This window comes from Plecotus auritus (assembly GCF_963455305.1).
Source record: "Plecotus auritus genome assembly, chromosome: 15".
NCBI lineage: Eukaryota > Metazoa > Chordata > Mammalia > Chiroptera > Vespertilionidae > Plecotus > Plecotus auritus.
The window spans coordinates 4,878,406-4,943,212 of NC_137781.1; the positions used below are offsets into that span (position 1 = coordinate 4,878,406).

The 64,807-nt window shown below is 48.2% G+C and overlaps 1 protein-coding gene across 1 annotated transcript; it reads left to right on the forward strand.

Annotated features, from left to right (window-relative positions):
* Positions 1-22,245: 22,245 nt before the first annotated feature.
* CERS3 (ceramide synthase 3) lies at positions 22,246-60,448 on the forward strand (the record flags this gene model as incomplete). Its single annotated transcript, XM_080651581.1, has 10 exons — positions 22,246-22,418; positions 29,113-29,227; positions 34,517-34,635; positions 36,667-36,724; positions 37,878-37,928; positions 38,496-38,588; positions 40,964-41,092; positions 42,728-42,834; positions 51,402-51,555; positions 60,311-60,448. 10 exons carry the CDS (start codon positions 22,246-22,248, stop codon positions 60,446-60,448), a joined length of 1,137 nt encoding a protein of 378 aa, XP_080507707.1.
* Positions 60,449-64,807: the final 4,359 nt, after the last annotated feature.

Below are 64,807 nucleotides of genomic sequence, written 5' to 3' on the forward strand. Positions count from 1 at the left end.
CCTCAGGTGAGGATAAAAAGAAAGAAAACCGTGTCTGTTTAGGAAGGTAATGGGGTGGCAGTTGGAGGAGCTGAGGACTAGCCGTGGACAACCTGGGGCCGGGAGAGCAGGCAGTTCTGCAGTCTCCGGTGAGAGATGCTGAGGGTCGGACCGCAACCCGCCACACGCAGTGACGCGCCTTCGGCCCTCCTGCCACGGGAGTTAAAACGTACACTTGGGAGGAAGAGGAAGCCCGGGGGAGCAGAGACAGACCGGGGAGAATGGAGTGAGCAAGCCCTGAGTGAGGAGGCCTTCCCCGGGCCTCCTTTGGAGTAAATTCACTCGCTGAATCGGAGAACTGTGGCCTTCCCCCTTTCCGCCTCCATCCGCTCTGACTTCGCTGTCACCTCGTCGCTGACACAAGAAAGGTGCCTTTCAGCAGCGGAGTCAGCCAATGGGAGGAGCCCCGGGTCGGGCTGCGGAGTGGGCGGTGCTGCCTGCGCCCCGGTAGGTGAGGTTTGGCTGGTGAGGGGAGCAGGATCCAACTTGTCCCAGCCCCGTCCCTCTCGGAGCGCCTCTCAGTAACCCACGCCTGCAGATGTTTCATCTTCAGGCGAGAGGAAGCGAAAACGGCCCCAAAAGGCACACGCGGTCTCAAACAGACTGCAGGAGCCGTGCCTTTGACATTGACGCCGACAACGCGTAGATCGGCTGCGCCTGGGCGTGTCTCCCGCTGGCCGGGCTGGTCTCTTTGAGGCTGGCTGGATGGGTGCAGACAGAATCACATCCGGCTTCTCCAAATAGGACAGGTGGCCCGACTGTTTTATTTTTTGTTGTTAATGTGGCTCAGAAAAGCTAAGAAATAGGCACACAGGTGGGCTTATACTCCGAGGTGATGGGCTCCCCAGCCTGGGGCTGGAGGGGTGGTTCAGTGAGCACGACGTTTCACGTTCCTCCCCACCACGCATGACCCCCTCCTTTCCGTGCTAACAAGACCATCCTGTTCAGCAGTTGACTCATAACCCTGCGCCCCGAAAGGCCACGGCGATGAGGCAACTCGCTGTGGTTCCGTGTCTGACTGAATTCCAGTTTTCTCCTCTCCCAGGGGTGAGGCAGGAAGGGACATCCCATCTGGAAGAACCTGCAGGTGCCATCCAGTCGCTCTGCCTCACGTCACGGATCGCCCTCAGTCAGAAATCTTGACTTGCAACTTCGGAGGGTGGGTCCCTGCAGGAATCCCAGCGCACGCGATGAGCCGCGCTGCCCTCTGGTAGCAGGCGGCCGGCCGGAACACGGGCAGTGGCTGCGGCGCTGGGGCTGGGGGCGCCTTCTGCGGACGGGAGCTCCAGAAAGGTAGGCACCTCTGCGCTGATGTTGCTCCTTGAGAACTTTCAAACCCAGGAGGCCTTGACTGTGTGCGTTGGATTGTGAGTGTGTGTGTGAGTGTGTATGTGTGTGTGTTTGATTGTGTGTGTGTGAGAGAGAAAGAGAGAGAGAGAGGGAGGGTCACAATGCTCATTTTGGCTGGATTTTCTGGGAGAGAGACAGAAAAGAGGGGTTTGAATCCTTTGCTTGGAGAGCGGTACTTCAGACGTCTTTGGTGGGGAGAGTAAGGGTGGCCTCCAGACTTCTACTTGGGACCTGTGACCCGGCTGGCGGAGGAGTTTGCACTGCTTCATTGAAGGGACACGGAGAATTGGCTGAGCGTGAGATCCTAGGAGAGTGAGATCCCAGGAGAGAGATCCTAGGAGAGTGAGATCCCAGGAGAGTGAGATCCCAGGAGAGAGAGATCCCAGGAGAGAGAGATCCCAGGAGAGAGAGATCCCAGGAGAGAGCGATCCCAGGAGGCCGAGCCCAGCCGCACAGCATGGTTTGCTGGGAAAGCCTGGATTGTGGAGAAGTGAAGAGCCTGACCACATGTGTTCAGGCCACCCCGACCGTCCCAGGATGGCTTTAATTGGGGACAAGGCAGGACCCGTTCCCCCCGAGGGGGGAGCTTTTCTAGGCTGCCCTGTCCAGAGGCATAATCGCAGTGTCGCTCTATCCACCGCGCCAAACCAGCTAGGGCTCAGCGTCGCTTAGAAGACACCAACCGATTCGCTCTCAAGCTGCCAGCCTTGTGGGGAGAAGCAAAACAAAGCTTTATTTTTTGTTTAGCAAGGATGTTCTTTCAAGCCATTTTATTTCCTAAAAAGCCTTACTCAGCGCAGGAAGAGAAAGCCTGGGACTCACCAGGTGGTGGAGATGAATTTATTCATGAATCCATGCATTCAGGGGTCTTCTGTACCATGAGTGAGGGCTGGGCTTCAGACAACTCCTTCTCATTCCTCCCCCCCCCACCCCCCTACAATCCTTTTTTATTTAAAAGGGGGTTTCCACTTAAAATTTCATCAGTAGAATTCCTGCCCAAAGGGACACATTCTTTAAGGGGCAAGAGGCGTATGTTCATGCAGACAGTAATTGTAGGCTCTTCCTATTAAAAATATTTCTGCCTTTTCTAAAAGCGATCCAATTAATTTACATAAGTTTCAAGAGAATTCTGGGTTAGTAATAATCTCTCTCTCTCTCTCTCTCTGTCACACACACACACACACACACACACACACATATCGCTGTGCATATGTGCATTTCCCTGCTTATTTCAATGAGCTAAAGCTCACGTTGGGCAGCTTTGAGATGAGGAAATGTGGGCTGAGTGAGGTTGACAGGCAGAGCAGGGAAGGGAGGGAGCCAGGACGCTGCTGCCTTACGGCACGCAGAGATCTATGCGATTGGAGCCTTCTGCATTCCTGTCCGATGCCATCAGCCCTTCACAGAGCCCTCGCCTGTGCGCAGCCCTGAACCCCCGACAATACGCTCATGTGGTGTCTTACAGCAAAAGGCCAAGAGTCAGTCTGTGACCTGCTTCACTGCTGGGGGGCAGGCGTGGTCTGGTGGGCAGAATGTGGGCCAGAGAGGCAGAAAGATCTAGATTTCAGTTCCCCTGCTGGTTAACTCGGTGACCTAGGCAAGTCAGAGAATTTCTTCAAACCTGTTTCCTTATTGATGAGGCGATGATTACAGTGTCCACTGCACGGGGTTGTTTGTTATAAAGAACAGAAAGACGAGCCTGGCTGATGTGGTCAGCGGCTCAGCGTCGACCCAGGAACCAAGAGGTTGCTGGTTCTATTCCCGGTCAGGACACATGCCCGGGTTGCGGGCTCAATCCCCGGTAGGGGCGTGCAGGAGGCAGCCGATCGAAGCAAAGCACCTCCCGCGTGACTGACAAGTGGTGGACTTTCCATCTGTATTCACGTCTCTGGTCACTCACTGATGCTTCATTATATCGCAGGGAGACTGACTTTCTTAGAAAATCCCATTGCGATTGTGGGGATCCTTCATGGTGGAGCCGATCCCACTTTGGACCAGGGTCGTGACCATCCTGTGCTAAGAGTCCCTCAAGCAGAGCAAACGTAGGTAGGAAGGCAAGAACATCAGATGCTTCATAAGCCAGTGTCTTGTGTGAATTATTGCAGAGATGGAGGTCAGTACACACACACACACACACACACACACACACACACACCCCACCTGAGTTTTCCTGGGCCCCCAAAGAAGCATTTCCGGTGGGTGCGCGTGAGAGGAGGAACAGAGAGTATATAGTGTGGCGCCCTTTTATTTACTTTAGGCCCCCGGCAGGCCTTCCACACAGCAGCCTTGGGTGTCCACGGCTCCCCAGTGTGACTTTAGGGACACAGTGCCAAGATTGAACTAGAGATAACACACCTTCATAAAGATGGGTTTGAGACATGCGTGGTTGGCTTATTTACTGGCTAAAGGCCTGAAGTCACGTTTAGCAAGTAGGCGGGTTGGCATCAGGAACGATGTTTGGACAGCCTGGCCCACCTCTGATTCCCGGGGGAGTGCAGATCCGCACAGAGCGGAGGTGGGAGCGCCAGGAAGCTGCTGCCGGGATCGGGATCCAGCGCAGTCGCACCTCCCTTTCCTGGAAACGCCTGCACTGGCCTTGCTGGCCTTACCCAGCCCGGGTTGGTTGTTTCCTGTACTTGGTGGAGCCAGAACGATCGAAGGAATCTGTGTCCACCCTAGACAGACCAAACTTTGGGCACCATGAAAGGCATCCCCAACTAGCAGGACGTTTCCCCCAAGTCCGTGGTCGGCAAACTCGTTAGTCAACAGAGCCAAATATCAACAGCACAACGATGGACATTTCTTTGGAGAGCCAAATTTTTTAAACTTAAACTTCTTCTAACGCCACTTCTTCAAAATAGACTCGCCCAGGCCGTGGTATTTTGTGGAAGAGCCACACTCCAGGGGCCAAAGAGCCGCGTGTGGCTTGCGAGCCGCAGTTTGCCGACCACGGCCCTAAGTCCTATGCAACTGTCAGTGTCATCATTTTATGGCTCATACTACATGTATTGCCCTAAGATCTTGTAGCAAGGATTTTAAATGATGAAAACAAACTAAGCTAAAATCCCAATTAAAATAAGTTAGGGCTTAGGTATAAAACTTCCAGTGGCAGGTGAGCGAGAGATTGAGTAAGAATTGGACCTTGTTTGACGCTGTAACAGTCAGAATTCCCCATGGGCTTTCTGTTGATGGTGGACAGATGCTTGATTATATATAGACTTCAGCAATAGCTGTGTTTTTAAAACAGCTAAATTATTTCCAAATTTCATTCTTGTCTTACCTTAAAGTCTGAGAAAGCCCACTAGTAAACAGAAGATAGCTTTACTGAGAGAAGAACTTGACTTTGAGACACATGTCATCTTTCCCAAGTATGAGACTTAAAGGTTTCTCAGACTGTAAGTGTCTATATGCTGCTCCAATGTGGGTTAAAAGGTTTGATTCATTTGGATTAGCATTCCTTCTTTATTTCTGGCCACCTGGGGACTGGAGAGTCTGTGGAAGGGGTCTGTGCTGTGTTCTTTTAAAATGTATCTATTTATTGATTTTAGAGAGGAAGGGAGAGGGGGAGAGTTAGGAACATCAGTGATGAGAATCATTGATCAGCTGCCTCCTGCGCGCATCCTACTGGGGATCGAGCCAGTAACCTGGGTATGTGCCCTGACCGGGAATCAAATCGTGACCTCCTGGTTCATAGGTCGACGCTCAACCCCTGAGCCACGCCAGCCAGGCTGTGCTATGTTCTTAAGGAGAGTGAACGGAACGGACCGGAGGCCTAACGCATGGCTGATGTTTGGTTTACAGAAGTTCCAATTCAATGGAAAGTTTCCTTTTTATTGTTTCCTGAATTATATCTTCAGGAAATGCCAGGAAACTCAGATATTTCACCACAATTTCCAAACACCTCTGCTTAGCATTGGCACGCGCGCGTGTACACACACACACACACACACACACACAACAAACAGGCACACACACACACCACAGACAGACTCACGTACACACACATTCATGTGCATGTGCAAAATGTAAACCAAAACCAAAAGACACCCATGTCTGTGTGTGCCCACCAGCGGTTACTGCTTCTCCCGTCACAGCCTGTGCTGCCTGCTTCCGCCCCTGCAGCGCTGCCTTCTGACACGCTGGCCTGGGGTCGCGGCCTGGCAGAGGGAGAAGTGCAAGGAGTGCTCCAGCTTTTCCTTCTCATTGAGGTGGAGCTGACACAACATGATACTCGTGCCGATGTTACAGAATGATTCGATATCTGTGTACATTGTGAAAGGATCACCAAGTACATTTCTCATTCAAGGGAAAATTATAAAATTCACAGCCGGAGCCTATGCTTGGGTTATTTGAAGTGATAAAATATTACATTACAGGGCTTAAAATCATTTTCATTTACTATCTCCATGTTCTAAAATGAAGTACTTAGGGAGAAAAAGTCATATGCATTAATCCATTTATCCTCTATAGATATCATATGTGAAAACAAGGTCTATTTCATTTATTTATTTATTTATTTGTTTGTTTGTTTGTTTGTTTGTTTTAAATATATTTCTTTATTGATTTCAGAGAGGAAGGGAGAAGGAGAGAGAGATAGAAACATCAATAATGAGAGAGAATCATTGATCGGCTGCCTCCTGCACACCCCCCAATGGGGATCGAGCCCGCAACCCAGGCATGTGCCCCTGGCCGGAATCGAACCTGGGACCCTTCAGTTCGCAGGCCGATGCTCTATCCACTGAGCCAAGCTGGCCAGGGCTATTTCTTTTATTTTGATTCCTTTGCCAGACATATGTATTTTAGTGGGTAGTCAATAAATACTTGTTGATTAGATTGGCCCTCACTCAGGCTGAACAATAAAGTAATCATGTCAAAATGCAAGCAAAAATTCTGAGAGCATATTCTTCAGTAATGAAGATGACTTGATATCATTTAATAACTAAATTGGCTTCGATTTCTTGCCCTCCAATGTGTTTTCTTGTTTAACATCTGATTAAAACTTTACAAACTTAGAATATGCTGATGCTGAACAAATCCCAGGTTGTGCAGATTAACCATTTTCTTTTACAGTGTTCACATCATGGGCTCATTATCATATTCCACTGTGGGTCAAAGGGCAGGGTCCCCTAATGAGCTCCTTCTGGTGCATTAGCCGTAAGCGGCTTTCCCTGACTTGTTTCCAGCGAGAGCTGCTCTCTGGGAATTCTGGTCCACATCCAGCCGGGGAGAGTAAAGCTTCTTTCAGAGCATTTCTAGATGATGACTGTAAAGTAATATGCAAGTTGAGTTTTCCTAAGTAATTGTTTTACTGATTACACTATTACAGTGGATTTAAAAAAATTTTTTTGATTATCATCGATGGCAAGGAAATGCTTTTTAGACCCCTTCAAATACACACACACACACACACACACACACACACACACACACACACTGAGAAAAAGTTTCACTAAACAATGCTTGGTACATATTGATGTTTTCTCTTCTATTCCTTTCCACTGTAGACAATCTCTGGTCATGGCCTATGAATTACTTTTCTGACCCATTGATAGTGGTTCTCAATACTGGCTGAAAATAAGGTTCAGTAGAGAACTTAAAAAAAGATACTAAAGCCAGGCCCTGGCCTGGTAGTGCTGTGGTTACAGTATTGTCCCGATATGCCAAGGTGGCAGGTTCGGTCCCCAATCAGGGCACATGAGAAAATCAACCAGCCCTGGCCGGTGTTGCTCAGTGGATAGAGCATCGGCCTGCGGACTGAAGGGTTCCGGGTTCGATTCCAGTCAAGGGCACATGAGAAAATCAACCAATGACTGAATGCATGAAAAAGTGAAACAACAAATCAGTCTCTCTCTCTCTCTCTCTCTCTCTCTCTCTCTCTCTCTCTCTCTCGTACTGATGTAGGAGCATAAATTGAGGTAACAGCTTTGGAAAGCAGTCCAACAATGTCTGTTGAAACTGAGCATACAAAGGCCTAGCCTTTCCACTCCTAGGTATATGCCCTACAGAAACGCATACATATGTGTACCAAAAGACATGTTTAAGAATGTTCATAGACAGCAGCATTATTTGTTATAGCCCCAAACTCAAAACGCCCCAGGTTTCCATCAACAGCAGAATGGAAAAATGGGTTGTGATATAGTCACGCTGTGGAATACTAATCACCGAAGAAAAGGTCTCATCTACTGTCCATGCACCAGCCTGGATGCACCTCAGTCACAAGTGCTGAGAGCAAGAATCCAGGTGCAAAGGGATGCATTTGGTATGATCCCCTTGGCATAAAGTTTAAGAACCACAGCGTTAGTCCATGGAGCTAGAAGTAAGGGTTCGATGGTTGGGGAAGGTCGGGTAGTGACTGGGAGGGCCCCAAAGACAGGGTCTGGGGTCCTGGTAACATCCCTTTCCTCGGCCTGGCTGCTGGTTATAACATAGGTGTGTTCACCTTTACGATTGGTCACTTTGCTATTTGTATGCTGTACCTCAGTACATGAGCTTGTTAAGCAGCAATATCAACAGTGCCAGTGTCAGGTCGGCACCTTCAGAGACCCTGATTTACTTGGTCCGGATGAGGGGAGAGTGTGGCTTACAAACCCCTCCCAAGTAATGCCCATGTAGGGCCAGAGTTGGCAGCGAGGGCACTGAAGAGTCACAGCTGGCCCTTTGGAAAACCATCGGCTTTAATATAACTGTAATCACACCAGGCTATGCTAGGCCATGCTTACCTTTACTCAAGTTACTTGGAAGACAAAATTCACACGAATAAATCAAGGAATTTCAGAGTTAAGTGCCTTAGGAAGCCAGTCAGGTGGCTGAGTTGGCAGTGGTCCAGGCTGGTCAGTGGTGGCCTGTAGCTCCCGTAGGTAGAGGCACCCTTTGCTTAATTGCGCTTCACAGATACTGTGTTTTAAATGTGGGCTCAAATTGTTTTAAATGCTATGAAGGTCCAAGAAAACTGATTGGTCGGCCCAATTTGATTGGCACCAAGTTCTACCACTGGTTTGTAATGGTGACTTAAAGTTTTATCGTTAGAAGGAAACCTATGGATAGATATAATTGTATAGTCTACTAATTACTTGCCATTTTCTGTTTCTGCAGGGATGCTGTGAAAGGAAACGTGACACTTTAATATATATAAACACACCCACACGTATATATAGACCGTACCTGAGTTCATTGGAAGTGAGCTATCATATACACTGAAGGTAATTATCATTATTTATGTTTCATTATGTTTCTCTACTGTGTTTTCTTTATTGAAATCGTGGAAAATAACAGCTGTGACTCAAAAGTGCCTCACATGGTATTATTTTCATATTCTGGGGAGCAGTGGTGTTAAGTACCATATTATTCTCTGTGAAACACGGCAGCTTCCTCACTTTTTCTTTTTGAAAGGGGAGCTGTCGCATGAAAGGCTTCACCAGGCGGTGACGAGCCTCGATCTTAGGTGGCGTTCACGCTACGTGCTCCGGGCGCACCCCTACCTTGCTCCTTCCCACCCCGCAAAGCCTGCCGCTCAGTTTGGAAGGAGGGCTGGCTCTGTCCTGTAGGTCTCCAGCTTCCAGGCTCTCCCCGTGAGAGAACTTCCAAAATCGCATTTCTCCAAAAGCATCACAGATGACACTCCAACGCCATCGTGTGCATGGCGCTCACCAGTATTGATGTGATGAAAGCAGGATCGAGTCAGGGCAAGAGAAGTAGCCTTTTGCCTTCAATGCCTCTGTCTGCGTGCGGTTCTGTGTCAGTCTGAGCAAGTCACTCGACCCCTCCCCATTTGATTCTTCACTTGTAAATTGAGGTATCCCTCGACCCCATCTCTGTGAGGGTTCAATGAGCTCACGCTTGTGGAAGAAACTTTGTAAGTTGGGATTAGTTGTTACCGTTTTCATCATCCTTTATCTTGTGTTCTGTGGGAAAGTAGTGTGGTTATTCTCGGTTTTCAGCAGCAAAACCGTGTGTCGGTGCCGCCGGTCATCTGGATCACACGTCTTGAACTTTCTCCCGCACCAGCGGTTCTTGCTTACACGTCGGCAGGCTTGCCCCAGGTCCACCTTCCAGCCAAACCACTTCCTGCTGGGTCAGGGGAGCGCTCCGAAGGGGCTCATGACCAGGCCCGTAATTTTCTGCGCCTTCTTACCCAGAGCTTTGCCAACGTAGTTCCCCGTCTACTTTCTGGCCAGGGGAGAGGGGACAGTGAAGAGTAAGGAGGGCTTGGAAGCATCGGGGAAGCCAGCGTGGAGGAGTGGTCCAGCCGTGCCGTCAGGCATTCCGTGAGGATTTCTGTCCTGGTCATGCTACCAGCCTCTCTCGTGGCTGCACAGCCTGAGCAGATCCCTGGCTCCCAGAATTCCTGGGACCTCTAGGGTTTGCAGATGTATTTTGAGGTCCTGTGGACAGGCCCACCCTCACACTGTCAGGGCCCAGGGCCAGAGTACACCGGAGGCATCTGGCCCTCAGCCTGCCCCTCCTCACAGCCCCCATCCTGTCCTGCTCAGCGAGAACCCAGTGGCCCTCTGTATAGACAGCCTGTGTCTGTGTCCAAGCGTGGGTCCTCCCTCGCCCTCTCCAGCTGTCTCCTTTGGCCATCCCTAGGCCTACGAGTACGCTGTGCTGCCACTTTTAGGAGGACAGACGTGGGCGGCATCCATGCGGGCCTTGCAAGTGGGCTCAGAGCTGTTTGGGCAGGGAAATCTTGGGTCCTGGGTACCCCGAGCAAGTCTAGAAAGGGGGCATGTCCCGTGGGCCTGTGGACCCCTCCGCCCCCGGGAGAGAGGTGTGGTCAGGGGCGGGCCACAGTAAGATTTCTGGAAGGAGGCCAGGCGGGAAGGGTGGGCTGCTGCTGGGCAAGGTTAGTGCCCTGGGCACACACAGGTGTACTCAGTGGTGTCATGACTGATGGGTGACAGAGTGACAGAGGCTGAGCCGTTTCAGAATTGCGTGGAACATGTAAATGTGACTCCTCTTCCACCACCACGCCCGCAAACACCCACCTCACCGCATGGCCAAGGTGGGTGCTGCTGAGATTTCGTAAGGTGGGAGGTGAGTAACATCCCCACCTCATCCACTAGCAGGAGGAAATGGCCTGAGAACATCTTCATCAGCAGGGAAGAGACGTATTCAGGCTCCCCCTCCCCCTGAACAGGGGACTCGCTGAGGCTCAGAGGGGTCTCCTGGCGTCTGGTAAGAGAATCACGTAGGTTTAGAGTGGTGTTTCTCTAATGTCTATTTCAGACACTTCTTATACCTGGGAGTGTTGGAGTTGAAGATCATACGATCCTATTGCTCACTGTGTCTCAGCTCATGCCTTTCTTTCAGATCAACCTGAAGACATTTCTATTTAAATGTCACTCACCTGAATGGCAGAGGAACATGAACCCCCTCACCCAGCACATGGAGCTGGTCCCCTTCCCAGTGGGTACACCAGCCCCAGCCCGCCCTCCCCCCCGCCCCCCGTCCCCTGCAGGCTTGGATTCATTCACACAGTCCAGGCTCGGCATCCGTCTAATCCGTAGCAGCACTTCTGCCAACTGCATTTTTTGACAGAACAAATTTGGAGGAAATATCCAATAAGTCTTGGTAGAAAGAAGACATTTCAGAAAGACGACTTAGGCCCTTTATAGACCTAAAATCAGCCAATAGAGGAGGACGCGGAAAATCAGCTTGGCACTTGTGCGCCCCCCTCCCCAGGGAGCAGGGAGTTGACAGCGCCAGGTGCCATCTGACCTCGCTGTGTGTGAGCAGTGTTTCCTCAAATTCCCAGCAACTCGTCAAAACCGGTTTGGCTCAGTGGATAGAGCGTCGGCCTGCGGACTGAGGGGTCCCGGGTTCGATTCCGCTCAAGGGCATGTACCTGGGTTGCGGGCACATCCCCAGTGGGGGGTGTGCAGGAGGCAGCTGATCGATGTTTCTCTCTCATCGATGTTTCTAGCTCTCTATCCCTCTCCCTTCCTCTCTGTAAAATATCAATAAAATATGTTAAAAAAAAAAAATTCCCAGCAACTCGTCTGCATTGGAAGCAGAGATCAGAGAGACCCAAATGAGAGTCCTATGGGTGCATATCAGACAGACACGTAAGGACACCCCTTTGGGAAGAATGGGTGTTTGAAAGCCTGGAAACCTGGGAAATTGTTTATTTTTATGTTACATATCCATGCAGTAGACTCGAGATTTTTTTCTTCCAAACACTTTTGCACACAAAATATCTCCACATTTGAAGCTATAGATTTCATCATTAATCCAAAAGAGTATCTTGAATAAATGAGACATTTTCTCTATATTCCAGACTTTGTAGACGCCCTGTATCTCTGTCTCTGTATCTCTCTCTCCCCTTTCTGGTAAAAATCTGGCCTTATACTCTTTTGTTTTGTTTTTTTTCTTCGAAGGGGCTTCTTGCATTAGAGAGAGGCTGGACAGGAATGACTAGTTCTTCTCAGTGGTGAGAGTTTATGGGTTATTTTCTCTTGGTGAATAAAAACAGTAAGGGCTGCCCGGCCGGTGAGGCTCAGTGGTGATCATCAGCCTATGAACCAGGAGGTCACAGTTCGATTCCTGTTTAAGGGCACATGCCCGGGTTGTGGGCTCGATCCCCAGTGTGGGGCGTGCAGGAGACAACCAATCAGTGATTCTCTGTCATCACTGATGTTTCTCTCTCTCTCTCCCTCTTCCTTCTTCTCTGAAATCAATAAAAATGTATTTTAAAGAAATAGTAAGGGTTGGTGTCCGTGGACAGAGGGAGCAGCTGGCCTGGCCGAGGGGGAGATCGGCGACACCGCAGCAGGGGCCGTTGCCCGCCTGCGCTGCAGCCCCCGCAGAGGGAAGTCTGGCCATTTCTTGTTCAGGCCTTGTTTGTGCTTTCAAAGCCGCAGACGAAAGCCACTGGGAGCGGTAATGGAGCTGGTTTCTCTGCCCTCCCTCGCCACCTCCCTGCCCTGTCCTGTGGGCCCTCAGACCCACTGCACCCCACCCTCGCTGAGGATGAGTGGCATGTTTGTCATCTCCTTCTTTTCCAAGGGGCGCTTCACTCTGTGGGGGCGGCAGGCGGCACCACAGGAAACCCCGCCTTTACCCATTACGTAAGCGTGCATTTAAAAATATTAAAATGTGGGGCTTGCTTCATCAGTGTGCCTTAGTAACCCCGAGTCCTTCCCGCAGAGTAAGTCCTGCCCCTCCAGCGGTGAGGGAGATGGATGCTCCAAATTCCTTCTTGATCAAGATGTGGCCCCACGCCCTCACCCTCGTGTGGGTCTCACCCCATAAAACGACTCCCGTGGAGACACTGCCCAAGGCGGGTTCCGACGTGGAAGAGATCCAGCTGTCCCTGAGGGGAGCAGGTGGCCCTTGTGCCTCTGAGAAGTGGCTGCCTCACCCACCCGGGGTCTGGGTCACCCCCACACCGCTCAGGGGCCCACGGGGCCATTGAGAGAGGTGCAAACAGTGACCTCTGCTCCGACATGCACAGCGTACTGGGCATTGACTATAGGCCGGGCGTTCTAGAAAGTGATGTAGACACATCCATTGTTTAATCCTGACCAAAACGAAAAATCATTACCCTGTTTAAATGCCAAGATAGTCAACGCATGGAAGTCACTTCTCCTGTGAGGTCATGTAGCCAGGAAGGGGAGAGGATGGGCATTCAGGGTCCCAAACCCTAATCCCTTTTCTTACAAATATGTTTTCATTGATTTTTAGAGAGAGAGTCGAGGAGAGGGAGAGAGGAGAGACAGAAACAATGAGGAGAGAGAATCATGGATTGGCTGCCTCCTGCCTGCCTCCTACTGGCGATCGAGCCCGAAACCTGGGCACGTGTCCTGACTGGGAATCGAACCATGACTTCCTGGTGCATAAATGGACACTCAACCATTGAGCCATGCCGGTTGGGCCCAAACCCTAATTCCTGATAAGCCAATAGGCCTTGGGTCCCCACAGGTTCTGTCCTGGGAATTCCACCTCAGTATGTTGTGGGGTAAGCCTGGGCGTTCCCCTCGGGGGAACCTCATGGTTGGGAAGGTGGAATCTAGAGAACATGTGCTGTGTCTCCAGGCCATGCTGCTGGCCTTGATGCTCAGCACTGTTTGTGCCCATCGTGTAGGCCGCCCTCACTGCGAGGACACGACCCAGTTACCTCTTCCCAGCAGCAAGCGTGTGGAGATCTGGGGGGGGAGGCGGCTGTGGAGGGTGCCCCATTGCTCTCTCTTGAGGAGTCTTTTGAAACTCATTGTTTAATCTCATTATTTAAATGAGCCTGACATGGATTCTTTCCTACCCCCAGCAAGGTTAGGATGATAAGATGATATTAGTACGTTGACATTGGCCCAATGCTCCATTGCATTCAGATATTTTCACATACCTACAGCAGGTGTTTGCAGTAGGTTGAATCAGCAGCGAGTGAGCAAGGAACATTTGGAGAGATGGAGTTGCCCAAGACCACTTAGCTAGTACGTTCCCAGGAGGCCTGCACCCGGCATTCTGACCCCAGAGCCATAGTTCTTTCTCGAGGGTTTCAGCTGTTTGAAAGGCAGCTAGCTACCCGAGATGACGTGTGAAGCGCTGGATTGGTGGTGTTTTTTATTGATTTTTTTTTATTTTATTCATCAACTATGGGCTTGCCATTTGTATAGCGGTCTTATGGACCCTTTTCCCTGGGACTGAGTGACAGGAAAGCTCCTGCAGCTCCCTTCAGCGGTGCGCGGGAGGGCCTTGCAGACAGGAAGCCCATCTCCAAGGCCCAAATGGGAAAACTTGAGTCGGAATCGGGGCCTCGCCTCGGGCCCCTCTGTGAGTCACTGGCAAAGAGGTTCGCAACTCCCTTGCTTTTGCATTCATTACTCACTTGCGACTGGGCCTAATAACAGAGTAATTTGTGAAGCAAGACGTGTGACTCACCAGGCAGGGGAGGGGAGCGTGCATGGGATGACTCGGTGCAGAGGAGCAAACTATTTAATAGCGACTGGAGAGGAAGTGCTGACGTGATACTAATTGGGTTAGATTTCTGTGCATTGCAGAACCATTGCCTGGTCACCCAGCATCAGTGTACATTGTAGACGGCTAAAGTTACCTTAAAAACACAGGTGGGAAAGAGGACGCCAGCTCTGAAAGCAGATTATTCCTTATCGATCCCATGTCGCTTTCTCGTGGATTTCCGCCCAGTGGTCTTGGGCTCCTTTCCTTTGAACCCTGGGGATTTCACCCTCCGAAGATATGTCTGTACTTGGCTTTGCTCCACGTCCTCCTGGTCGCAGTCAGACCTGTTTTTCTGCCAGTTCCTACCCATGTTATCAGTCTGCGGAAACTTCCACAGCCGCCTGCCTCTCTCCTGGTCCCCCGCTGGGCCCTGGCCATCTGTCACTGAGGGCCCAGGGCAGAGACGAGCCAGCGTCTCCAAACAGGCACCCGGAGGAGTAACATTTTGGGGACTCCTGCCTCCTTAAACTGCATTTTCCGCTTTATCTTTATTACCTCTAAGTCTCAAGTCAGAAAGGAAGCATTATTTTTATTTAAGAGATTTTTAAGTATATATTTTACTCATTTCAGAGAGGAAGGGAGAGGGAGAGAGAGCTAGAAACATCAGTGATGAGAATCATGAATCATCAATCGGCTGCCTCCTGTATGTCCCCTACTGGAGGGGACGTACACAACCGAGGCATGTGAATCGAACTGTGACCACATAGGTCGGTACTCAACCATTGAGCCATACTGGCTGGGCAGGAAGCATATTTCCTGTTTTCTCTGAAACCGCTAGGATACAAAAGGCTCTCCTGGTCAGCGTGTGTGTGTGTAAAGAGGCTGAGATGCGTTTTATGTAGGTAACAGACTTTCCTTACTGCAAACCAGCTCTTAGCTTTTGCGTATTAAACATTTACTTTAAAACACCAGCCTCTTGAAACACCTATTTGGGAAGCTGCCTCCACACCCTGGGAGAGGCGGTGGGGAGGAGCCTTGGCCGCGCCGTCCCCACGTGGGGTCTCTTCTGCACGCAGCAGCAAACGGGGCTGTTCGCCGAGGGAAACCGCACTGGCTCCCCACTGACATCAGGACGGGCCACTGACTGAGGGGCCCCGGTGAAGGCTCACTGGGACCTTTTCTTTCTTTCTTTTTTTTTTTTTATAATATATTTTATTGATTTTTTACAGAGAGGAAGAGAGAGGGATAGAGAGTTAGAAACATCGATGAGAGAGAAACATCGATCAGCTGCCTCCTGCACGCCCCCTACTGGGGATGTGCCCGCAACCCAGGTACATGCCCTTGACCGGAATCGAACCTGGGACCCTTCAGTCCGCAGGCCGACGCTCTATCCACTGAGCCAAACCGGTTAGGGCACTGGGACCTTTTCTTACAGGGCCAAAGGAAGCACGGCGCGGAGAGCGGCCCCAGGGGCTAGCCCTGGCTTGAAAGAGAACTTGACCATGTAGGTGCCAAGTGCCTGGTTGGCATGTTAAGGGTTTATTAGTTTTCCTGGAAAAATGTGCCTATTGTGTTTGCCTGCGATGGGAAAGTCTCGCCCAGGAGAAAGCGATGGTTGGCCAGAGGGCCTTTCTAAGCTGTGAAGTCAGTGGGAGCCAAAGGCAGGAGCACAGCCTCCTGACAGGCCACGTCCTCCTTTAAGCTGCGAGCGCACTCTGCGGACAGCACTGGAAGGGGGCAAGGAGACGGCGCGCCCTCCGAGTTGGAATTTCAGAGGCCTTTCTGACTTGCTCAGAATAACTTCAGCGCTTGGTAATTAGTATTCGAATAAGCACATCGAGATGATTGGATTTTTCCATCAGGGCAGCCTTGATCCAATCAGGATCGGAGTAAGAAAATGCCGGCTAGGAGGTGCTCTGAAGAGTTCAGGAATCACAGCTTTAGGAAGCTGTAGGGGCTGGCGGAGCCCCCAAGGAAGACCCCCTCCCCGCCCCCCCAGGGCTGATGTGCAGAGTCTTCGTTGCTATGGAACCCACAGAACTGGCTGGAAGCCAGCCTGCTGGAACTTGCTGGAGATCTGCCCTCTTTGTTCACTGGGAGTGTCAGCTGCCACAAAACTCCTAAGGGAGGTGCCCTCCCTGGGAGCCCTCCAGGGCCAGAAGCGCCTTTCTTTCTTCCGCCGTCCTCCCCACCAACCTCTGCTGGCAAAGAGGAAGGAGTAAAGGGAGCAGGCCCATTTCACAGAGCAGGCAAAACGGGTGAATTGTCCCTAAAACCCATCCTCCACCGGCGCTCCAGACGGGCCCCCCTGGCTCGGTCTGAGCAGCTGTCTCTCTTATTTGTAGATTTTGGTGTGTGTTTATTTCAGAGAAGAAGGCAGAGAGGGAGGGAGGGCGGGGGGGAGGGAGAGAGAGAGAGAGAAACATCAATGATGAGAGAATCATTGATGAGGTGCTCTTGCACGCCCCACACTGGGGATGGAGCCCGCAACCCAGGCATGTGCCCTGACCAGAAATCAAACCGTGACCTCCTGGTTCATAGGTTGACCCTCAACCACTGAGCCATGCCAGCTGGGCAGAAGTTGATTTCTCTTGCATGTAACAGTCCGGGTATCACCCCCCTTTCCAGCTGTCAGGAAAGAAGACAGACAGAAACCAGGACACTTGGTCTTTAGGAATATTACTCAAATCAATTCCTCGCCTGTGTCGCTGACCCAGACCCCACACGGCCACATTTGGCCACGAGGGAGGTTGGGAAATGTTGACTCACATGACAGGGCAGCCACGAGCCTGGTAAAACTTGGGGGTGAGGGCCTGTGACTTAAAGGCAGAAGGAATGGATACCTAGGACATCCTGATACCCCTCGGTGACATCTCTGAGGTGACACCATGCTTTTGTTGCAAATACTTGAGTTTTTCTGTTTTTTTTGCCTCTAAGTCTGTTCTGAATTTCTTCAAGGCTTATAGCGATATAATTGGAAAATTTAGTATGAGAGAATTACTTAAAGCTGTTTTGATCTTGCTGTAATTTAATCACTTCTCTACACAAAGTACAGTTGTTTTTGCTTTTCCTCTGCAGTTTTTGAACATTTGCAGGCCTTTATGCACCAACTGAATCATAACAAATGTGCTCCCGAGTTAAGTTGCCCCGACGCTTGCACTGGCTCATCCATGTGAAATGGCCCGATTTAAGATGCTCTTAGAAGTAGGATTACAGTTGGCTCTGTCCTTGCACCGTGGACAGAACGCAAGTAGGGGCTCCTGTTTTCCTTCGTGTTTTACCTTAAAGGCATAACCAGTATTTTGGGCCAAGTTCACAGAGTTAGTTCCAAAGAAAACACAAACAGACTCAATGTAGATAAGCGTGTTTGCCTGACCCCTGCTCCAAGTTTCAAAAATCGTTTGGCAACTAAAAAAAATGAAGTTATTTGTAGATAATTAAATTAGATAACATTTTTGGCCATAACATCTCTTCTTGATTTTTCAGGCCCAGGAAGTTTCCCATCCATTCATTCAGCAAATCCTTAGTTAGTGTCTATGTGTGCAGGCTTCGGGCATGCAGTAGTGGGCAGGCCGGGCAAGGTCCCCACTCTGCTGGGGCTGACTTTCTCTCTTTTTAAAAAAATTTCAGAGTGGGAGGAGGAGAGAGCAAGAGATAGAAACAACAGTGATAAGAGAGAATCATTGACTGGTCACCTCCTGCACGCCCCACACTGGGGATCGAGCCTGCAACCAGGGCATTTGCCCCGAGTTGGGAATCAAACCATGACCTCCTGGTTCAGAGGTCGATGCTCAACCACTGAGCCACACCAGCCAGGCTTGACTTTCTCTTTACCGAGGACCCTGGCCTCCCTGTAGTCTGGTCACCTGACCTCCAAAGCTCTCACTTCCTCTCGCGCCCTCCAACCATGTCATCCCCTCAGGTATTGTGAATGTGGGTTGTAGAATGTCTCTTCCCTTCATGTACCTTACTTCAGTTTGACATGTCTAACTTCCCATTTCTCGTCACCGTCCTCTGTCTGAGTGACGTTTTCTATTCGGTTGAGACATTTTCTTGTCACTCCTCCACTCGAGAGAGATGCTCTGTAGGGTTAGTTACCTTCTGAGAGGATGGATTTGCAGCAGGCCGTGATGTGGGAATGACCGGAAACACTGGAAGCCCCAGCCCACCTAGGGAGCTCCTACCTCAGCAAGGGTTCAAGCGCTGTAGTTTCATTTTACCTTTTTATTGATTTCAGAGAGGAAGGGGGAGAGAGAGAGACAGAAACGTCAGTGATCAGAGAGAATCACTGGTCAGCTGCCTCCTGCATGTCCCCTACTGGGGATCGAGCCCACAACGTGGGCATGTGTCCTGACCAGGAATCAAACAATGACCTCCTGGTTCATAGGTCGATACTCAACCAGTGAGCCATATTGGATGGGCAAGTGCTGTATTTTTAGTACTTCACCAAAATGTTGCTTTAAACAGTGATCACCGTGCGGCCCCCATGGGTTTATTTCTCCATTCCCAAGGTTAGATTTAATGGTGTTCATCCGAGAAAGTGGCTCAGCAGGCTTCCTGCACCCTGTTTGCTTCTGTATCCATGAGGTCAGAAACGAATGAGTCAGAAGAGCCTACATTAGTTAGTCTTCCTGCAAACGACTGGCAGCTGGCGTTGCAAATAGGGTTTAGACATTTCACAATAATAGCAGGTGGGAAAACACAGCTGGGCTATGATGCCACGTCCATTACCGACACTTCCCTAAATAGAGAGAAATCAGTGCAAGCGTTTTCCTTGTAAATATTTTAAAAAACAGCTTTAAATTTTTTATATCCATAAAAATTGCAGTCCATAAGAAAGTACAAGCGATGGGAAAAGGGAAGTTTGAGTAACTGATGAGAAAAGGGAGTGAATGAATTTGTCTATTTCCCAGAGAATACCAAGCAGAGAGACTGAGGAGTTGTTAACTGAGCTGACAGTTTTTCAGGTGCCAGAGAGGCCCAGAGTTCAGCCAAAGAAATGAGGATGAGAGATGGGCTGCAAGTTGCATGTGGGAGTCAAACTGTCCAGAAAGTGACCGAGTCACAGGAAGGCCCCCCCCCTCCCACCACCGCCTCCCCCCCCCACCCCCCCCACCCCCGCCCAGCAACAGATTCATTGTTGCCAAAGCTCAGATTTTTTTTTTTAGAGCAGTAATATGTGGGTTTTTGGAAAAATATATGTTTTTATTTATTTTTAGAGAGAGAGGGGAAAGGAGAGTGATAGAGAGATAGAAACATCAATACTGAGAGAGAATCAGGGATCGGCTGCCTCCTGCACGCCCCCTACTGGGGACGAGCCCACAACCTGGGCATGTGCCCTGAGCGGGAATCGAACCTGTGACCTGATTCATGGGTCAGTGGTCAGCCACTGGGCCACGCCGGCTGGACTGTGGGGTTTTTTAATGCAGGCATCTCCCTATGTCAGTCCTTTCTAATTCTTTTTCCATCTGGATATTGTCGAAGTATTGCAATGCTTAGACCAGGGGTGGGCAAACTTTTTGACTCGAGGGCCACAGTGGGTTCTTAAACTGGACCGGAGGGTCGGAACAAAAGCATGGATGGAGTGTTTGTGTGAACTAATATAAATTCAAAGTAAAGGAGCGGAGGGGAGAGCAAGAGAACCGGATAGAACAGCCGGATCCGGCCCGCGGGCTGTAGTTTGCCCACGGCTGGCTTAGACGGTTAGCACAGCACGAAGGTGTCATTCCGCTCCCCGTGTCAGCTGTGGGGTTTGCATCCCACCCAGCGTCTTGCTGAGGCTGTATCAGGGAGGCCGCAGCCCCTTTCACACTGAACGACCAGAACAAAAAGCCCTCAGTTAGCAGTGACTGTGAGGGCCACTGTCAGATTTGAAATTTAGAGCCGGGTCAGAAATGGGGGAGGCAGAGAAGGAAAGGGACAAATGGGTGCCCATTGTCAGCAAGATGAGATCAGAGGCTACACAGAGGGACAGGCTGCCAGCCCCCCCTCAGTTATTCCCGGCGTCCCTGCTTCTCCAGTATGCTGTAGAAGAAAATCCTAACCCAGGCACTTTTGCTAAATTTAAGGTTCACGCAGCGGAACTGAGCTGTCCATTTCAATCAAGAAGGTCAGGAAACGCTAGGTGTGGCTCAGTGGTTAAGCGTCGATCTATGAACCGGGAGGTCACCGTTCAATTCCTGGGCACATGCTCGATCCCCAGTGTGGGGTGTGCAGGAGGCAGCCGATCAATGATTCTCTCTCGTTGATATTTCTCTCTGTCCCTCTCGCTTCGTCTCGGACTTCGTGTCAGCCAGTGCTCTCGGTCGTAGGCAACCGTGTCCACCTCTTGCCATCAAAGCAACGGACTTGATTGGCAGTGACTCGCAGTGTCGGAGGGTGGGGGGCCAGACTTGGATGACTAGAAACAAGGAGGTCAGGAAGGCCAGCAGGCGGGGAGACAGCTGTATTTTTTAGTAGCTGCCGCCGCTGGACAGCGCTGTTGGCTCCAGGCTCAGAGTCCTGAGAACAGCATCCAACTGGCCAAGCCGAGGCCATCCCAGGCCGGCCGCCAGCAGATGGGGAACTGTCCACCTTGGCTTGGACGGTGGGAAAGATGATTTCCCTGCTACCGTGAGGGCCGGGTGCTGGCTTCCTCCACGTGGCACTTGCGGTGCGCGGGGGCAGAAAGGTGGCTCGGACGGATGGCAGAGGCAGGGGCAGAGGCCTGTGGCCGTGCGGAGGGGAGGCTAATCGCACAGAAGGTTTTCACTTTGATGAAGTCCAACGTAATCTGTTCTTTATTTTGTCGTTTTGCTTTTGGTGTCCTACACGAGAAGGCTTTGCCTAACCCAGGGGTGGGGAACGTCCGGCCCGTGGGTCATATAAGGCCCAAGAAATCATTTGGTTTGGCCCTGCCAAGGCAACCGCAGGAGGGACTCAAAATTCAATAAATCTAGGAGCTGTTTTCCTAGCAACATAAATGTATAGTAAGTGAATTATATTAAGCAAATGATGTTATAAATGTCCAAATGGCCCTTGGCAGAGAAAAGGTTCCCCACCCCTGGCCTAACCCGGGGTCACAGAGATCTCCTCCTGTAGAATCTTCTAGCAGTTCTATAACTTTAGTCCTCCTTGTCAGGGCTGTGATGCATTTTGCATGGCTTTTAACTCTTTTGGAGCAGCAATAATGGATGTTCAGTGGCAGCTCGTGAAGAAAAAGTGAATAATGAAGATTTCCTTATTTTCTCAATTTGAACGGCATTTCCCAGGGGCCCACCCTCAACTTCTGAATTCTTTCCATGTCTGTTTCCCTTTTAATGTGTTTGGCTATCGGGCATTGAAGTTACTATGGCTCTCAACACATCTTGATTCATTGCTCACATGTGGTGCGCAGGGCATTATTCAGAGCAGCGACTCCTACATAATCCCCGTAAGCTGTTCATTTAATTATTTAATCAGGATGATAAAGTTTAGCTACTCATTTATTCACTGAATTATAAATGTTACAATAAATATAAATTAACAAGTATTTATATTTCACTGGACAAATTCACCTGTACTGCCTGGAATCATATTTTAGGAGTGACCAAACTTTCATATAGCAATTATTATAACAACATTAAAAAAAAATCTTGCCCAGCCGGTGTGGCTCAGTGATTGAGTGTCCACCTATGAACCAGGAGGAGGTCACGGTTCGATTCCCGGTCAGGGCACATGCCTGGGTGGCGGGCTTGATCCCCAGGGTGGGGCGTGCAGGAGGCAGCTGATCCATGATTCTCTCTCATCATGGATGTTTCTATCTCTCCCTCTGCTTTCCTCTCTGAAATCAAGAAAAATATACTTAAAGAAATACTTGTTGACATGGACTAATTGGAGTGAATTTTAATATGAAGTAAAATGTGCTTGTTCTGTTTCTGACGGAGAAGTTCTTAGTTTTATTTGTCTTGCAAATCTAATGTGTTCTTTTTCTGTCTCTCTAGAATGTTTCAGACGTTTAAAGACTGGTTTTGGTTGGAAAGATTCTGGCTCCCTCCAGCAATAAAGTGGTCAGACCTCGAAGATCACGATGGACTCGTCTTTGTAAAACCCTCTCATCTGTACATGACCATCCCATATGCCTTTGGCTTGCTGATTATCCGACATTTCTTTGAAAAGTAAGTATTGCTCGTGTGTCTTTCCTTCCCATGCCCCTTCCTGGTCCCAACTGTAGAATGAGAGAGTCCTGGTCAGATCCTTGAAGAATCTGCTGTTCAGAGGTTGCCGCTAATGGGGTGCAGATCCTGGGGGGGGGGGGGGGGGGCTGTGCATGAAATCAGTGCACACCAAGTGTTACCTAGGAGCCGAACAAATAAAAGCAGAAACAAGTGCTTTAGTTGCACAGTGAGAAAATTGAGGCCGAGAGGTTAAGTATCACAGAGCTTATTAGGGTCAATGACAGCGTGGGAGCCCAGCTCACGTTCCCTGGGCCAGGTCTGTGACAAAGGACCCGCACCCCGAAAGGCAGCGTTAGAGAGCTGTGATTAGAGGGTGCGTTATCATTTCCAAATGCCAGAAAAGAGCAAATATGGCTCCTTAAAGAGCAAACTTCATCTTGCTGTACTGCATCGTTTACTTTAAAGGTTTATTGAAAGTTTTAATAGCCACCCTTCTTTCCAAGGTATAAGGAAATCAAAGAAAAAAGTAGAAATTTGCTTTGTCAGGAAAAGCACACTTCTTTTCTTTTTCTTAATTTAAGCAGATATTACTTCCAGCCTTCTTATTAAAACTGCTCTAGTGTCATGATAACAGGAGATAAATGTCCATCTGTAATCTCTGTAGCTGTCTCTGTTTCAGAGATTACAGATGTCTCTGTAGCTGTCTCTGTTATTAGCACATTATTTTTTTGGAGCAAAAAGAATATTTGAATGTCAAGAGTTGGAAAAACTTAAGACGAAATCTGATAAAGATCATTTTGTCCAAGACTAACCGTAATGCAGATCATATGTGCATAACCATTTGCAGGGTCCTTATCTCAAGAGTTGGTTTGACCAGCTCTGTTTCACGGGCTGCCCCACAGGTTTCCGTCCAAATAGCACCTTCACGTGGGCCAACCGCGTGCTTGCTGTCGGAAGGCAGAGAAAGCCCCCGATGCCACGAAACCCTAGCTGAGAACATCTGAAAATGTGCCTCCTTTGTGACAGTGGATTCTGCTTTTTCCTCAGATGTTTGGATGCGTCAGGGAATGCATATGTAAATAAAGTAGGGGTCCCCCTGTCCACCCCATTAGCCAGTTACTCCTCTCTGGCCTGCAGTGTCGCTTTGCCCGGTGCTCTCTGCATCTGGCACCCAGGCCCTCTGCCTATTTGCATTGCAGATTCCCTACCTTTCTGGGTGGACAGCTCCATTTGTTAGGTTTTGATCCGGACAGAGAGCTAGAAAATTCTTTCGGTTGCCAAAGCAGCGCAGCTGTGCAGGACCAACTTGTTCGCCTTGGTCTTGGCCTCGCCAACAACAATTAGGAAGGACTCCAATCCCCTGTTAATTCCCACGACCATTCCTGATGCCTCTCAAGGGACTGAGTCAAGTCAGCATCGCCTTTATAACTTCAGCTCCCAGGCACTCACCCGGAGCTCTTTCCGTGCTGTGGCGCTGCATAGCGCTGCGTGTTGTTCCACGCGTCTCCCCGCTCTTCATGCACGGGAAGTAAGGAAAGGTCACCACGGGAGAGAACGCAGGCTTTTAAAAACACGTATGTTTTCTGTCCATTTCAGAGAGGAAGGGAAAGGAGAGAGACAGAAACATCAGTGAGAATCTTTGACCAGCTGCCTCCCACACGTCCCCTCCTGGGGATCAAGCCCACCACCTGGGGCGACTGGGAATTGAACCGTGACCTCCTGGTTCATAGGTCGCTGTTCAACCACTGAGCCACGCCATCTGGGCGAAAGCATGCTTTCTGAAAAATAAGTTATATTTTTTCCAGGGCTTCTATATCGTTTGTATTAGATTAAACCACTTATGTCATAAATAAAATATTACTGACACCTGGCGTTTGAATAGAAACTTATAGTTTAAGAGGTACATAAACTCACAAATGGTGTCATCTCAGTGGAGAAAATGAGAGGTAAGTGACCCGGCCAAGGTGAAACAGGACGTATGTAAGGAGGAGATTTGGGACTTGAACCCACTTGTTATAGCATGAGGTTTAGGGTTGTTGGTTTTCTATTTTCCCCATAACTTCTTGGACTTTCACAATGAACTACCCCTGATGGTCAAAGAGAGTCAATTATTATCTCTTAGGAATACAGAAGACATAGCCTCAAGGGATGATAGCAAATGTGAAATTTTCTGAACTATCTTAAACTAAAATTCACGTAGCCCTAGCTGGTTTGGGCAGTGGTTAGAGCGCCGGCTGGCAGACTGAAGGTCTAGGTTCAGTTCAGGTCAAAAGCACATACTTCGGTTGCAGGCTTGGTCTCAAGCCCTGGTCAGGGCCTGTGCGGGAGGCAACCAATCGATGTGTCTCTCCCACATCGATGTTTCTCTCTCTCTGTCTCTCCCCCTCCCTTTCACTCTCTCTAAAAAGCAATGGAAAAATATCCTCAGGTGAGGATTAACAGCGAAAAGAAACGGATGTGAATTCGACACTGCGTTTCAGCATATCCTGTGTTTATCGCGAGAAGGCTTCCTTCTGTTGTCCTAGGAATTGTGACCAGGCCTGGTGGTTTGGCTGCTCACTTTTACCCTGAAGTGCTAGCCAGGAGCCATTTAAAACCAGGAAGCGGCGCCCCTCCCTTTTCTCCTGTAGAGAGCCAAGTGGAGACGGATCTGGTACAGGACAAGCAAGTCCCTCATTTGAAAGTGACGGACATTTGCTTTGTATTTTAGGATTTCCTTTCCTTACAAACGTTAGTTTGTGGCTTATGGTTGCTTTTGTGTGTGTGTGTGTCTGTGTGTGTGTGTGTCTAGAAGTGCAGTTTCTAACCAGTGTACCCAGGCACTCTGCATTGATGTGTCTCAAGTGTGATTTAAAGGGATCTACTCAAATTTAAACACTTGTGGAATAAACACATTATCTCAGAGTAAATTATGTTCCCAGAATAGTCCAAGGCAGGGGTGGAGCTGGGAAAACCAGAAGGTCATCATTTTTCTTTCACTTAGTTGTGCAGTGAATAGATTCCGCATCTTTATCGCTTCTCCTCGGCAGCACAGGGCGCCGTGGGACAGCAGGCCCATCATTCCCTAAGGAAGGTGGGTGCAGCGATCTACAGGGGTTCAGGAAGGCTTGCTAGCCCGGCCGGCGCGGCTCAGTGGTTGAGCATCGACCTATGAACCAGGAGGTCATGGTTCTATTCCCGGTCAGGGCACATGCCCGGGTTGTGGGCTCGATCCCCAGGAGGGGGCATGCAGGAGGCAGCCGATCCATGATTCTCTCTCATCATTGATGTTTCTATCTCTTTTTTTCCTCTCCCTTCCTCTCTGAAATCAATAAAAAAATATATATATATATAGTTTTAAAAAACGATTACTAATGTCCTCACTGAAACAGTCTCCAAATTTGCACCTTAGACTTAAGTGTCATTGAGATTGCATTGCTCCAGGCATTCTGTTTTCTCAGATAAAAGCCTCTCACCAAACTCTGGTCAAAGAGCCTTCCAATCCTTAGGAGCAAGGAAGCAGCCCCATGCCGTGGGCTGTTGTTCCTGTGTAGGAGACGCATTGAAACCTCATCTGCTTAATATCTGCCTAGGCCCGCCTGCCTTTTGTTCAATAAAATAGTATTGAAAAGAGGGGGGACCTCTGGGATTGCAAGGCTTTTGGCTCACAGGTAACCCAGGCCGTGCCAGGTAAAGAGGGGGCGATTGGGGTGTCCGCCTGGGGCCGTCTGAAGGCTCGGTTCTGCAATAGCAGCAAACCTAAGAGACCCTCTCCTGGTAATTAACCTCGCTCCGAACCATTTACATGGGAGCAGAAGTCCATGCGCTGTTTTTTTCTTTTTTCCCTCTTGGACTTTTTTCTACTCCATATCAATAAAACGCAAGTTCAGGCGAGCCTGGACATGTTAAAAAAACAAGGCCGTATTTCTCTTGTTTAAATTAATATAGATATGTTTCTCATATCACCAAGTATGCTATGGATGTGTGTTTATCCACTGTGTATACTTATCCACATGCTTACTCTCACATGACCCTTCCGAGGGAATGTTACACTCATCTGGCTTTGAGATTGGCTGCATTCCCTCACCACATAAGTCTTCTTGGCTCAGTTCGGCTTTGCTTTTTCATTTCTTTCTGATTTCTTCATTTCTAACATTCGGGGAGATAGCACTGAGTGATTCTGATGGAGAACACTACCGTATGAAACCGTTTTGTATCTGTGTTATTCTAGTGAAAACAATGAGTTTGTTCTCCCGTAACAGTTCTCCACTAGTAGGTTGGATAAATGAACCAATTCCACTATTTATCCAAAACCCTGTCAGACACATTTTTGAGACTTTGTTAGTTTTAAGAACACATTAGCTTTTGTTTTATTTGGACCTTTTGTGCAAAGGGGGAGATAATCGTATTTCCCCAATCACGGCACGCTGTCTCTTGTCTGTGTTCAGTAAGACCTCTTTTGATTGATTGATTGGAATTAACTGTTTCACTGATTACCTTTTATCCTCAGTTCCTAGTCCCATTCCCCTCCCTGCTGGGTTCTCATGTTTTTGATGGCTTTTTGTTTGTATGACCCCATAAAACATGTGCATAAACGTAAATTGTATGTATTGTTAGCTGACACGGGGTACGGCGATGAGACCTTATTCTGTTGCTCCTTTTCCTGAGTATGGCGCTGTGGTTTATGATCTGTCCACATGGCTCTGTGTGCATCATTAGCTTGTTTTCCTATGTCTCTGACATGTATGGGCCCTTTCCAGGAGCACTTAGTCCATCTGGAAGTTGGACTGGTTTGTACATTTTATCAGATTATCCTAGGAAATTTTTATTCAACTCCTATGGTTGTAAAAAAATGAATTGGAGGGCTAAATGGTCATTCATAACGAAAATTTCCAGCATTTAATCAAACACAGAAACTCCTCAGTAAGGATAAGAATAGATTGACCTGGCAGAAGATGGAGCCTTTGTTAGAACTGAAGGAAGAATTGGGATCTATTATTATTTTTAAAAAATTAGTTTTATTGAGATATGATTTATATAACAAAGTTCATCCAAAATTGGATGCATTTTGACAAACGTATACAGTCATGTAACCATCACCACAATTATGACATGGAAGATTTTTATCAGCCGAAAAACTTCCCAGTACCCCATTCAGTTCGCCTCTCTCCTAAACACCAGCTCCTGGCAATCACTGACACGCTTCTGTCCATATAATTTTGCCTTTTCTGGATTTCCTATAAATGGAATCCTATGGATTATAATCTGTTGTGTCTGACTTGTTTTTACTTAGCATAGTGCTTTGAGATGTTTACCCACGTTATTATATGTACGTATAGTGATGCCTTGTCACGGCTGAGTAGTCTCTCAGTGTGTGGCTATACCACAGTTCATCTGTCCTCTAACTAGTTGTTGGAAAGGTGGACCATTTACACTGTTTGGCTATTACAAATAAAGGTGCTATGAACATGTGAGTACAAGGATTTGTGTGGGCATATGCTTTTTTTCTTTTGGTAACTAGCTAAGGTGGTTGCTCTTCAGAAGACGTTATTGATGTTTGTATTTCTGTACAATAGATTGTTAGTGGACAAGAAAAAGGAATGAACTCTGAATACATCCAAATAGCTGGATGGACCTCAAAACCACTAGGCCAGGTGAAGGAAGCCAGATATGAGCAACCACATGTTGTCTGAGTACATTGTATTTAGTACCCAGAAAAGTCAAAGCTCTAAAGACACATCCGTGATTGCTTGGAGCAGTGGTGAGAGAAAACAGGGATTAGCAGGAAACATGCATGAGGAGTCATATTGGGGTGAAGAAAATACTGTAAAGCTGACTCATGGTGCTGAGTGCACAACTTGGTAAATTTTCTTAAAAAAAAAATCACTGAATAGTAGCCCAGCCAGCATGGCTTAGAGACTGAGCATCAATCTATGAACCAGGAGGTCATGGTTTGATTCCTGGTCAGGGCACATGCCCGGGTTGCAGGCTCCATCCCCAGTAGGGGACATGCAGGAGGCAGCTGATCAATGATTCTCTTTGATCATTGATATTTCTCTCTCTCTCCCTCTCTCTTCGTCTCTGAAATCAATAAAAATATATTTTAAAAAACAAAAACAAAAAAAGGACTGGTAACTGTAAACTCTGGGAGTAACTGTAAACTCTGGCACGTTATTGTATGGGATAGAAAATGGTACAACCACTTTGGCAAACAATGTGCCAGTTTCTCATAAGGTTAAATAACACACTTGATGCACCACCCAGCATTCCCATTCCTAGACCTTTACCCAAGAGTATGACATTTTCTCAAGTTAGAACTTTAAATAGGAACATAGTAATTTCTGTAAGATAATATCTCCAAATAAAACTTGTAATCTCAAAATATTTATTTTAATCTCTAGGAATCCTAATAAAGCTCTGAGTGGAATGGCTTATCCAAATTCCTGGATCTTGTGTATGAATATGTTTGAATTAACATAAAGTGGACTATAAGGAACTGTGCCAGTATTTTATTTTTCAAGGTATTGCTTGCATAAAAGGTTTCAAAATTTGTTCTCCTTGAACTTAAGGCAGATAGCTGTCGGCCGTGGGTAGTCCAATGACAACACGAACCAGTGACTGAGCTTTCCTTGGGAATCCGAAGTCACCACCTGAGTTCTCTGGTGTCATTGTGGCTTCATTATCAGACTTTGAACCGTCTTTCATGTTTTTGTAGATTTATCGCCACGCCTCTAGCAAAGGCTTTCGGTATTAAAGAGGAAGTTCAGAAGATTATACCAAACACTGTCTTAGAGACTTTTTACAAACGCTCTACGAGGAAACCATCTGAGGTAAGATCATATTTTTTTTGGAGGGATTTAAACATCTTCTTTCCTAATGTTTCTGTCATCTGGAGCTTCCCTCATCTGTTGCAAGAAATCGGTGCCAGTTAACTGGTGAATGATTTGGTCCATTCAGATTTTTTTCTCTATTGATAGGTTTTATAGCATTACAAGCATAGTATAAAATGGCAAATATCCTATCTAATAAAAGAATAATATGCAAGTGGACCACCACTCCAAGACACAAGATGGCAGCCCCTATGTGGTCAAAGATGGCTGCCCCCTTGTGGACACAAGATGGCCGCCACAAGATGGCATGCAGGGGAGGGCAGTTGTGGGCAGTTAGGGGTGACCAGGCCAGAAGAGGAGGGCAGTTGGGAGGGGCCAGGTCAGCAAGGGAGGGCAGTTAGGGGCAATTGGGCCGGCCGGGGAGCACTTAGGTGTCGATCAGGCTGGCAGGGGAATGGTTAGGGGGTGATCAGGCTGGCAGGCAGAAGCAGATAGGGGCAATCAGGCAGAGGCAGGCAAACGGTTGGGAGCCAGCAGTCCTGGATTGTGAGAGGGATGTCAGACTGCCCTCTGGGATCGGGCCTAAACAGGCGGTCTGACATCCCTCAAGGGGTCCCAGATTGGAGAGAGTGCAGGCTGGGCTGAGGGACACCCCCCCGTGCACAAATTTCATGCACCGGGCCTTTAGTCCATATATATAAAAGACCGTTATGCTAAGTGTCTGTCCAACCCATCGCTATGACGCGCACTAACCACCAGGGGGAAGACACTCAGTGCAGGAGCTGTCATGATGCACACTGGCCATTTACAGAGAAACGGCAATGCAGACCCTGCGCCTGCAAAACAACACTGGCTTCCCCCAAGTGGGACACAGGCCCCGCCACCATCCCCGAGTGACACCCCACCAAATCGCAGCCGACGCTGCCGAGGCCCCATGGTGCAAAATGTGGCCCACAGCCCAGCCCAGCCCAGCCCAGCAACTGTTGCTGTGGGCGCTGGATAATGGCCTCATGTAGCAATGCCGGGCTTCCTCTCCCTAGCAACAACTAGCCTCCTTGCAGTTTCTTCAGCCCAGGAACACGACTTGCTTCGTAGCCAGGTGCAAACATTTCACACTTTAACCAATTGTCTGTGAAGCGTGTTCCCATGCCTCATCTCATTTGATTCTCACAGAAGTCCTGGAGTAGGTAGATAGGACACTTGGTGGAATCCTATTTTCTTTTCATTAGCCGGAAAACACAGATTTAGGAAGCTTAGAAACTTGACCCGACTGAAAAGAAGTAAGAAATGGTGGACCTTGAAAATGACTTCAGTTTTGTCACTGCACAGAATATAGTCAAACACTGTTGCAGTTAAATATTTTACCCTTTGTTCTCCCTGTGTGATCTACAATAATCATCTGCTTCGTGTTGATATTTACTGCTGTGTTGCTGACAATTACCTGAAAAAGAAGTTGGGGTGCTTCACTGGACTGGGAAAAGTTTAGCTAAATCAGAAAGCAGGTCTAATTAAGCACGTTTATTTATGTATATAAAGCTCTCGCGCCAATCGCATGCGTGTGTTTCAATCTGTCATTGTTGATCATGAATTTGGTTGACACTTCTATTATAGAGAAAGGGCAAATAGCAATATTAAAATATTTCTTCTAATTAATTTCCTTTCAATGTGCACGAATTCGTGCACCAGGCCACTAGGTCTAATATAAAATAATAAATGTGAATAGTTGGACTATTGTGTACAACTCTAATGTTGAACACTAACAATTAATGCCATAACTTGAGTATAAAGATCAAAATTTCATTTTTAATGGTAGGATATAAACAATATGTACTGCTTAAAAGAAGATCACTATGAAGGTAAAGTAGCCCATAGCTGACAGTGGTGATGATGTGGCACTATCAACATTCACTCCTTATGAACCTGTCCATTGTGAAGGCTTTTGTGTGAAGGACACTTTATTTTATCCAAGGCCTCAACACAGAAATCTGCTGTGCCCCTGCCTGGTCCTTAGAGGTAGAATTTTTAAGAGTCACAATTCTCTTCACGATGCAGGATGTCCTTCTCAAAATGTAGTGTACTACATGTCTATGTACCATAGAAGAAGTTTTTAATCTAATAGTTTAAAAGAAATAGTGCCCAGGCAGGTCTAGATTCTTACATTTATGGAGACAGCATTGATGAGAGAGAATCATTGATTGGCTGCCTCCCGCACACCCCTAATTGGTCTGAGCTGAAAGGGTTTTAGGGATTAGGTAATCTTTTCCTTCATGATCCAGGCGAGGAAGCCAAGGCCTCTTAGGAAGAAAGGGGATGCCCAAGGTCATGCAGCTGAGTGACCTTGGCTGAATCTGTAGCGGGAACCTGGCCCCTGCTCCCCTCTCCAGCACTGTTCCTGTTATGCCCACGTGCCTTCTTTGCCTGTGAATAGAATATTAAAAATGTGTCTCAGAGGCTGGAACACCGGGAGTAATTGTTCTACCTCAGTTCACGCACAGCGTGGACATTTGTATCACCCTCAAACCAAGAAGAAAGATGAAGGAAAATAGGAAGATCTCTAACTTACATTGCTTGTAGATTATGAAATCGAGGCAGTATTTGCAAAGCAGATCAAGATTAACAAGTTGTCCAAAAAATGCCCATACATTAAAAGTACTGGCGCTTGGGAAGACAGACTATAATAGAGGAAGGCAAAGTACATGACTTCCTAGTGATTTCAGATGTGGAAACAAAATAATCTCATAATACCTCCCATAGTAACTTGGCCAGTGTCATACCAATAGCGTTTTGTCTGTATTTTGTCTTACACATAGCCATAAATTTGGCTGAGGTAAGACAAGTTGCTGGGAGAACTAAAAAAAAAAAAAAATTGTGCTGCTTCGAGATCCGGGTATTCCCTCTAACGACGGATTCCCAAGCTGTAACGGCAGAAACGGCGGCGGTGGCACATGTGGGGACCACATGACTCCCGAACAGCGCTGAGTGCGTGGCGCTGAGGATGCTTCTCCAGCTGTTCCACGCGGCCTCGCAGGCAACAGAGGCACTCAGCGTGCACGGCGCCGGCTCCGGCGGGTTAGCACAGGAGGGTATACAACGTGGTATTGATGAGGCCCACGCCCTGTGCACATCCGCTTCCCAGGAGGGTTCTGAGCCATGACTTCGCACCATTCTTTTGGGCCTGTGTATGTGCAGCTGCGAGTCCGTTATTTACACACGTGTGTACGTCTCTCTATATATATCTCAATAATGACTTCAAGATGTATGGGGAGTGAGCCCTGGTGACGGCCCAACGGCCGTGGCCAACGGATCAGTTATTCTGCTGTTGATACAGTGGGGTAACGGCAGCACTGAGGGGTTAGCCAGCCGTGGGCAAACTATGGCCCGCGGGCCGTATCCGGCCCGTTCGGCTGTCCTATCCGGCCCGCGGAGCCGAAAGAGCGGAGGGTTCTCTTGCTCTCCCCTCCGCTCCTTTACTTAGAATTTATATTAGTTCACACAAACACTCCATCCATGCTTTTGTTCCGGCCCTCCGGTCCAGTTTAAGAACCCATTGTGTCCCTCGAGTCAAAAAGTTTGCCCACCCCTGGGTTAGCCCCTTCCCCGGGCGAAGCCGCAGCGAGAGCTGATGCAGAGAAAACACGTGCATCGCTCCGGAGGAGCTCTGACAAGCGCACGGCCCCGGGAGACGGACGGAAAGCCCCTCGCTGAGGTTCATGAAGGCGCTGCAGTTTGCTCGCCTGTCTCAGCCTTAGATTCCGACTTTTCAGAGCAAAGCGCTCTCTCGTTCCGTGGATGCCACAGGCGAGCGTGTGAGAGCCAAGGAGGTGGGCCATCCTCTGCTCTCGCAGAGGGCTGGCTCGTAGGCGAGGAGCCGGGTCTCCTGGCCCTCACGCAGGCCTCTCCTCCGGCCACGCTGCTGCTCCCCGAGGCTCCCCTGGTGTCGGAGCTAAATACACAGGCTGTGAGGTCAGACGGCGGTCCAGACTTCGGCTCTGCTGCAGGCGGAGTGGAGCCGGGCAGATGAGCCACTGTGTGCCTCGGTTTCCCCCTCTGTGAATTGAACATGATAACATTGCTGATCTCACAGGGCTCTCCTGAGGATTGAATTAGGTTATTTTTTATGGTTTTTTAAAAAATTGACTTTAAAGAGAGAGGAAGGGAGAGGGAGTGAGAGATAGAAACATCAATGATGACAGAGTCATTGATCAGCTGCCTCCTGCACGCCCCCTACTGGGGATCGAGCCCACAAGCCAGGCATGTGCCCTGACCGGGAATCGAACCGCCATCTTTTGGTTCCTGGGTCGATGCTTAACCACTGAGCCCCACCAGCCGGGCAGTATTTCTTGTACTCACATTGGAAAATGAAAGATCAAGAAAGCTAGTGCCTAAAAAAAAAAAAAAAAAAAAAAACAGAGGTTATTTCATTGTGGAAGTGGAGGGTGGTGTGGGTTAACACACAGCCTGTGTGGAGAGAATGCAACTCTGAAACAGACCGGGTCTGCTCAGTCATTTCTGTCTCCTGCCTGTCTGCCTGTGAGAGCTTCAGGCCTGTGACCTTGGAGCTAATCCACTATCCATTCCGTTTCCAATTTCAGTCATAGCCTGCAGCTTCTGCTGCCCAGAAGAGAAGCAGTCATCATTTTTATATTCTGCAAGCATGACTTTGATGATTGGAATTCTTTCAGATCAGATTGAATTAGGCTCTCCATCTGATTCACTGTGAGAGTGACAGCCAGCACCTGTGTGAGCTGCTCCTGTGTTGTCTTCGGGAGCTATTCGACCATAAAGTAACGGAGTATGCACCAGCCCAAGTTCTAGTCCCCACTGGGCTACTGGCTTTCCATCTTGTGCATTTACTTAAACTCTCAGTGTACCAGTTTCTCACCGGAACAACGAAGAGATTGGGTTTGAGCGGCATGTTAAGCTCCGCCTCTGCCTGGTCCCTAGGACGCCCGACATAACATTGAGCTGAATGAGTGAGCGCGCTATGCAGCCTGAACGTATGTGTTGCTACTAGCTTATGGAGAATTGATCTCTCTTTGGAACTTAGGAGTTCTGGGATACTAACATTCTCTGTGGTTTTGGGGGGCATGGTGTGTGTGTGTGTGTGTGTGTGTGTGTGTGTGTGTGATCCATAAACAAAAGAGGTAAATTCTCTGGCTCGAGTTTGAATGCTGAGTCCCTCTCCCCTCCAGTGCACCAGCGCTCGTAATCCAGTCACACTATTTCTTGACCGCCTGCCAGTCTGACTCTGCTCTTCATCACTCACCCACCCGTTTCATCCCTTTTCAGGACGATGTTTATGGCCTGGCAAAGAAGTGTAACCTGACTGAGCGCCAGGTTGAAAGATGGTTTCGGAGTCGGCGGAATCAGGACAGGCCTTGCAGGATGAAGAAATTCCAGGAGGCTTGGTAAGAAGGACAGTTCCAGCTTTTGAAGTGCTACAATTTTTTTTAAAATATTTTTTTTATTGATTTCAAAGAGGAAGGGAGAGAGAGAGAGAGAGAGAGGGAGAGAGAGAGAGAAACATCAATGATGAGAGAGAATCATTGATCGGCTGCCTCCTGCACGTCCCCTACTAGGGATCAAGTCCGCAACCCGGGCATGTGCCCTGACTGGGAATCAAACCGAGACCTCCTGGTTCATAGGTCAATGCTCAACCACTGAACCGTGCTGGCCAGGCGAACCCTACTTTTTTCTCTGTCAAAACAATCCTGGAAGACAAGCTGTCATTCAGCTTATGTGACCATGTTCAGGAGACACTCCTGGCCTCAGAGTCCAGACCTGTACTCCAGCCTTTTAGTGCTCCGCTGTGTGAACTGGGAAAACGCCGGTGTCCCGTGTCCACAGTGGGAATATGCCCACATTCCCCTTTCTTAGTATGTGTGGGTGTGTTGATGAAAGCTCTGTTCCTTACATTATACAAATGTAAGGAACAAATGTCATTCTTAATAGTTCGTTGTTGCTTCCGCAATCATTAACTAAAATAGCAGTAATTAAAAGAATTTACTTTGCAAAGCTATTAACATACACAAATGTAGAAAAACTGACCCACTCCTCCGTACCACAGATATTTTTGTGGGTTGATCTTTTCACTCTTCCTGAGATATATTGACATACAGCACTGTATACAGTTAAGCACACAGTATAATGACTTGGCTTACATACACTGAGTGGCCAGATTATCATGATCTCTGAACGCATAATAATCTGGCCACTCAGTGTATATGTATGTATATATATTAGAGGCCCGGTGCATGAATTCGTGCATGGGTGGGGTCCAGCCAGCCTGTCCAGGGGGAGGGGACATGGGCGGTTGGCCGGCCTGCCTGCTGGTTGAACTCCTGGTCGAGGGGACAATTTGCATATTAGCCTTTTATTCTATAGGATAGACACTGAGTGGCCAGATTCTTATGCGTTCAGAGATCATCACAATCTGGCCACTCAGTGTATGTTGTGAAATGACTGCCGCAGATTTAGGTTACATCCTTCGTTTCATAGAAAAAGGAAAAAGAAAAGAAAGTATTTTCCTTGTTAGGACAACTTTTAGGATCTACTCTCAGAAACTTTCAAATACACCATACAGCAGTGTTAAATATAGTTACCATATTATATATCACATTCCTAGTGCTTACTGATCTATACCTACAAGTTTGTACCTTTTGACTGCTTTCCTCCAATTATGACTGAAGATCACTTCTGGAGTAAATATCAGACATTGTATAATTTCATTAGTAAGTATTTTAATATATATCTCTAAAAGATACATACCACAGTAACTTTAAACGTAATTGCAATACCAGGGTCATACCTTAAACAATTTATTTCATAACAGCAAATATTCAGTGTGTTCATTTTTTCCTTACCTGTCTCAAATCTTCCTGACAGTGTGGTTTATTTGAATCAGGGTCTAAATAAGACCCATGCATTACAGGTGGGTTGTGTCTTTTAAGTCTCTTAATTTATAGGTCTTTCTCCATCCATGACAAAAAGATAATCTTTCAAAATATGCTTTTCCAAGGCAAGACTAAGAAGTCAGGCCACACAGAAACCTCGTCACTGGAACTAAATGGGGATAAAAGAAATGATTTGATAATACATCAAACCATCATTTATTGTGTGTTAGGAAGTACGCTAAGCAAATAATAATAATAATAACTGCCACTTATTGTTGTTTACTTCCTACTAGACACTATGATATGTATTTTTCATAAATTATTTTCAATTCTTTTTGCATTTTGAGGCAAGTTTTGTTTCTGTTTTACAAGTGAAGAAGGTAGGCTCCCTGTGGTTAAAACTGACCTGAAGTTGCGGCCGTCTACGTGGCGGTCTCCTGATAGCTTAGATGGAGCTGACTGCAGAATGCTGGGCTTCCTGCCGCACCAGCTGTGTTTCCCCTCCAGTGTCCACCTCCCTTACCAGACCCTCCTTTCTTTTGGCAGCTGGCGATTTGCATTTTACTTAGTGATCACTGTGGCTGGGATTGCATTTCTTTATGATGTAAGTTGACTTTTTGATATTTTTTATTGGAACTTGTCTTTAATCTCTAAAATCCCTGCCCTTGATTCCCTGAGGATCTAGTGCTTTCCATGAGATAGCAGCCCGTAGCCCTCTCACCCTCCGAGGCCTGGGGAGTGGCCTTTCCTAGGCTGTCTTCCAGCGCCTCCGTTAAACTGTGCATCTGCAAAGTTAATCCTTAACCCAGCCTCTCCCTGTTTCCACTTAGGCAACTCATGCACCCACTAAGCTGGACTCCTGACAATCCCAGAACATGCCCGGTACATCCCCACTTGGGGATTTTAGCACATTTTCCCCCGCCGCCAGGAATGTCCTGCCCCTCCCATCTCTCTCTATCTGTCCAATTCCAACCAGCCTCATAGCAAATGCCACTTGTCCCAAGAAGACTTTCCTTACTCGTCCATCAAAAACTAAATCTCTCCTTACCATCTACATGAATAAAAGAGAAAGATGCAAATTGACCGTACCTTTGCAACGCCCACCAGCCAATCAGGAGTGAGTATGCAAATTAACCCAACAAAGATGGCGGGTTGATTTACATACACAGGTGCCGAGTGGCCAGGGTTGTTCCAGACTGCCCCAGCCACTCCGGGCCTCTGGGCAGCGTGGGAAGGCAGAAAGGTGGCTCCGGGCCAGAGCGAAGGTGGTGCTGGCAGCCAGGGGAAGGAAGGCCCATTCTTGCACGAATCTTCGTGCATCGGGCCTCCAGTTATGTAAATAATTACTAAATGATTGCCTTACTAAGTGATTATAAACTTAATAGTACATTGTTCATAGAAAATAAAAGACAGCCAGCTTTTAGAGACTGCTTTCAATTTCTCTTAAGATACTTTATTGCTCCAGATTATCTGATTGCTACAGAAGCAGTCATAGATTTGTTTCGGAAATCAGTTTGTTAGAAGAGGCATTCGTTTGAAATTATTTGCTCTGTGAGACAGGACTGGTTTTGGCCCCACATTCACTAGTCCAGGGTGTTGTATAGCGACATGTGTGGATACCTCCAGAGGGAGAGTCATGCAGCGGGATACCAAAATGCATCTTTCTGCGCCTGCCTGCCCCTATCCGTGCCATCAGGAGGAGCTTGCATTTTGTGCTGAAGCCAAGCTTTGATTCTGACAAACTTTTTTCCCCCCAGAAACCTTGGGTATATGACCTCGGGGAGGTGTGGAATGGCTATCCCAGACAGGTAAGGACCTCTGATGTAGCCCCCCACTGCTTCAGCCCTCAGACCCCCGATACTGTCCCCCCTGCGTTAGGTGTGCGCCACTGTCCTGCTCTGTCCACGTCTCTGCAGGCCTTTTTCTCCTTCTCTGTTGGAACGGACTCATCTTCACCCATCATGTGTCTCATTCTATTAGTCTGTGTACAGTTCATTCTGTGCTTGAGTTTAAATTTAACTATTTTAAATTTTATCTTCTATTTGTATTTTATCTTCTATCTTGCTATTTTATCTTCTATTTGTACCACCTTATGCGTTTCCCTTTTTTTAAAATTTGTTTTCTCTTCTTACATTTTTATGGGACAGTCAAGTTTTAAAAAATTATTATTCCACTTCTTCCCTTATATAGCTTTTCAGTTATGCATACTTGATTATTTTAGTAATTATCCTAGAGATTACCATATACATCCTTGAATTATTAGCATTAATACAGATTCAGGTTCCTGGGGAATGTTATGTTAATAGGTATAAGCAGTAGTTTTAGAGTTAAAATGAGTTACATAGCATTAAAGTGAATACTCTTATTTTTCTCAGCCCTTGCTGCCATCCCAGTACTGGTACTACATCCTGGAAATGAGTTTTTATTGTTCTCTCTTATTTAGCCTGGGCTCTGATGTGAAGAGGAAGGTAAGTGTCTCACTTACAAAGTTACTTTATTCATTATTTTTCCAAAGTTTTTATCCCCTACCCCAAATCTTAATCTTTAAATTATATTTTATATGTGTTAAGTTCTAGTTCATAGTTTTGTGGGTTTTTTGTTTGTTTTTTTTTTGCTTTTTATAACACATAGAATAGTGCAAATTATATTCATACTTTGGTGCCTAGGTAAGTATTTGTAGTGGAACATTATATAAACACTAGAGGCCCGGTGCACAAAATTCATGCACTTGGGAGGGGGTTCCTGTGCCCTCTTGCAGTCCCGGAGCCCTCAGGGGATGTCCGAATGATGGATATCCTTAGCACTGGTGGTCAGTGCGCGTCATAGCAACCAGTTGTTCCACTGTGCGGTTGATTTGCATATTAGCCTTTTATCATATAGGATTAACACTGAAGCTAATTGAGTCATTTTCTCAAGAAATAGAATTGAAAAAAATGATTGTAGGTATATATATATATATATACATATATATATATATACATATATATATATATATATACACACACACACACACACACACACCTAAATAATACACACACACATACATACATATACATACACTCAGGTAGGTTGATTCTGTAATGATTCTGTCTTTTTTGATTTCTTGAGGCAATAAAACCTTTGATTTTCTCTTAGTAGTTGATTTTTCTTTATCATGTACAAGGTGCATTGAGTCTTTTTAAAAAATTAAGTGGTAGATATATGTCATATGTTTATAAACACATATCTTCGGAGACGTAAAACGGTTAGGAGTTGGGTAAAGCACAGACTCTGGGGTCAGATTTCTTTGAATCCCTTACTTGACCCTCACTAACATCTTGAGCTAGATGGTTAAACTCCCCAACCTTGATCTCCTTGTCTGTAGCACGGAGTGGAACAGAGTTCCTCTCTGCGCTGGTTGCTGTGGGGATTAAGCAAGTTAAACCACATTAGGCACTTCCTGGTATACAGTAAGTGCTCAATAAATTAAGCTATTATTATCATCATGTTTAGTCTCTTACTTTGGCCACAAGGAAACTGAAATCTTTTAAGTTTTTTTTTAAAAGCACTTTTTTGAAATATTCACATACCATACAATTCACCCATCTAAAGCGCATAATTCAGTGGTTTTGAGTCTAGTCACAGAGTTCTGCCGTCGTCACCACAGTCAAATTTGAGAACATTTTCATCACCTCAGAAATAAATTACTCTCGCGGTCATTTCTTTTAACTCCCATGGCCCCAGGCAACCACGCATCTGCTGCTTGTCTCTATGGATTTGTCTCTTCCGGACATTTCCTATAAATGGAGTCACACACTATGTGTTCTTTTTGTATCTGGCTCCTTTTGCTTAGCATAGTCTCTGCAGAGTCTATTCCTGCTGCAGCATGTGTCAGTATTACATGTCTTTTTTTTAAGTGGTCCTTGTACGGATGTGCTGCATTTGGTTCATCCCCGTATCAGCTGATGGAGATTTGGGTTGTCTCCGCCTGTTTGGCTATTATGAACAAAGCTGCCGTGAACGTCCAGATACAAAATTTTGCACGGACACATGTGTCTATTTCTCTCGGGTACATACCTCCGAGTGGAGTTGCTGGGCCCTGTGGTGATTCTGTGGGTAACCTTTTCAGGAACTGCCAGCCACTCAACAAAGCAGCCGCCACTAACAGCAGTTTGCAAGGGTTGCAATTTCTCCACATGCTTGCCAACACTTACTGTTTATCTTTTCTGTTAGAGCGATCCTGGTGCGTGTGAAGTCGTATCTCCTGTGGCCTTAATTTGCATGTCCCTGATGGTTAATGAGGTTGAGCATATTTTCACGGACTTATTGGCCATTAGTACATCATTGCTGCAGAAAACCTTTGTGTTTTTATGCTCAATTGTGGTACCTTTTTTAGCCTGGATTTGCTAGTGTAGGTTATTCCGCTTTTATTTGTTATCTCTTTCAGATGCAACACCTCTTATTTCACTACGTCTGTTTTCCTTTTTGGAATTAGACATGGAATAAACAATACATGTAAATGTACACAGGAATATGGTGTGTGTGTGTGTGTGTGTGTGTGTACATATACCCAGTGTGGGTCTGTGGGAGAAACAGCAGATGCCAGGACTTAGATGACAGATGACAGGGGATCTCTCAAAGTTAAGTGACTTTATCAGTGAGGGCAATTCTTGTCCTATCTCCCGCACAAGGGTTATATTTAGAATTAAAGTGAAAGCATTTTACAAATGTTAAAACATGCAAATGTTACTAGTTTTTAAATCCTCCTCCTCCTCATCATCATCATTATCATCGTCATTAGTTCTTCCAGTGTTGGGAACTAATTGCACTTTCTTAATGGTTTCCACTTCCCCTCCTCCTGTAGGATTTTCTCGCTCATGTCATCCACCACCTGGCTGCTCTCAGCTTGATGAGCTTCTCCTGGTGCGCTAACTACATTCGCAGTGGGACCCTGGTGATGATTGTGCACGACGTGGCCGACATTTGGCTGGAGGTAAACGCTTGCCATTAAGACCCGGGTACCAATAGGACGTCCTGGGCTTCAGGGCCCCTCACAGGAAGAAGCATGTGTGAGGGTCCAGCAGGGCCGTGAGTCCTGAAAACAGACACAGTCTACAGATGTCTCTGGGTCCCCAGATCCTTCAAGCTCAAAGAAATAAAACTTTTGTTTTTATTTTTAAAATATATTTTTGTTGATTTCAGAAAGGAAGGGAGAGGGAGAGAGACAGAGAGAAACATCAATGATGAGAAAGAATCATGGATCGGCTGCCTCCTGCACACCCCCCAATGGGGATGGAGCCCACAACCCGGGCCTGTGCCCTGACTAGTAATCGAACCCTGACCTCCTGGTTCCTAGGTTGACACTCAACCACTGAGCCACGCCGGCTGGGCTGTTGTAGGATCTTGTTCTTCTAGATCTTGGTTCAGCAAACTTTTTGGTAAAGGCCAGATGGTAAATCTAGCATTGTGCACCACATAGAATCTCTTGTCCCATATTCTTACTTCTTCCTTTTTGTTTTTCTGTTCTTATACTCCTTTACAAATGGAAAACCATGCTTAACTCAAGAGCTGACCAGCTTTAGCCTGTAGACCGGCCTGGAATTCGCCAAACCCTGTTCCAGACGTAACCAGAAGCCATTTCAAAGCAACTGGCTGCCACTAAAACACGAGCTGTGTAGAGCACTTGGTCTCTTGTATGTCATCACAGTTAGCCATGCAAATCCCAGTCTGAAGGTCAAGGTGATCACATTCCCCCAGGGCAGCGGTCGGCTTAGCCACAGGCTTGTGCCTGGGTTTCTTCTCCACGTGCTGCCCCCTGAACGTGGCCACCTCAGCTGTAATCACCCCGCTCTCCGACCCTGTCTCGGTAACCTCCTGACAGTGTGACTACATTGGCCGGGACCTAAGGATTTATCCTACTCTGTTGCTTCTAAACCCTCCAGTTCAGCGGGCTTTGCTGTGTGTCCACTAGGAAAACAGTTGTGTTATTTAAAGGGACTTAGACATTGGAGATGAACATAAGCCCAAGGCTGTCCCTGCCAGCCCCCCTCCCCCCCACCCTGTCATTAACACCAAACTACTCAGGCAACCAGGCTTTCTACCCTTAGCTGTAAAAGGAGAAGCCCTACCTGACCCTCAGGGCATGTTGTAAAGTTGAGCTCATTGCTGTTAGAAGATGTTCTGAGGACCTTCGGTAAAAACACAGCAGAACAGCCATAGCTGGTTGGCCTCAGCGGTTAACAGACTGAAAGGTCGCAGGTTCAATTCCAGTCAAGGGCACGTGCCTCTGTTGTAGGCTCGATCCCCAGCCCTGGTTGGGGCGTGTGTGGGAAGCCACCAATCAGTGTGTCTCGCTCACATTGATGTTTCTCTCTCTGTCTCTCCCCCACCCTTCCACTCTCTCTAAAAAAAAATCAATAGAAAAAATATCCTTGGGTGAGGATTAACAAAAAAACTACACATAATATCACAAATCTTGTTTCATCTGTTTCCCCACTCACACTCCACCTTTTCCCCGATTGTTTGGAAGCAAATCCATCCCAGACGCTATATCATTTATAAATGTTTAATTTTAGAAATGTATACTAATATCATTTTATCTGAACACCATTTTTTTCTTTGTTTTCAGTCTGCGAAGATGTTTTCTTACGCTGGGTGGAAGCAAACTTGCAATACCCTGTTCTTCATCTTTTCCACCATATTTTTCATCAGCCGCCTCATTATTTTCCCCTTCTGGTGAGTAGACGGTGCCCTGCGGCCAGTCCCCGCGCCGAGGTGGCCTGGCACGTTGGTCAAGTTGGAGCCTTGTCCTTTCTTTCCTTGATCTCCAATTATTTGTGTCAAGTTCAGTGGGAGAAAGAACAGGAAGGGGCCCTTTTCACATATAATCAAAGCATAGCCACATGGCCGGTGTGGCTCCGTGGTTGAGCTTCGACACATGAACCAGGAGGTCATGGTTCGATTCCCTATCAGGGCACAGGCCCAGGTTGCGGGCTTGATCCCCAGTGTGGGGCGTGCAGGAGGCAGCCAATCCATGATTCTCATCATGGATGTTTCTATCTTTCTCCCTCTCTCTTCCTCTCTGAAATTAAAAAAAAAAAAAAAAAAAAAAAAAAAAATATATATATATATATATATATATATATATATATATATATGTATATTTATACTAGAGGCCCGGTGCATGAAATTTGTGCACAGGGGTGGGTATCCCTCAGCCCAGCCGGCACCCTCTCCAATCTGGGACCCCTCGAGGGATGTCCGACTGCCCTGTGGGATCGGGCCTAAATGGGCAGTCGGACATCCCTCTCACAATCCAGGACTGCTGGCTCCCAACTGCTCGCCTGCCTGCCTTCCTGATTGCCTGTAACCGCTTCTGCCTGCCAGCCTGATCACCCCCTAACCATTCCCTTGCCAGCCTGATTGATGTCTAACTGCTCCCCTGCCAGCCTGTTTGCCCCCAACTTCCCTCCTCTGCCGGCCTGGTCACCCCTAACTGCCCTCCCCTGCAGGCTTGATCGCCCCCAACTGCCCTCCCTTGCAGGCCTGGTCCCTCCCAACTGCCCTCCCTTACTGGCCATCTTGTGGTGGCCATCTTGTGTCCATATGGGGGCAGGATCTTTGACCACATGGGGGCAGCCATCTTGTGTGTTGGAGTGATGGTCAATCTGCATATTACTCTTTTATTAGATAGGATAGAGGCCTGGTGCACGGGTGAGGGCCAGCTGGCTTGCCCTGAAGGGTGTCCCGGATCAGGGTGGGGGTTCCCTTGGGGCGTGGGGCGGCCTGGGCGAGGGGCCTGTGGTGGTTTGCAGGCCGGCCATGCCCCCCGGCAACCCAAGTGGAGGCCCTGGTATCTGGGATTTATTTCTCTTCTATAATTGAAACTTTGTAGCCTAGAGCGGAGCCAAGCCTTCTGCTTGCTTCATGGCGGCAGCCATTTCTGTTGGGATTTATTTATCTTCTATAATTGAAACTTCATAGCCTTAAGCAGAGGCCAAAGCAGGCCAGAGCTGCAGAAAATTGGCTTCCTCCATCGCCGCGGCAACCCTAGCCTCCTGCTCTCTCCAGCTCCATGGCTGCCGCCATTTTTGTTGGGATTAATTTATCTCCTATAATTGAAACTTTGTAGCCTTAAGCGGAGGCCTGGGCCAGCCAGAGTGTGCGGAAAGCTTGGCTTCCTTCATCACGGGGGAAACCCAAGCCTCCCTCCTGCTCTCTCCGTGGCCGTAGCCATCTTGGTTGGGTTAATTTGCATACTCGCTCCTGATTGGCTTGTGGGCATGGCTTGTGGGTGTAGCAGAGTGATGGTTAATTTGCATATTACTCTTTTATCAGATAGGATATGTAGTTATATACATAGTGATAGATAGATCGTTACATATATATCACACACACAAAACTAACACCTGCCACTGTGGAAGAGGCTCGTGACAAGGGAGATAGAAGCTGTGACCCAGCGGGTAGGCTGCCCCTCCTCCTCTCTGTCCTGTCCATGAATGTGGATCTTCCTTGTGATGAACAGCTTTTCCAGTTATTCCAGTGAAATGTCCTTGGCCAGCTCTTTAAAGGAGAGGCATGTTCTGTGTCAAAATTATAGTGATTATAACCACCATTAATTGCAGGCCAGCCCCTGGGTTAGGCCCTCTGTCTGTCTTGGCACTAGTCTGCACAGCAAACCCGACGGCTCTTACGGCTCCCGGCTCACAGGTGAGGAAAGTGATACTCATTTCACTCTCCACCATCCCTGGTCCCCACAGTGGTTGCGTGTCCTTTCAGTGCTGATTGGATCTTGATCCCAGGGCTGGCAGTGGAGAACCCGTGTCTTCCCTGACAGCCATTCCTTTGGCAAAAAGCTTCATTCTCCATGTGTGGGTTGACAGAAACCAGGAGAAAAGTGGGAGGCAGCCTTTGATGGTTTGGAAGGAACAGTTTATCACCAAGCAGAGTTTGGGGCTAGCCTAGGAGACTCAGATCCTCTCAGCAGAAACCTTAGGGCTACTGAAGTTCCTGCGTTCCAGGGGCAAGAGCCAGAGACCAGGGTAAGGCCAGATTCCTGGTGGATGGACTGCACCCTTGACCAGCATCCAGGGAAGTCTGGGCAGAGAGGACAGGGCGCTGCCCTCCCTAAGGGAACAGCTGCATTCTTTTTATTTTTCATTTTTAATTTATTTCAGAGAGGGAGAGAGAGAAACATCAATGATGAGAGAGAATCATTGTTCAACTGCCTCCTGCACGCCCCTTACTGGGGATCAAAGCCACAACCTGGGCATGTGCCCTGACCAGGAATCAAACCGCGACCTCCTGGTTCTTAGGTTGATGCTCTACCTCTGAGCCACGCCAGCTGGGCACATCTGCATTCTGCAAACCAGGACTGCATGTCTTGATTAGACATTTTCTGGCCAGGAGAGGCAGAGGGCAGCGGTTAAGTTCACGGATGGAAGTCAGTCCTGAGTTCAAACCCTGGCTCTGTACTTACTGCCTGTGTGATCGTGAATAGGTTAGATCATTTATCTGCACCTCGGTGTTGTCATCTGTAAAATGGAAATAAGGGTCATCATGGGGCTTAGCTGAAGTAACACATATACAATAGTTTTGAGCAGTGTCTGTGACAGTATCAGTAAATGCCAGCTATTATTACTAAAATGATGAATGCGTCTCGTAGACTTTGGAGTTTAATCTGGAATCCAATCTGAGATCCGGGCTTGTTCTACTCTTCTTGGTTGATGAATCACATTCCTGTCACTTGGCTGAGCAAGTGTGCTTGTGAAATCAGAAGACTGCACGAGAGTCATTAACGATGGGATGGATACTGACTTGCCGATAGCAGCTGAGTTGTGGCTTTTCAGTGTGAGTTTCACGGTACTCCACGTCCCGGGTTTGCCCGTCGCTGACTCCTGTCGTGGTCCACGTGCCCCCGCTCTCTGTACCCACATAACAGACCTGCTGAAAACGTGGTGGCTCAGGACAGCGGTGAGCCAATTCTGTGGAGGGCCATGGAATAACGACGTCCAGCCTCTGAGGGCCGCATGTGGTCTCTGTTGCGTCCTTCTCTTTGTATTGTTCTGTTTCTTTTAAAATGTGCCAAACGCAGCTTAGCTCGCAGGCTGCAGAAAACGGGGCGCAGGCCAGATTGTGCCCACAGTTCATAGTTTGCAGACCTCGCTCTTAACAGCACGACGTTTATTGATTATTATTATCGCTATGGTTCTGGGAACTGACTGGCCTCAGCTCCGTGGTTTGCATTCATGTGGTTATGGGCAGATGGTGGCTGGGAAGTCAGCTGAGGTTTTCTTGAAGGCTCCCTTACCCACATACAAGACGTGGTTGATGCTGATGTTTGGTTAGGGCTGCAGCTGGGCCGTCAGACGGAGCAGCTACACGTGGCCCCTCCGTCGGCCTGACCCCCTCATAGCTCAAGAAGAGATTGAGGCAGTCCAACCGGCGTAGCTCAATGGTTGAGCATCAACCCATGAACCAAGGAGGTCACGGTTCGATTCCCGGTCAGGGCACATGCCTGGGTTGCAGGCTCCATCCCCCGTAGGGGGCGTGCAGGAGGCAGCCGATCCATGATTCTCTCTCATCGTTGAAGTTTCTCTCTCTCTCTCTCTCTCCCCCTTTCTCCCTTCCTCTCTGAAATCAATAAAACATATTTTTAAAAATAAAGAGAGAGTGAGGCAGATGCTGTCTCTCTTTTATAACCTCGCTTCAGAAGTCACACCAAGTCACTTCCAGCCTCGTTTTCTGCAGTGGGTCCAGCTCAGGGAGTCCGGCTCGTGTGGAAGGGAAGGAAAACGAGGCTCCATTTCTTGATGGAAGCAGTTTCACAGAATTCGTGGATGTATTTCAAAAGCGAGCCCCAGGGAACTCGTCAGTCGGGGGGCTCTTTGCGGGCCTCTCGTATTGCGCTGTGGTTGGCTTTTGATTTAGCAAGGAGGACGCTCCCCTCACACTTTCCCATGATGTCTCGGAATCAACACGCAAGCTCCTCCTTGCCCAGGAAACAGCTGGTCACAGTGCTGGGGTTGCGTGACTGTGGAGGTGGCGTGTTGCTTTCCCACACATCCTTGGCTTTAAAAATCCCACGTCTGAGAGCTCGTTCCCATGGATTGATTTCTGGATTTCAAGGAGAATTAGTCACATGCATTTGGCATGGTCTTGACCTTGACACTTCAGTGAGGTCAGCGAGCAGCCCGTAGCCCCGTTTGCTGTCTTCAGGGAGTTAGAGATTGCAAGTTAAGCAGTCTTAACAGACTTGACTGTAAACATCTCTTCCGCTGGTAAACATTTTCCTGTGCCGATGCTGGCTGACGTGCACTGTCTGGGAGGTGGAAGGAAACCTATTGGGAGTTTGGGAGGTGGGTTTTCAGTGCTTTGGGAAAGACTCCATTGCAGTGCCCTGCGCTCTAGCTTAAATAGTTTCCCCGACAGTTTGAACCTGTCGCCCATCCATCACCTAGTGATGCCAAAGAGGAAAAGCGAGTCCCTGTTGTTGCCGGTTCCGGCAATCTGTCCCAGCCCTGACCCTGCGCACACTCCCTCACGAGGCTGTTTTAGGAGTCCAGATCGGGTGGGATTTCTCATGGAGCGAACCACGTGTCGAGGGGAGACGATTTGAGGGTTCAGACGTTTCAGAGCTGCGGTGGGAGGCAGTGTGCAACCCCATTGCTCTAGTCCAGGGGTCCTCAAACTTTTAAAACAGGGGGCCAGTTCACTGTCCCTCAGACGGTTGGAGGGCCGGACTATAGTTTTAAAAAAAACTATGAACCAATTCCTATGCGCACTGCGGGCCCGGGACGCGTCGGCTGCTAAGCAGGACAGGCAGCGGCACCCGGCGGGCCGGATCCATGTCCTCGGCAGGCCGCATGTGGCCCGGGGGCGGTAGTTTGAGGACGCCTGCTCTAGTCTTTCCAAACGCATTTGTTGCGCCCTTGGGGGTGAGATCAAAGGGTGATCAGGGAGAAAGCAGACCCATGTGAAATTTTTCTGGAAGCTTCGCGGGAAAGGACTGGCGCTTGCACATGACACTTGTCTCCCGTTCTTTGGCTTTCCCTGGGTTTCCCCGAGCCGAAAGCACACGTGCGTTCCCGGGGGAGTTTCCTTTGGCACTTGCACCACGCTGTTCCCTCTTCCCCTCTCCTGCTCCTCACGGGGTTTTTCTCAGCTGACTCTCAGTCACCGGCAGCCAGAGTGAGTGACATGGATTTTCTAAACATTGTTACTCTCAACATGACGCAGAAATCCCAATTGGCATTGTCCAAATTGCTTTAATCGAATTGCCTGGTTACCCTATTTGTTTGCATGTTTATTCAGAAGTGTTTAAATTTCAGGCTTATGTTTTTAAAAATATATATATTTTTATTGATTTTAGAGAGGAAGGGAGAGGGAGAGAGAAACATCCATGATGACAGAGAATCATGGATCGGCTGCCTCCTGCACGCCCCCTACTGGGGATGGAGCCTGCAATCCGGGCACGTGCCCTGAGTGGGAATCGAACTGTGACCTCCTGGTTCATGGGTTGATGCTCAACCACTGAGCCACGCCGGCTGGGCTAAAGACTATTAATACCGACCTTTAAAAAAATTTTTTTTTTTTTTTTTACAAAAACAAAATCATCTCCAACTGTGAAAATACTCAGATCTGAGCTCCAAGGGTAGATAAGCTGGTGGAACATGGTTTCTCACCACCGTCCACTGGCCGTCAGGTGGTCCCCTGGGACGCTTCGCACGCAGGGGAATTCTGTGGGTGATGGGAACATGGAAATACTTGGAATGGCGACTGGAGAGGACAGTTTTAAGGAAAGAAAGGACCAGACGGCACTGAGGGCACCCAGCGGGCTCTAGCTGATGTGCATCACAGGGTGCTGAGCGATGACAAGTCAGGGGCAGAGCCGGTCTCGGGCTGGGGTCGGCTCCCAGGACCCTGCTGGGGCTCAGGGCCCGGCCTGGCCACCAGGGGAAGGAGGGGCTGTGCAGGGTGAGAAGGCTCCGGGGCTGCTCCCCAGCCGCTGCTGCAGATGGTATCTCGGAACCGGCCTTTCCAGTCACGCCCCTTGGGGAGCAGACAGTGCGTTGCCCATGTTTGTTCCGTGTCTCGCTGCACAGTGTGCCCTCCGCAGTGCTCCCTCCCTGACCCCACGTGCCGGGTGCCCCTGCTGTGTGTACCTTTGTGAGGGCCAGCACAGCCCCTTCTTCATGCCCGAGCATCTCAGGGTGTGGGGCCTCAGCCACAATTTAGCCCGACTCCTTCCTTCCTTTATTGCTTTAGAAATAATGCCAAGCTTCCCTGACAAGTTCCATTTATTCTAGAGAAGTCTCACTGAGCCCTTTACCCCGATTTACTGCTTAGTGTTTGTCCCGTTTGCTTCTCTCTCTTCTCTCTCTACACACACGCACGCACATACACACACTCACATACACACACACACACTCACATACACACACACACACACTTTTTCTGAACCATTTGAAAGTTGCAAACATCATATCCTTTTAGTCTTAACTACTTCTGTATTATTTCTTAGAACAAGGACATTCATTTCTAATTTTTAAAAACATGTTTTTATCAAAATCTGTGCAGCTATTGCATAGGATGGTAGCCGTCGGCAAACTGTGGCTCACAGGCCAAATCTAGCCCACAAGCTTTTGGTTAATAAAGTTTTATTGGCACACAGCCACGCCCACTGATGGATGCATTTATTGCCGATAGCTGCTTTACCGCTGCGGAAGTAGAGTTGAGTGGTTGCAACAGAGACCAAATAGCCAGAGGCCTGAAATACTTACCGTCTGCTCCTTTACCGAGTGCTTTCTGGCCCGGGTCTGCAGGTTATGTTCGCGGACATGGACAACTCCTGGTAACACGTTACTGAGGGATGAGAGCAGGGTACAAAAATCGGATGAGTAGTGTGGTCCCTCTCCTATAAAAACATGTGGTCATGGGGAAGGGGCGAGGGGGAAGTGCCTTTATTGTTTTGAGGAAAGATGTCCTAAATTAGATTCACCAAAACGTACCTGGTTACCTGTGAGTTGTGAGATTTTAGGTGATTTTTACTTAACCTCTTTATATTTTTCTGTAATTCCTAAGCTTAAGAAATATTTGCATAAGTAAAATGGATAAGTGGCTGTTATCTTTGTTAGGCAGAGTGGGTGACTAGATGAACTGTGGTACGTCCATAAAATGGAAGCCCACTCGGCAATAAAAAGGAACACGCTATTGAGACCCGGGACAACTTGGGTGAATCTCAAAGGCACTGTGCTGGGCAGAGAGGGCAGACTCAAAGCTGACTCACCAAAGATAAACTTGAAGGGACGGAGGGCAGACGAGTGATTGCCACTGTCAGGCATGGGGAGGGAGTGACTGCACGGGGACAGCACAAGGGTAGGGGTGACGGAACTGTCTGTACCCTAATGGTGGTGGTCACGCAAACCTGTGATATAATTCCTAGAGCAAACCAAAAAATAGTTAATTTCACTACATGTTAATTTAAAAAATAAACTAAATATGTACAGGATAAAATTGAGGGCTCATACACAAAAATTACAGTGCTGTTCGTTTAAAATTAGGGCCACTTTCCAGTTTTATTTTCCTACTTCATAGGGATAAGTTATTTTTATAATTAGAGTATAATACTTCCAAGCAAACCTGGGCAAGAACTCTACGACGTAGTAGCGTGGGAGGCCTGGGAAGGGACCCGCTGGCCGTCACGCTGCGGTGGCACCTGGAGCTGCCGTGTGTTGGGGTCGTCGAGGGCGATTCACACTGTGTCCAGGAGGCTGTTTGTGAAATCCGGGCAGTACGCAGTTCCCTTTAGAAAGTGGGAGGAGCAATAGAATTGTTGCTTCTTTCAGAGCCTCTTTTATCAGGAAAGTTGACTTTTATAGAATTCCCCATTCACCTGTGAGGCCACATACACGAGACTATGTCGTAAGGTAATAATAACCCCATATATCCACACATGATCTTGTTTGTTCTCCAGATCTGGGCGGGGGGTGGGTCCGTGCATGCTCTTCTATTTGCCAAGAGGAAACCGAGGCACCAGAGCATCGGCGCGCAGGCTGGGTGGCTGTCAACATTCCACCGGCTTTCACTTTGCTCCCAGGAGGCAGACCGCGCTTTTTGTGGCTTGCCAATAATGATATAGAAGGTGATGCTATCATATTGTTGTCTAGTGAGCACTTCCTGGCCATCATTAGAGAGGAAATGAACGTTGTATGCCTTGGGAGGACAAAGAAAGCCGTCCTCTCGCTGAAAATTCACAAGCACTTGCACTGGAACGAAACGCTCTCATCTGCTTGGCTTTCCAGGATCTTATACTGCACGCTGGTGATCCCGATGCTCTACCTCGAGCCGTTCTTTTCGTACATCTTCCTCAACCTGCAGCTCATGGTCCTGCAAGTCCTTCACCTCTACTGGGGTTACTTCATCCTGAAGATGCTCAAGAGATGCATATTCACGAAGGTCAGTGCTGTCCGAGTCTTGTTATTCTTTTTAAAAATATACGTTTCTATTGATTTCATTTTTAAATACTTTTTAAATTGATTTCAGAGAGGAAGGGAGAGGGAAAGAGTGATAGAAACATCAGTGATGAGAGAGAATCATGGATCGGCTGCCTCCTGCACGACCCCTACTGGGGCATCAAGCCCGCAACCCAGGCATGTGCCCTTGGCCGGAAATCGAACCTGGGACCCTTCAGTCCGCAGGCCCACACTCTATCCACTGAGCCAAACCAGCTAGGGCGAGGGCATTATTATTCTTAGCAAGTAGACTTCAGTGCCAGATTGAAGGTGAGGCCCAGACAGTGGAACATTCTAGTTAATTTATAGTTAACCAGAATTATTTTTTAAAATTTTGATCATTATTAAAAATTTTTTTCTAAATTTAGCTAGACTTTTCATTAAGTAGGTCTCGAAGGCGCTTTTAAGAAATAGCTTTTATTAGAGGACAAGTTAATTTGAAGAGATTTTTATCTAAAAATTGATTGCTGCTTTTTAAAGAAGGTCCTAATGAGTCTAGATCTGCTCCAGGTTGGGACGAGCTTTATGGTGACAGTTGAACAATATTTTAGAGCATCTGATTTGCATATAATGTTCTCCCCGGAGTTTTCTCCTACTCTCTGAAATACTGTATATCATTTGGCAATCATTTTTTTCTGAAAACATCTGTTTTCCTAAACAACACAATGATAAGACAGCTCAGACAATAGAATATTGTTTTGCTTTGAGTTCAGTTCTGGATGTTAACTTCAGAACAGGGAGGAGCGGGCCTCAGCAATGAGGAAGCGCAGCATCTGGGGGAATAGTTACCTGCTAGCAACTGTCTGCGTCACTTTTAGGGAGTCGGGTGCTAAAGAGAGGCCGGCCTTGCTGTGGAAGACGAGAGGCATCGACTCAGGGGTCTAGGGAGCACTTCATGGACTAGACGGGACTTGACTTGGCCTTCGAGGCAAGTTAAAAAAGATCAGATCACAGCTTCTCTTTGTGTGAAAATCACACATCTGAGGCTCGAAAGGCTCTTTCACGGTGAAAGTTGGGCCATCCATGTCTGACACAGCGTCGTATCCTCATGAGAAAGAGTGACCTGTAGGCCATGGAGATGCTGGCCATTTGTCTGATGAGCTCATTGCTCACCTCTGATTCACTCGGTTTCCTACCGTAGGGAGTACCTGTGCCTCAGTGACCCTTGAGGAGCTGACAGTTACGTGGACATTGCGATAATTGACCTTCTACCATGTCTTACCTTCTCGATCCAGACCAGGGGTGGGCAAACTTTTTGACTCGAGGGCCACAATGGGTTCTTAAACTGGACCGGAGGGCCGGAACAAAAGCATGGATAGAGTGTTTGTGTGAACTAATATAAATTCAAAGTAAAGGAGCGGAGGGGAGAGCAAGAGAACCCTCCGCTCTTTCGGCTCCGCGGGCCGGATAGAACAGCCAAACGGGCTGGATCCGGCCCGCAGGCCGTAGTTTGCCCACGGCTGATCTAGACAGAGGTGTGGGAAATCAGGCTACATCTGCATGACTCCCAAACCAAATTCTGAAAGCTGTGTTTTTTAAAAAAAATCTCAAGTACTGACCTGAGCTTGTTTTCCTGAGAGTGGATTCTCCATTAAGGTTGGAGTGCCAAGAAAATATTTCATTGAGTGGTTCCAGTTTATTAATATTCTGAAGAGTTTTTCTGTTCTCTGCCAAAGCTGGTTTATCTCGAAGTGACTGGTAAAGTTGAAGTGACTGAGATAAGGATACGACTGAGCAGCTAGACAGCACGGCCAGGGGTTGGAGGGAAGGAAAGACACCGGACTGAACCGCCTTAGCTTTGGGTCAGGCCTTCCCGGACCTCCCGTCCCTGGGCGGGAACTGTCTCATTACCTGAGGGGGACAGTAACCACAGGCCGGGAAGAGCCAGCAGAACAGAACTCGAAGCCAGGAGAGATGCTTGTTTGGTTTCACCGTGACTTTCATGTGTCTCATCTCTAATGGCTTGTACCAGGCCTCATTAAGAGCCTAGCGGGCAGGGCGCTGCGGACAGCAAGTCCCGGTTTCTCGTGCTGCGCAGAGGAAAAGCTGCTTCCAATTGCAAGCTGACAGCGGCGGAGGAGGCCCCCAGCCCCTCGCTGCGGTTCCGATGACTTCAGCTGGCGAGCATGTGCGCTCACTCTCCACGCGGTGGCAAAACGGGCTGCGAACCCAGCTTGTTCCTCCAAAGCCCTGGGCTGCCTTTGAAAGAATGCTGTTTCAGGCAGAGTGCATTCATGGCACGGGGGAGGGGACAGAGCCGTGGTGGGGCGGGGACAGAGCCGTGGTGGGGAGGGGACAGAGCCATGGTGGGGCGGGGACAGAGCCGTGGCAGTTGACATTCTTAGACCAACAATGAGCAAGTCAGTTTTCAGCAATATTTCTTAAATATCGAGTATGTAACACTCAGCTGTTACTAAAGTGACTAATTCTTCAATATTTAATACATGGGATTGCAGAAGTTTGTAGGCCTCCAAAAATTTCTTTTAAATCTTATAACAGAGAGTGAGAATTCGTCCCTTTACGTTTTTTCTGCCCCGTAGGCCCTTCGTTAAGTAATTTTGAATATGCAGATGAATGCATAATTTGGGGAAGCAAACCACGCTGTTTGGGGTGGAACGTTAGAGAATGATTTATGAATCTTCTTACGGTCCCCATGAGTTTGCGTGGGAGACTGCAGGAGACCGACGTGGTTATACTTCTTATAGTGATTTTTGAAATAGTCACGCTTTGCTTTTCCTGAACAGTAGGGTCATTGCATGCGCACAATGAACGAGGACCTACCATTTGCTTCTGGGGTCACAAGCCTTACAAGGGCAACAGCACTGTAATCTCGGGACCTGACATATGCCGACCGTGGGGAGCAGGCATCTTGCTGCTCGGGACCAAGACTTGGCTCTGAACGCTCACAGGGTCCCGTCAGGCGGTGACGTGGTGATGCGCTCCCAGCCCGCTCACCACCACGGGCGGCATGGCGAGCCCGTGTGCTCCCCGTCATTCCCCTGCAGACAGGAGAAGTGCTGCCGGGAGCGTTAAAGGGCCACAGCCTGCTTTCGTTACCATCCCTAGAACTTGACCGTCCCTCAGCTTTTCCTTTCTGCCTGGTAAACAGCATGCTGGGTGTGGGCCAACTCAAGCGTGTCTCTGCGACATCTTAGCCTGGTGCGCGGCCAAGACACGAGGGAGGAGCCGTAAAGGCAGGGTGGAGAAGCCAGCCCCTTGGCAGCCTGCCCCTGCCATCTGCTCTCGACAGGCAGTGCGCCCCGAGTTCACAGAGTGACACTTGACACAAGCTGCACCGTTGGCGTGAGAGAAAGGAGCCCCCTCATAACCACGAGGGAACTGCGGCCCGCAGAAGGTCACACAGTCATTGCATGCGCAGCCATGCCGGGGCCCGAGTCCCTGCACTCGTAATACTCCTCCTTTTCTAGTTATTCTTCATGCAAACACTTACTCGTTTTTTAAAATTGATTTCAGAGAGGAAGGGAGAGGGAGAAAGAGAGAGAAACATTGATGAGAGAGAAACATCAATGGCTGCCTCCTGTACACCCCAACCAGGGATCGAGCCCAAACCCTGGCATGTGCTCTGACTGGGAATCAAACCAGCGGCCTCTTGGTGCAAGGGTTGCTGCTCAACCACTGAGCCGCACCAGCCAAGCTTAAACACTTCCTTATTTGAAATAACTAGAAAAGTAATGGAAAATATTTGTATGAAGTAAAAAAGAGTGAGTACATAAATGCATCGACTAACCAAGATCATAAATTAAAATGCAGTGACAAATTCTTTAACTTATTTTGGGACTTTTTAAAAGCATAAGAAAACATTTTATAATAATTTTTTTTAAATATGTTTTATTGATTTTTTACAGAGAGGAAGGGAGAGAGATAGAGAGCTAGAAACATCGATGAGAGAGAAACATCGATCAGCTGTCTCCTGCACACCTCCCACTGGGGATGTGCCCACAACCAAGGTACATGCCCTTGACCGGAATCGAACCTGGGACCCTACAGTCCATAGGCCAACGCTCTATCCACTGAGCCAAACCGGTTAGGGCTGTAATGATTTTTTTAATCCCAAGTAACTTCCTGCTGAGCAGTCAGGGTACTAGCTGAGAGCACAGGCTCCTGTGCCTTCAGATCTCAGCTCTCCCACCTCCCGGCTGTGATCTGTCCTTGCCTCCGTTTCCTCACCTGTGAAATGGGGCTGACGGCGCTGGGACCTGCCTGCCCTGTAGGCTGAAGCCCTCGAGTCAGTGTCTGGCACACAGGAAGCACATGATAAGTGTTAGCTGTCAGCAGCAGCAGCAGCAGAACTGTCGACGCCGGTTCTTTGTGCCAAATCACAGAGCGCCAGTGAATTCCAAGGAGCCGGGCAGTTGGCTCCCCATCCAGCTCTCCTCCTCTCGCCCAGATGCTGCTGCAGCGGATGTCAGGTGTCCGGTGGAGACGGGGCATTTTTAGGGCAGAAAACAAATCCCCTTCAGGGCTTCATACCTGTGGCTGTGATGCTACAGATCGCACATACATGATACATTTGAATATAACGTGGCGTTTTGTTAATATTAAATGCCACACCATTTCCAGTTTACATTATCCAAGCTCCTGTCATACGCAGCCACCTACGTGTCCATCACACAAGCGCTCAGTCCCAGGAAGTCCTTTCTGAACCTGATTCGTCATCTCGGGCGGGGGCCTCTCCATCCTGCTGGACCCGCACCCTGGCACGAGCCTGAAATTAAATTCCTGGGTCATATGACGCACCTATAGCCGTAATTTCAGAAAGCAGTATAATGCCACAACCATAATGAAAAAGAAATGAGATGAAAGACATTTCTGATAAATATGCACGTCATGTGTAACACGTGTGTGTGGCTTCATTCAGCGGCATGCTGAAGTCGATAGATGCCACCTGCCCATGTGTAGACCGACTGCGAATGGGGCAGCTGCGCGCACAGCCGGCACCAGGGCTGCGCTGGGGACTCGGGCGGAACCGGTAGTCTTGCCGTAGGTGGCGCGCTTTTCTGAAACTGTGAAGTTCTGAACAAAAAAAAGCGCAGTCTTCCTTTGATTTATGTGCATCGTCGCATTCCTGGAAAATGGAGAATTTATTAAAACCATGCAGGAATGGCTGTGCTTGAGTGTCAAGTGGCGTTAGGTTCCGGGCGCAGGTAATTGTAACCAGGGCTTCACCTGCATGCCGGCCTGGCGGCCCATCTGGACATCATGCACACTGGGGGTGGCCGGCGTGCCAGCCACTGCCCCCTCAATGTCAGGGGTGCTCCCCAACCTTTGTGACTATGGGGTCCACAACTTACCCAAATTCTCGTGTGGTGCAGGGCCTCTTCCTGGAAGTGAGGGTGCTGACGCTGCGGCTCAGGGCGATGGGGGCGCCCTCGAGGACCAGCTCACCTCTCGGCTCAAGCAGCTCCGAGAAGCCCGGGCCAGTGGCGGGAGGTGTGCGTCTGCTTTTCTTTGTTAATCCTCACCTGAGGAGATTATCCCCCATTGTGTTTTAAAAAATACATTTTTGTTGATTTCAGAGAGGAAGGGAGAGGGGGAGAGAGAGAAACATCAATGATGAGAGAGAATCATTGATCAGCTGCCTCCTGCACGCCCCCCACTGGGGGTCAATTTTGAATTAAGATCAAGGTGAGCAGAGCTGTGTTCCCGCTAGAGCAAGCATGTCAAACTCAAGGCTAACACGGGCCAAATAAACAAGGCTTAAGTTCACGTGGGCCGCAAAAAAAAAAAAAAAGCTTCAATTTTCATAGAAACGTAGGTTTATTTCGATAGAGACATGCTGAATGCAAAGGGATGAAATAAATGTTAACATAAAATAATAGAACGTTTTAATAAAAGTTAATGTTTTTCCTTGAGCATTAACTTACCAGACACTGAATAACTGCACAAATTAATAAATGTAGTGCAAATAAAACTATTTTTCTTGTTTTCTAAAAGTGAAATATTTCCTGTTGCGCTGACCAAACAAGTCAGTCCAAGACTAGTGACGTGGCCATCGGCTGCTAAGATATTCGCTGCTGGTGTTAGTGGAGGGAAATGGTGCGCCTGCGGGTCAGGCGCGTAAGGGAAATGAATGCAACAGGATTATAGTGATCAGTCATTAGCAAATGTTGTTATTCATTAGTAATAATTATGTATAACCGGATATTGTAAAAATTAAGTCACGGAATTTTTATTAAAACGTTTCTTACATTCTGTTACATTGGCTGGGCCGCAAAAATATTCACTGTGGGTTGCATGCGGCCCTCGGGCCGTGAGTTTGACATGCTTGCGCTAGAAGCTCTAGGGGAGAACCTGTGTTTGCCTCTTCCAGCTTCTAGCGACTGTCAGCCTTGGCCTGTAGCCACATCACTGCAGTCTCTGCCTCTGTCTTTATGTTTCTTCTCTGTGTGTCAGTCCTTGCTCCGCCTCTCTTACAAATACACTGTGATGGCACTTCGGACCCATCTGGATAAACCCGATAATCTTCTCATCCCAAGATCCTTTACTTAACCCAGGGGTGGGCAAACTTTTTGACTCGAGGGCCACAATGGGTTCTTAAACTGGACCGGAGGGCCGGAACAAAAGCATGGATGGAGTGTTTGTGTGAACTAATATAAATTCAAAGTAAAGGAGCGGAGGGGAGAGCAAGTGAACCGGATAGAACAGCCGGATCTGGCCCGCGGGCCGTAGTTTGCCCACGGCTGACTTAACCACATCTGCAGGCTTTACCATAAAAGGTAACATTCAAAGTTCCAGGAACTAGGACCTAATGTCTTTGAGGACATTTCTAAACAGTAGTGTTTAGAAATCAAAAGTGTGTGTGTGAGAGAGAAGGTTTGTGTTGCCCTTGTATCTTGCAGGCTTAGTGCTAAACTTACTTATTAATTGTAGGAGTGTTTTGAAAGATTCTTTGGGATTTTCTCCGTAGATAATCATGTCATCTGCAACAGGAGCACTTTCTTCCCAATCTGTATGGCCTTTGTTTCCTTTTTGCCTTATTACCTTGACTAAGATTTCTAACACGGTGGTGAATAGCAGTGGTGAAAGTGGACATCCTTGCCTTGTGTCTAATCTTAGGGGGAAAACATTCAGTCATTCACCATTAAGTGGGTGTTAGCTTCTATTCCTTGCTGAGCTTTTTGTTTTTATCATGAATGAACGTTGAATTTTATCAAATAATCATCTATTTTTCCTTCTTTAGATTGCTAATATAATAGATTACATTCATTCATTTCCAGATATTGAACCAGCCTTGCATTACTAGGACAAATCCTACTTCGTTGTGTATTATTATTTTTATACTTTCCTGGTTTTGATTTGGAATACTTGGTTGAGGACTTTTATATTTATGTTTGTTAGAGATATTGGTCTCTAGATGTCTTTTCTTATATGGTCTTTGTTTGGTTTTGGTATCAGGGTAATTCCGGCCTCATAAAAAGTTGTTAAGTTTTCCCTCTTCTATTTTATGGAAGACATTGTGGAGATTTGGTATTATTTCTTCTGTATATCTTTCATAGAACTTGCCAGTGAAACCATCTGGACCTGATGATAATTCTTTTTCAGAAAAATTTAAACTACAAATTTCAGTTCTTTCATAGTCACCTGAATCTCCGGGCTGCCTAGACCACTTGGGGTGAATTTTGGTGTTGGTAGTTTTGGGGAAATTGGTCTACTAGTACCTACCTAAGTGGTGCGATAGGTATCTGTGGAGTTGTTCATGGCATTCTGTTACTAATCTCGGGGTACCTGCAATGTGGACAGGCATTGCCCTTCCTATTTTCTGATAATTTGTGTCTTCTCTTTGCTTTGCCAACCTTGCTAGTGATTTATCAGTTTTATGGATATTTTCAAAGAACCAGATTTTGGTTTTATTGCTTTTCTGTATTATTTCTGCTTTCATTGATTTTTTACATTATTTTCTTCCTTTTGCTTGCTTTGGACCTATTTTCTTTTTTTCTAGTATTTTAAGGTGGAAGCTCAAAATTATTTAACAATAAGCTTAAATTATTTATTTGTGAATAAATTATTTCTTCTTTTCGAATATAAACATTTAATGCTATGAAATTTCTTGTAAGTACTGCTTTAATTATATCCCACCAACATTGAAATATTGTGTTTTCACTTTAGTTCAAAATATTTTCTGATGTTTCTTGAAATGTACTCTGTGATTCATTGATTATTTGTGTGTTAATTTCCAAGATTTTGAGATTTTTCTATTCTATTTTTTAAAAATATATTTTTATTGATTTCAGAGAGGAAGGGAGAGGAAGAGAGAGCTAGAAACATCAACGATGAGAGGGAATCATTGATTGGCTGCCTCCTGCATGCCCCCTACTGGGGATCGAGCCTGCAGCCCGGGCATCTGCCCTTGACCGGAATCAAACCCAGGACCCTGAGTCCACCGACCAACGCTCTATCCACTGAGCCACACCGGCCAGGGCTTTCCTGTTCTATTTTTGACATTGTCTTCCGTGGAATTCCATCATGACCTAAAGCATACTTCGCCCGTGTCAGTTCCTTAAGGTTGATGAGGTTTGCTTTGTGCTCACGCCCTGTTCTGCCCCAGCGCGTGTTTGCTGGTTTGGATGCGGGGTTTTCTTTGACGGGGCCATAGCTCTGAACTGGGCCCACGTACCTGCTCGTTCACTCAGGACTGGCTGGCCAGCTGTCACTCACAGTCCGTTCTCTCCTTTGCCCAGAACATCCAGGATGTGAGGAGCGATGACGAGGAGGAGTACGAAGAAGACAGAGAGGAAGAGGAAGAGGGGAAGGAAGAGGCCGCCAAAGACAAAGGGAGAGACTGTTTGAAGAACGGACTCGGTCATCATGGCCGTTAGCGGGAAGCCCACGGGGGTCCTCGGGCCAGCGTGGCCAGGGCCGCAGACGCCGGCTGCCCTCCATCACTGCGACCAGGACCCAAGGGACCCCAGGTCCGCCCTCCCTCTTCCCAGCGCCCCCTTCAGATGTATTTAAGGAAAACGTTGTCGGGTTGTGTTAAAGTGTTAAATATAAGCGTTCCCGTGGGTTTACTGCTGGTAGGACCAGAGCGGTCAGAGACTCCAAAGATCTCTCCCGGGAGCCGTGTCGGTTCTCGCTGTCGTTCATTGGAGATGGGGGCACTTCAGGAGCTCCCTTGGCTGCGGGCATGCACCGCCCGCCTTGCCCGTCCCTAGCGAGTGCAGCAGCGCTGTTACCCCCCTTCCTCCGATGGGCTCGGCCACAGAGAGAGCTCCCTGCCCCAGAGCGACTGAGAGGTAGCGATGGGACAGGGGCTTGTTTTAAACCTCCCAAGCCTGTCCCTCCGTCTGTCCAAGGGGAAGATTACCTGTCCCGCCTACCTCACAGGCTCGGAGGAAGGATCCAGTGAGAGAAGGCAACTCTGGGGATATTGTCACTCAGCCTCGTCCCCTGCCGTTCCAGCTCCCTTCGGGGGAGAGAACCTGGCTAAGCTGGGCACCGCAGGGGCCTGAAGGAGAGACACCGTCTGAAAACGGCCCCATTCAGCCTGCCCGGAGACATCTGGGAATGCAAATGCCCAGAAGGCCCTTTCCATTTGCCCCTGGAACTATTTATTTGTTAGCGTCCCAAGGGTAGTTTCTGAATTCCCAATGGCCACCGGGACGGAGTTTGGTTCCCATTCCATCGTCTTGCCTTGTGCTGGTCTGTCCTCCTTCTCTGAAAGGCCAGCAGAGCTACCCAGCAGGCCCTGGGGTCCCCCCGGGGGAGTGGGACCGGTCAGGTTGCTCCCTGAGCCACTATCCCCGGGAAACCGGAGCCTCTGGGCATGATATGCGTGTGAGCTCCTGACCCAGAGGAAACCTTAGACCCAGGAGGAGGGTGCTACCCATTCATCTCCCCTGTAACCAGTCAGACTGCCAAATAGCAAAATGGAGCCAAAGGCAGCCTGGCAGGCACCCCAGACGTCCAAGCGCAGGTGCTCGCGTCAGTGACGGCTCCCGGGCCACCGGCGTCTCTGGGAGGATGGAGGGGCCGGGGCTCCGGGGCTGCGCTCGGTCCCCCCGGGGGGCATGTCTCCTGAGCCCAGCATGCAGGGCAGGCCCGGGGCATCGTAGGTGTCTGCTGGCTGAGGAGAGAGCTCTCCCAGCAGAAGGAAAACAGGGCACCATGTGCACCCCTCCCCGCCCCTGCCCTGTCTCTCGGACGTTTGGGTCACACTGTGCACCTTCGTCTCATTTCACTCAGGGCCCGCGTTTAGGCCAGGGGACAGCTAGCCCTGGGCACCGATCACCGTCCACGCAGGCCCCGCCGGCTGGGCTGTGGCCCGGGAGCAGGACGGCTCTGTGCGCAGGACAGGTACCTGAACTTGTGTTTTACTTAAAAGATGGTGTTTTGTTTTTTTGTTTTTTTTTTTGCTGTTGTTGTCTTTTTTTTTTTTTTAATTTAGTTCTTTTTAACTAAAAAGATGTTTTTAAAACCTTCCGGTTAAACCGAAACCGAAACCGTTCAGAATTCTTCCCCCAGTGGCATCTCCTTTTGAGAACTCACTAGGGCAGTATAAAAGCATGTGGCCCGTGTTCTCTGCACAGTCCCGTTGGCCACTGCGAGTCCTGTGCATTGTCCCTGTAATGTACATTGTAACCCGAAGTGCCCGCACTCCCTCGAGGGCACAGCTGTGGAACTGTTATCCCTATTATATTATTGCTGTTTTGGTGGAAGAAGAGCATGCGGAGACAGTGTTTTTTAATGTTCTCAGTTGGCAGAGTATTTGTTCTTCGATTTATTTTGGTGTTGTCTCTGTACCAAGTATCTTGCTTATGGTAAAGAATTGTTTATTGGCTGCTCTTCCCTCCAGTTCTTCTTTTCTTGTTGGAATGTTGAAGGTAGAGTCGATGTGCCAGTTTCAGCCACCTCTGATAGCCGGGGCCCTAACCTGCCCCTCGGGTAGGTAAGCTGTGGGGCGTGTGAGTGGCTGGTTTTAGAGCGACCTCTCTGCCTACAGGAAACAAGGGCTCAGGCAGTGCCAGCTATCATAAAAACGCAGCCACCGTGCCCCAATATGACGGTCATGGAAATGACGTACAGCGCAACCAAGACAGCGTCCGGCACACCCGGGGACTGAGTAGATTCGGCGCACACCCTGCTTGGCTTCTTAGAGCTGGTGACTGGTCTCACCTGGTGTGGAACCATCTGCTGGTCCTCTAGATCAGGGGTCCTCACACTTTTAAACAGGGGGCCAGTTCACTGTCCCTCAGACCGTTGGAGGGCCGGACTATAATTTAAAAAAAACACCTATGAACAAATTCTTATGTGCACTGCGGGCCCGGGACGCGTCGGCTGCTAAGCAGGACAGGCAGCAGCACCCGGCGGGCCGGATAAATGTCCTCGGCGGGCCGCATGTGGCCTGCGGGCCGTAGTTTGAGGACCCCTGCTCTAGACTCTAGAGACGCCCTGCCGGGAAGCAGAGGCCACAGAGCCACATTAGGACAGGGGCTGCTGGCCGTGGGGTACTGACACTGGACAAGAGGTGGCAGGTTGGTCCTGACCGGGGTGAGCCTCTTGGCTCTGCATAGTGTAGACCAGGCGTCCTCAAACTACGGCCCGCGGGCCCCATGCGGCCCGCCGAGGACATTGATCCGGCCCGCCGGGTGCCGCTGTCTGTCCTGCTTAGCAGCCGACGCGTCTCGGGCCCGCAGTGCGCATAGGAATTTGTTCATAGTTTTTTTTTAAACTATAGTCCGGCCCTCCAACGGTCTGAGGGACAGTGAACTGGCCCCTGTTTAAAAAGTTTGCGGACCCCTGGTGTAGACAGACAGACACCTACAGGCTGGGACCTAACGAGGTCCTGGCGACAGGGCCCTGTGGCAGAGGCCCTCGGAGGGGCTCCGGGAGGGCACCGGTCCCGGGGGTGTTTTCTCAGCACCTTTTCTCGCCCGCCTGTCAGGGGTGGCGGGGAAATCGGGTCCATCAGCATTCCCTGTGACCCACGCACGCCTTGCCTGGTGCCCGCTGCACATTTCAACCCAGTGCTTTGGGGTGAGAAACAGCAATCTGCACGTCAGCCGCGTCTGGGTGCTTCTGAAGAGCAGTGAGGGTTCTGGGGGGGCCCCCACCCACTTCGCTCCTACCAGCAGTTTCACATGCTGATAGGTGGGGACAGGCCCCGACACAGGCTGGTCAACCCCCAGTCCGTCACCACAGATAAGGCAGACACGAGGCAGGTGACAGGAGAGTAAAAGCTAGCGCCTTGGACGTCCTCTTCTTTCTCATATGGTTGGTGCTATTGGACCCCAGCCTTTCCTTCCTCCTAAAAACTTTTAATTCCAAAAATACCTTTAAAAGAGCCCATAACCTCACTGTGTCAATATATTGGAAGGTGTAAGTAAAATGTGTAAGTTCCTAGAAAAATACAACTTGTCAAATGGGCACATGAGGAAATAGCTACTTACATAGTCTTCGGTACAAGACAGAATTAAATCTGAAATTATAAAATTCACACACACCCCCACAAAACAGTGCTGAGGCCCAGGCAGGGATTCTTCCAATATTTAAGCAAGGATTTACACAAGTGTTACGCAGACTTCTCCAGAGACCAAAGGAAGAAACATATCCACACTTGTTTCATAAGACCAGCACAATCTTGACACTCAAATCTGACAATATTAGGAAAAAAAAAAACCCGAACAATTAAAGGCTGTCATTCATGAACACAGGCACAAAATCCCTAAACCAAAGCTGATCCGTGATTCTCTCTCATCACGGATGTTTCTCTCTCTCCCGCTCCCTTCCTCTCTGAACGCAATAAAAAATATAGTGAAAAACAAAAATAAATTCATGAAGAATTTGCCCAGGTGCCAAACTCTTGGTCCTTGCGAATAAAACTTTCCACCAGGGGGCCCTCAAGCTCTGGTGAAGGAGAAGAGGGGGGAAGGACAAAATCCACTGGTGGTGAAAGGGAGAGAGGGACCTGGCCGGTGTGGCTCAGTGGTCGAGCATCTGCCTATGAACCAGGAGGTCACGGTTCGATTCCCAGTCAGGGCACATGTCTGGGTTTTGGGCTCCATCCCCAGTAGGGGGCGTGCAAGAGACAGTCGATCCATGATTCTCTCCCATCATTGATGTTTCTCTCTCTAACTCTCTCCCTCTCCCTTCCTCTCTGAAATCAATAAAAATGTAGAAAAAAAAAGAGAAAAATAAAATAAAGAAAGCTCAGAACCCTGGAACAATTGAAGAAGCCA